General features: G+C 40.8%; 4 protein-coding genes across 11 annotated transcripts in view; 1 reads left to right on the top strand and 3 right to left on the bottom strand.

The window, feature by feature from the left end:
* Nucleotides 1-10,844, top strand: part of LOC131224804 (uncharacterized) — a 15,652-nt gene extending 4,808 nt beyond the window's left edge. Inside the window, exons 4-13 of the mRNA XM_058220205.1 lie at nt 921-961; nt 1,565-1,633; nt 2,315-2,415; nt 7,393-7,471; nt 8,726-8,824; nt 8,946-9,014; nt 9,144-9,193; nt 9,320-9,401; nt 10,126-10,220; nt 10,308-10,844. Coding sequence (XP_058076188.1) covers nt 921-961; nt 1,565-1,633; nt 2,315-2,415; nt 7,393-7,471; nt 8,726-8,824; nt 8,946-9,014; nt 9,144-9,193; nt 9,320-9,401; nt 10,126-10,220; nt 10,308-10,443 — 821 coding nt within the window. The 3' untranslated portion in view covers nt 10,444-10,844. The remainder of the gene's footprint in view (nt 1-920; nt 962-1,564; nt 1,634-2,314; nt 2,416-7,392; nt 7,472-8,725; nt 8,825-8,945; nt 9,015-9,143; nt 9,194-9,319; nt 9,402-10,125; nt 10,221-10,307) is intronic.
* Nucleotides 10,845-13,491: 2,647 nt separating this feature from the next.
* LOC131225694 (uncharacterized) lies at nt 13,492-32,941 on the bottom strand. Of its 2 annotated transcripts, XM_058221270.1 has the most exons (5): nt 32,728-32,941; nt 31,973-32,028; nt 14,377-14,443; nt 13,819-13,919; nt 13,492-13,705 (listed from the first exon to the last, which is right to left on the bottom strand). In XM_058221270.1, exons 1-4 carry the CDS (start codon nt 32,854-32,856, stop codon nt 13,839-13,841), a joined length of 333 nt encoding a protein of 110 aa, XP_058077253.1. In that variant the 5' UTR covers nt 32,857-32,941; the 3' UTR covers nt 13,492-13,705; nt 13,819-13,838. The 2 variants fall into 2 exon arrangements, with proteins under 2 accessions (XP_058077253.1, XP_058077252.1); XM_058221269.1 differs by having other exon boundaries at nt 13,492-13,919.
* Nucleotides 32,942-34,662: 1,721 nt separating this feature from the next.
* Nucleotides 34,663-54,103, bottom strand: LOC131225693 (26S proteasome regulatory subunit 6A homolog). The gene is made up of 10 exons (XM_058221268.1): nt 53,925-54,103; nt 53,697-53,813; nt 42,256-42,363; nt 41,186-41,377; nt 40,524-40,715; nt 39,815-39,933; nt 37,525-37,612; nt 35,537-35,656; nt 35,311-35,451; nt 34,663-34,879 (listed from the first exon to the last, which is right to left on the bottom strand). Exons 1-10 carry the CDS (start codon nt 54,045-54,047, stop codon nt 34,802-34,804), a joined length of 1,278 nt encoding a protein of 425 aa, XP_058077251.1. The 5' UTR covers nt 54,048-54,103; the 3' UTR covers nt 34,663-34,801.
* Nucleotides 54,104-59,233: 5,130 nt separating this feature from the next.
* LOC131225376 (uncharacterized) lies at nt 59,234-71,226 on the bottom strand. Of its 7 annotated transcripts, none has more exons than XM_058220900.1 (13): nt 71,069-71,226; nt 70,848-70,993; nt 70,706-70,754; nt 69,115-69,261; nt 67,770-67,918; nt 67,562-67,631; nt 67,312-67,402; nt 67,056-67,125; nt 63,148-63,243; nt 61,477-61,576; nt 61,296-61,382; nt 60,194-60,285; nt 59,234-59,627 (listed from the first exon to the last, which is right to left on the bottom strand). In XM_058220900.1, the coding sequence occupies exons 1-13, from the start codon at nt 71,133-71,135 to the stop codon at nt 59,478-59,480; spliced, it is 1,314 nt and encodes a 437-aa protein (XP_058076883.1). In that variant the 5' UTR covers nt 71,136-71,226; the 3' UTR covers nt 59,234-59,477. The 7 variants fall into 7 exon arrangements, with proteins under 7 accessions (XP_058076883.1, XP_058076885.1, XP_058076886.1 ...); XM_058220902.1 differs by having other exon boundaries at nt 67,562-67,628; XM_058220903.1 differs by having other exon boundaries at nt 69,115-69,216.
* Nucleotides 71,227-71,559: the final 333 nt, after the last annotated feature.

Here is a 71,559-nt window from a genome sequence, read left to right as displayed (position 1 = left end):
CCTGTTTAACTTGTCTTCTTTAAGATTGAAAACTTATAGTTCACCTGGCTCCCATCCAGGTCTATCAGTGGTCTTTAATGCTTGGTTTTCATGTGTTTTGTCTTTTAAAGTACGTAAAAAGTTGTTGATCTTGCAAAAGGTTGCTCACCTATTTCTTAACCACTTTCACCGAATCTTTGGCATTGCTCTTATTATTATTATTTTTTAAATACAAAATCTCTCATATCCATAGGGAGGCTTATTTTAGAAAGCTCAAGAACTGGCTGAATGGAGTTCATATGATAGAATTGTATTTTGGTTGCATCTCCATTCTTTTGTGCCACTACTCCTGCTTCAAGGATTGGCTGTTGTTGCTGTTTGTTTTATTCGTTGTTTTTACTATTTGATAATTGACAACTTGATATAATCAGAATAAAAGAAAATACAAGAGGGGGCAGAAATTTCCCAATACATAGAGAATATCTAAGAAATCCTTTAGCATGACCTTCATCTGTGAGAATATAGTTAGAATTAGTATTGAGGAAATTTCTGATATATATAATTTCATGAATTGCCAAGGGTAAAATGATGGAGAACATATGTAGTGTTAGGTGCCTGGCCACCATAATGACTTCATTGTCCCCATAGATAGCCAAATGGGCCCCATTCCTACATGATCACGGCAGAATTACGTAGATTTCCACATTTTCTATGACCATTTTAAAACTGGATAAAGTCTTTTGTAATGAAGAGATCTTACGAATTGTGCATCTGATGATTCTAAGGTCTTATTGCATTAGCTGTGAACTGAGCAGTGAATAATCATCCTCGACACTTGTTACTGTTTAAAAGTTTTTGGCATCATTTGTCTATGATGCAATGTTGTTCTGCACTTGAGGATTTCTCTGGTTTTTCATTGTCACTTCCATTTGCTTGCACAGGTTCTTGTGGCACTGTATATCATGGTCTCTGGTATGGATCGGTATGTTTTCTTTCCCCTTTCTTCATTCCATTTTATTATTTATTGGCAGGAAAGCAGTACAACCATATTAGTCCATCCATGCTACCGGCTACTTTGTGCATGTCTAAAAATGTTGGACCCATGAGCCCACCGCCCAAAATGAGAATCCATTAATAATGCGTTCGACCCATATTCTCAATTTGGGATGAATTTTGCAGATAGGAGTATCTAGCTAATCCTGCTATCTGCATTTTGTGGGATTGGTCAGTCAAGCCCATATCCCCAAAATACACATGGGTTGGATCGCATTCCATTTAATTCTCATTCTGGCTACACCCAACCAAACCCTAAATTGGAGATGAAGATTTGTGGTGTCAGATTCCATCTATCAGAATGTGACATCTTCATTTCCTACATGCTAACCACAAGCTAAAATGTCGTTCAAGGTACCGATTGGAAAAGGAAAATTGTTGTTCAAGGTACTGCTTTATAGCACGCACGTGCATGCTTCTCAGCCTGCTATACATGTTCATGCATGTCACGTGTTCAATGAAGATGAAGGATAGCCGTGCTATTAGTGGGCATTTTTGAAATTTGTACTAAAAGTTTCCTGCTTTTTCGCAGGATGTAGCAGTTAAAGTATTCTCCAAGCAAGAATATTCAGATGAAGTGATACTTTCTTTTAGGCAAGAGGTAACTGTCCAAACTATGTAGTGATTTAAGACTACAATTATGCTTTAAACCTTCAAATCATATGCAATTTTCTCCTTTACACTTAGTTGTAAAGGATAGAGAACAGTAACAACATCTAAGGGTGCATTTGGATGTATGGTAGTTGCAATGGTGGTTGCCTGTTGTGCTTTGCATTTTAGGCAGCTTGGTGAAATCAGGAAATGGAAGTTTTCTTAATTGGATTCCATTTTTGACACCGCCCCGTAAGCAAATTCACCTTTTTGGCTTGGATGTCCTGCCGATCAATATTTGCAACTATGCCCAAACACCACGTGCGACTTGATTACTGCTTGCCTGGCTTCAGTGATATTCATGAGAGAGGGATTTCAGGAACCATTATCAACCTTTCTTTTTATTTATTAGTGCTGTTCCTTGTATTTGATTAAGTTGATGCTTCAAAAGTTTCTGTTCGAAGTTCAAAACATTATTAATAAGAGTGCCATTCTTCTCTTATTATCACCATTTGGGTTGTGGATTTAGGTTATCACTTTTGACATGGTCATTTGCCAAAGTTGATGCACTTGATAGTTGATATACATCACAAAACGGTTTTGCTTTGAGTGTGGCATGAATTAGGTTGCTTTAGGACAGCCATTTAATTCACCTTGCATTTCTAAGTTCCGTTTATTTCAATTTACGAAGGTGTCACTTATGAAGAGGCTACGGCATCCAAATATACTACTTTTTATGGGGGCCGTAACTTCTCCTCAGCGCCTCTGCATCGTTACGGAGTTCCTTCCAAGGTTCACTCTCTACTCCTCTTTCTGGAAACTTCAAATCGGGAGTTACCTGAATCATGCCTCAAATATCTCAACATGCTTGCATCCAACTTTTCTTTTACTGAATTTTTTGCTACACACAGACGCACGCGCACACACGAAAGAAGAGGTACTTCTCTTCATGTTTCGATTTTAAATTTTTGAAGGAAGAAACGGTCATTTGTAAACCCTCGAGTTCACTTCCTATTTTTTGTTTGTGGCAACCTGACCATTGTTGCCAACATGAAAAGGTTCTTCTGAATGCCATCGCTGTCTTCTATCAGTGACAGATAATGATCAGATTTCTGCATTTTTGTTTTATTTTAATGAGGAAAGACAGTCCCTGATTTGCCAATAGCATTGCTAGTAAGAGAATAGTGGACCAAGGTGTTCTGTAACAGTAACAGTGGTCGTAACGGCCACCACTGTTACCTTTACGATACGGGTCGTAACGGCCGTTATGGCCCCTGTAACGGCCGTTACGGTCTCTTTTTCTATTTTAAAAAAAAATAATCCTGAATAACACGTATTTGCCCCATAATGTTGATTAAAAAGTATGGAAAACTTATATTTGCCCCATAACAGACAATTATGAGGCTGTTATGGCCTTTATAAGAGACATAACGTGCTGTTAATGGCAATTACATGTCATTTTTTTCCATAATGGTTGTTATGGCCTTTACGACCCCGTAACGTGTAACGGTTGCCACCATTACCTTTACGTAATGGCCTTTACGGCACACCATGTAATGGACTGTTTATCAGATTGGCCTGTTCATTGTTTGACAGTATGCGGTGCTGTTGTGAAGCAAGTCCTTCCAACAGGAACTATATTGATGCTTAAGTTGATACATTGTTTACTCGTAACCTCCACTGCTTGACAATCAGAGCTCTATACCCTTACCGGGTCTTTGCCAAGTGCACACACGTGTAAAGCTTGTGTACATGCCACACATGTTCCAGCATTGCGTATTCTTGTGAGATCTAATCCATCCATCAGGTTGGTTTCACCTGTACATGTTTTCCCAAAAGTAAAATCTGGTCCAATCAGCATGTGGGCCTCAACATTGGAAACAGCTGGATGGGTTAGAAAACTCCAGCCAAAATTTTCAGAGCTGCATATTTGTTTTGCAAACTGTGGCCCACCTGAGTCATGGATCAACGTGATCTTGGGCCAGGGCATCAATATAGTACTGCCGTTCTGATGGAGGGATGGATCTCAGACCTACAGTGCCATGTTGGCACAAGCGGTGTGTACACTAGCTTCATTGCACGTGTGTGGGCTTAGCCAAGCTCCCCCTACTGGGTATGCTGGTGTCCTTTGTGGGACCTTAGAGGTAATATGGTTGCACTAGACAACCCATGACAGCCTATAATAATTACAGCCTTGTAAGCATTTTTCCTGCACTCTGGCCAAAATATCACGATGATAATATATTTGTCAAAACAGTAACAAAATATCGAGAGATTGGAAGGGAGATGCACAAGACGACAAATAACACACTGACGTGGCTGTAATAATTACCACTGGCAGCGATTGTCTAAGATGCAGATAATCTTCTGCTTCAGCTTTCAAAAACCAAGAAGAAGGAAAATAAGAATTAGCTTCTCAGCAAGGTTTGAAATATGAGTACATATTGGCTAATATGCACAATCAATCAGCCACATCAGTGTGAGTTATGGCTGATCTAGTCCTGTCTCAGCAATGTGAATAAGAATTGCGTCATACTGCTTTCCCAAAAATACCAAATGTATCGGACTATACAATACATCAATACATATCTTGCCAATATTTTAAATAGAGATGTACACGAGTCGAGCTTGGCACAGCTCGAACTTGGCTCGGTCCTCGAGCCTGACTGGCTAGCTCGGCTTGGTTCGGCCTCAGCAGCTCGGGCCGGTTTGAGCCGAGTTCGAGCTGAGATCGAGCCGAGTTCGCCTGTGCAACATTTTCACAAACACATGGACTGCACTTTCAAATTCTCACTGTATGTAAAACAGCAACAGTGGTTTTACAGGTATTTCATCAAACACCTTGTAGGCAACATCAAAATCAAGAAAAAAGTGTATTTGTTTCATATACATACCTTCCTTGCCACCGGCCGACACTTCGTTGAGTCATTTAATCAAACACTTGGTGAGCAACATCAATATCAAAACAACCGAGTCACAGAACTGGTTCGATCCGAGTTTGATTCGAGTTGGGTTCGATCTAAGTCAAGTCGAGCTCGGCCAAGCTCGAACTTAGTTCGAAATTTTTTCGAGCTCAAAAAATCAGCTCGACTCGGCTCGAACTCAGTTTCAAACCAAGTTGAATTGAGCTTTTTCGAGTCGAGTCGAGTGAGGTAACCGAGCTAACTCGGTTCGTAGACAGCCCTAATTTTAAACCATGCTTGCAGGCTGTTGCATAATTAGCTATAGTTCTTTCCGTCATTTTGTCACTCATTGTGAAGTGAGACCAGGGTATCCCAAATCGGTTACGAATCGGCCGTAACGGCCGATACGTAACGGTAACGGTGGGACCCGTTACGCGATACGGGGTCGAAACGGCCGTTACGGGGCTGTTACGGGCCATAACGGCCGTTACGGACCCGTAACGGCTGTGACGGGCCCTGAAAAAAAAAAAAAAATCTTACCTTTTTTTTTCCTTTCTTTTCTTCTTCTTCTCTTTCTTCTTCTTCTTCTTCTTCTTCTTCTTCTTCTCGAGCAGCTGCGGCTGCGGCTGCGGCTGCTTCTGCTTCCTGTTCTTCTTCTTCTTCCTCTCTCTCTCTCACTCTCTCTCTGTCTCTCTCTCAATCTCTTCTTTCCCGTTTCCCTCTTTTTTTCTTTTCTTTCTTTCCCTCTTTTTTTCTTTTTGTTTCCCTCTCACTCCGTTTTTTTTTAAATTTGCCGAAGCTGACTGCGGTACGTGTCACGCAAAGACGAGCGCTGACACTCCTCGAGCTCCGAGTTGTACGAACGGTTCAAAGGAGATCAAAGTTATATGGGCTCCACGGTGATGTATTTATTACATCTACACCGTTCACCTATTTTCAGAGATCATTTTAGAGCACCAGCCAAAAAATGAATTATATCTAGAGATCATCTGGACCACACCAAAAATAGCAGGGATAATGATTTTCACGGTTAAAAAATTTTTAGGGCGCACGTAACGTTTATTTTCCATCCAATCATATCAGACCCGAGTGGGCCTCACCATAATGTATATATTTTATCCATATCGTCCATCCATTTTGCAACGTCATTTTAAGTCAGGATTCAAAAAATTAGTAATATCCAAATCTCAGGTGGACCACACCATAGGAAATAGTGGTTATAGAATGCTCACCATTAAAAATTTCCTAAAGTCCACTGTAATGTTTATTTTCAATCTAACCTGTTAATTGGGTCACATTGACGTGGATGAAGGGAAAACACCCATGTCAGCTTGATCTAAAACTTTTCTAGCCCTCAATAAATTTTTAATGGTGAACGTTTAATTATTATTGTTTCTTACGGTGCAATCCACCCGAGCTTTGGATATGCCTCATTTTTGGGCTCATGCCCTAAAATTATTTGGCAAAATGGATGAATGGTGTAGATATAACACATTCATCACGGGTGAGGCCCAAAAAACTTTGACACGTGTGCTGCACTTTACATCCGAGTCCCTCCTAATTCAAACCTTAAAAAATTGTACACGAGACATATATTAACTTGAAATTTGACAATTAAATTATGGACTGCAATTGCTAACTCACAATGCCAAAATCAAATTATTTGAATAGTTTTTATTGTTAATTTGTGAAGTTTTATTTTTTAAAATAGGGCCTTTTGATTTTTTTTTTTTTATTTTTATTTTTATGATTCACTATCCAATAAATGTCCACCAATTTATAAGTGGGATAATGACAATAAATGGCATGAATTTGAGGCTGATTTGGAGAATAAATTGGTCCTCCAAGTCAGCCCTAAATTGGCAACGCCATCTACCTGAATTTAATTTTATTTTTTTAAAGAACTATTGGGAGAAATGATATCAAGATGTTAAGTATATAAATTACATATTTAAAAAATTAAATATATGAATTTTGTAGTCAAATTCAAGTTACCTGGTTAAAAAATTAATCAGACAGTCCGATACAACTTCTCACCAAAGAGTGGACCGTTACACCACCATAAACATGTTCCAATTTATAAATGAATGCATATTTGGAATGCTTAGAATATTCTGGATTTAATCCATATTTTTTTGGCAAAAAAAAAAATTGCCCCGTTACGGGCCGTTACGCCCCCGTATTGCCGTTTCGCCCCCGTATCCGTATCGGTTTCGGAGGGCACCGTTACGCCAACCGATACCGATACGGGACACCTTGAGTGAGACATTGAAATGTTGAGTTGCATCCTGAGAATGAATCAACTGCAGGAATATAATCTGAAAGCTTTTCAAATGCTTTTCGAAGTGGCCTGCATTGATTCGGTTTTCTGCATAATCTTTTGAAAGCCACCAAAAAGCTTTCTCTCGGGATTTAAGAAATACGGTATCTAGATGCCTGAAAGCAGTTTCTAATAATTGGGATGAAGGCTCAGCTCAAAATACCTCAAATATCATATATAGCTTGGGTATAAGAGAATTCATCAGGAAAAAAAAAAAGAACTTTGGTATAAGAGAAATGAAGCAATGATCAAGAATTTTTCTACCTGTTCATATGATATGAAAGAGAGAAGATGGAACTTGCATTATTTGAATACTGTCACTGTCTACTTCTATATTTTAACTGAATGCCCTTTACTACTGAAGATATTAGATGGTTCATATTGTCCCGAAGAAAGCACTTGCCTGATACAATTCCACCTTTAGATGTATTGAATACCATTGTGTTGTTTCTATTTCATTCTTTTAATTGAACTGAAATCAAGTCCATGTTGTTCCTCACCATTGGATTTACTCTCTCTCTCTTTTCTTTTCCTTTTTTAATGCAGAGGAAGTTTGTTCCGTTTGCTTCAAAGAAACACAACTAGGCTGGATTGGAGAAGGCGCGTTCACATGGCTCTGGACATTGTGAGTAAAATTTCTAATCTATAGATGGCATTTACTGCCCCCATTGAACTTGGCGTATTTTGCATCATTCTCAAGTATGCTACTTCTTTGCTAATATTATGGGTTCAAATGGTTTGGGTCAACCCGACGGGTCATTGGACCCACCCCGACCATCAGTGAGTATGGTCCAAAATTCAGACCCATGGGGTGGGTTTGGGTCCAAACACCCCGACAATCAGTGAGTATGGTCCAAAATTCAGACCCATGGGGTGGGTTTGGGTCCAAAAGTTCAACCTAAATCACTAAATGGGTTGGGTCTATGTCCTCTCAAAATCATCTTGATCTGACACGATATTAACCTAGTTTTTAAATGGGACCAATCGGGTCATACTAAAACATACCCGATGGGACCCAGTTTTTAAATGGGTCCAATTTGGGTCATACTAAAATGGACCTGACCCAGACCCAATTTTTAAATCAGTTCAATTTGGGTCATACTCAAACTGACCTGACCTAGACCCAAGAAGTAGTTAATTAAGCATGTGGGTTTTTTTTTTTTTTCTACTTTTGGGCCAGACTATTACAATGGTTCACCACCTTTTTCTAAAAGATGGTTAGCTATCCACTACTTGTGACAATTTGGATTGTGGAAATGATGGGCCTGTTGCGAATATATACTAAAACATGACAGTACGTGGATTGCCTTGACCATCTGATCATATCCATTGAATTTGGACTGGAGGCCATTTTATTTTTTTACATCAAAATTGATTGCCATCACCAATTGGATAGTTTAGAAAATTATTTGTGTGAATACTCAATTATAATTCGTATGCCCTATCTGGACCCAGCCTAGACCTGATCCAAAATCTGACCTGTTAAACAGGTTATCTATTTTTGACTTGGACATTACCCAAATTTCAATGGGTTGGGCTATGGAAAAATTCTGTCCTGATTCTTAATGGATTGGGTCCGGGCGCCCTCTTGGACCACCCATTTGCACCCCTAGCTGATATACATAAAGCTTTGCAACAGTTTTATTTATTTATTTATTTGTTTGGCAATTTTGAAATTTTGAGTTTTATTCTGCTTTATGTTCTTAAAGGCTTATTCTTTTAGTTAGAAGAAATATAGTTATTTTTTTCTTGAAGCCTTAGCATCCATGGGTTTAGATATTCACACATTTATTTTATTTTTTTACTTCAGTGCATTAATCTTTTCAAAATTCTCTTACTGTCACCACTCAACAATGCTCATCATCTAAACCTTCTACAGGCACGTGGCATGAATTATCTTCATCATTACAACCCGCCTATCATCCATCGTGATTTAAAGTCATCAAATCTTCTAGTTGATAAAAATTGGACTGTGAAGGTATGGCCTTATCCCATAGAAAAGTTCTCCAATCATGTCACGCACAAGTGTGTGTGGTGTTTTGTTTTTGGGTCCCAAATATTCATCTGCAAATCTTCTTATAATCCTTTTAAATCAACAGGTTGGGGATTTTGGTCTATCGCGCCTCAAGCATGAGACGTATTTGACAACAAAGACCGGGAAAGGAACGGTATGACATATACAACTCGTTAAGCCAGTCTTTACCTCTGTTTATCTTGTAAATATTTTTGTCTGTAGGTCTCTACAGCATCTTACTATTCCTTGGGCAATCACAATTTTCTATGTTACTGTTTTGTAGCCGCAATGGATGGCTCCAGAAGTTCTTCGCAATGAGCCCTCAGATGAGAAGTAGGTTCAAATTCTTATGTTGCATTATTTCTGGAATCCTATTTTGTTGGATGAGAAGTACAGAGTAATTTCCATTCTTTTTTTTTTTTTTTTTTTTTTTTTTTTTTTTTCCGCTGTGGAAAACAGGTCTGATGTATACAGCTTCGGGGTGATTCTGTGGGAATTAGTCACTGAAAAGATCCCTTGGGATAATCTGAACTCAATGCAGGTATTTTTCTATTTGGGAACTTGTGCTTCTGCCTCAGTTTTCAGTTCAGAAATATTATATGAAAGGAGATGATCCAATCCCCAGTATATAGTGCATTTGAAGTGGGTCCCACGAGGGGGGTTCGGCCGAGGGCCTGACCTGGGCTATGAGATAAAGGGATTGATTTTCCATGCTGTATCAGTTCGAGCTTTTAGAGCAAGTGGTTACTTGTCCTGCTCTATCAGTTCTATCTGTGAAAGATCCAGGTTGTTCATCAGGTTGTCCCCTATGTGTCAATCAGGCTGATCAGGTTATTAAGTGGGCGACACATGGACAGGAAAAATTAAGGACAGTGCAAAAATGGATCAATCAAGAGTCTACATTTGATGCAAATCCATCAATCTGGATGACCAGTCGAGCCTAATTTCCGGGTGACTGCGCGTACATTGGTGGGCCCATCTGTTGAACAAGCCGGGATCTCAACATGGTTTCAAGACTTTCAACTCGGGCTGACTCGTTCAGTCTTGAGTTGAGTTGCAACCTGGCTGAGTCAGGTGGCAACTCACCTCAAACAGGCAGAGTCGGGCCTATTTACACTACTGATTCATGGCGCCGAACCAGATCGGACAACCTAGTCCAAGTTGTCAATCCGTGGGTCTCACACCTTGGTGAAATCCTACTGTTGATAAGCGTCTGCATTTCTTAAACATTATCCAATTCTAATAACACATGGCGGATCATGCAGGTGATTGGAGCTGTGGGGTTCATGAACCAGCGGCTAGAGCTCCCAGCGGACCTGGACCCACAGTGGGTGTCGATCATTGAGAGCTGCTGGCATAGGTGGTTATTCTCCATCCCTTCCATATTACCAACCTAAAGTTTCTATCCATGATCTCATATGCATGATATGCAATTGACATTTGACAGTGAACCTGCATGCCGGCCAACATTCCAGGAATTGCTTGAAAGGTTTAAAGACTTGCAGCGGCAGTTTTCTATCCAATCTCAGATGCACCGCTCATCCGCTCAGGGAGATACCACCCAAAGAGTGCCACAAAACTAATCGTGTGAAGGTTTGTATTTTTTCGTCATGTGCCGTTATTTTTGGGGTTTGGATCTTCCAACTACCTGACCTCTGATTGGAAAGAGAGAAATGTAGAATATCACGCGATCTTTTACTGGCCAAAGTACATAGCTGGACATGCATGGCTTTGTTGTAACTATTCGGGTCCACTTGTGATTGCCGGAAATGGTAAGCTGTCGAACTTTCTGGTAGGATGGTTTGCATCAGGTGGCGCCCCCAAAGTGGTTGAAGGATCATGTAAATTGTTTTCAGTTGCATCTCATCAGCTGAGCTTTTGCTGTGGTCGTTGTTATTGTTGCCATACTGCTGCTGTGGCAGTGATTTTCTTAGACCTTTAAAAAAAAGGTGATGGGTGGAAAATGTGTTTGTGATTTGATTCACGAGTTGATCATTATTTCTCATTTGCAAATTTTTTTTTTTTTGGGTAGCTTGTTAGTACACCCACTGTCAGTTCACACTTCACTGTTAGCCACCCCCACTAGGGAATTGATACCAAGCCCTCAGTGTTGAAACGAGGTATCTCATTTGCAATTTGATTCATGAGTTTATCATTGTTTCTCAATTGCAATTGCTTCTGTTTCATGGATAACACTTTTTTTTGTTGCTCCCCCATTCATTGTTCTCACTTCCCTGGTAGGTGAATTAGTTAATGCGTGGCTCTGTGGGCCTGTGCCAAAAATTAATCACATGGTTCGGGCAATTCAAAGGGCCCGTTGGTAGGCCGTAATGGGGTGGATTGCGCAGAAACCGATACTCTTAAATGCAAGTCAGTGGATTGTCTCCAATCCCACTGTATTGAATGATCCAGTGTCCATTGAGCTTGTTCTCTTGCAATCGAAGCTCGATCAGCACCGCACAATGCTTGATAGCGGATGGAATTGGGCCCACAAGCTCCTTGCTCGAAAAATCAAGCACGCCATGGTGCTGGGTGAACTTGGAATCTGAAAATGCAGCCTGCTGAAACACAGTGCATATCTCTCCAGGGATCTGGCTGGAGAGCCAGTTTCTTAAAAGAACCAGATTATCCAGCAGCTTCAGCTGGGATATGCTTTTGGGGATGAGACCAGTGAGGCCATCCGATCGATGCCATGATCTTGCACTGACTGAAAAGAACGGCCAGCAGCTGGCGTAAAAACAGGGCCTGCATAATGGCTTTTGCACTGCGACGTTGGTGGAGCCATGATCATCGACGGTTTGAGGAATCCACACCGTCCATCAGCTCCGTGATGAAATTTCAGCTAGAGGGCCGGTTTTGAATTGCTTCTGACATGGCCTACTTGATTTTTCATTTTGCCGTCTATCATACGTTTTGATGGTCGAAATCCAATACATGCTGCTTCTTTGAAAATTTTCACCTAGGTTGTGGTTAGTGGGCCTGTAGGACTGATGGACGGTCCGGATCGGACCTTTGAATGGAGGTAAAGGTCCTTCAAAAAAGTTCTTACACGCCCGGTTCTCTCTTTGGATTACTTCCCGCCACCACTCCCTCCGAATCCAGCAGTAAATCTGCCGGACTGCCATCCGCCTTATCTCCTTGCCCTGCCAAACATGTCATCACCTGTACACCCTTGGATTAGATGAGCGAATCCCATATACTACGATCTACTCCCTTTCAATCCCCCCGTCCAAACAGGCCCTAAATCATTGATCAGTGGAGAATGTACCTGTTGAATGGTTGCTCACCGATATTCATTTTTCAGCATCTATTTGTGTGGTCACCATTCAGCATCTATTTGTGTGGTCACCAGTGGGATGGCTGAGATCATCTGCATTTGGTGAAGATTTCGGATTGTTGCCCTACGGATGGCAAATTCGCTGTGCTGGCTACCATCCCAAATCCAGCCCACTTCGGTCTGGACCCGTGGCTTGTTTGTTGGACCTTGGCCTGAGTTCTCGGCCCAATTGCTAAATGACTTGTAACTGGACTTGCATTTTTAAATAACTAACACAAGGCCCAGACACAAGGGTTGCAATGGGCTGGCTAGCCTGCCCCACCCAATGACCATGACCTGGCTTTGGTCCTTCATGCATGACCCAATCAATTTTTGGGTTGGGCCGAACCCAATCAATTTTTGGGTTGGGTTCGGCTCAAGTCATTTTACACTGGCCAGATCTGAATTTATACATATCAGTTGATCCCATGAATATGCAATTCCAGTCTTCAGGCAATCCATCCATCTTGAATTTAGACTGTTGGTTTCATTCCTCGTGCATGTGTGTACCACTTTGGCAGTGGATAAGAGTAGGAACATTAAAACGGGAAAATAGGGACTACTGATTTTAGGACTGAAATGGGCCAAAAAGTTTTCTTGGGCTTAGGCATATGTTAGGTCCATATAATCTTCGGCCGCTGGCAGGGCCCAGACTAGGCCCATTGCCACACGGTTCCAAGACTCTTCTTATCTTCTCATGGGCCGAGGTGGGCTTCGGGCAGAATTCCGTGGATAATGGGCTTGCAAAGCATACTTCAGCCCAGTTGCAATGACATGCGTGTTTGAGATCCTGGACATTCATCAGGCAAGAACTGGCATTCCATTTAAAAAAAAAAAAAAGGGTTAGGACATTCATTAAGCCATGCATGTACGTTTGTATTTTTTATTTTTTATTTTTTATTTTGTTTTGTTTTGTTTTTTTTAAACTCTCCTAGGGTCCGTTCTTCCAATACAAGTTTGTGTTGCCTGGTCAACATACCAAGATTATTTTTGGTCCATGCATGTTCTTGTACCTTACCTTATGAATGGGCACATCTCTAGCACGTGGTCTCCCCATGGGCTCTTCAGTGAATAATGACCCTCAAGTAAAAATGCTAAAACTGATATCCTTGCTGGTGATCTTAGATGGGCAGCATGCATATGTACCATTACATTCCACCAGAGTCTTAAATTAGATGCTTTTGTGGGTCACATTAAACAGGCCATTGAGCAAAAACGACTCGATTTTTTTTTTTTTTTCCACACCCACCCACCCACCACAGAACCTGTTGCTCAAAACTAATTTTCTGTTCAATTAAAATTAAAAAAAAAAAAGAACAAAGAAATTATTTCTATTTTTAACTTAGATTCATTGATGGATGTCCATTTGCAATATCAGAAATGCATGGTATAGAATGATGGGAAGGCAACATGTCACTCAATGTCCGAGCATCCCGAATTACACAAACTCTTCAGACATGCCTACACCAATGTCCATCCATTGCCTGAATCAAATGTGGTACGGAATCATCGATGCTGCCCCACAAATCCTAATAAGCAAAATATAAAACCGCAAAACAACAACATTAACCAAGGTTCTGTATTACATTTTGGGAATAAAATAAAATAAAATAAAAGACACCATAATGAAGGCCATGCTTACAGTGAACTCTGTTAGAAATTTTAACGAAGCAAGTGGCGAATGGCAGCAACAGCATCACCTTTGTGCTCACGAAGCGTTTTTTCTGCAACCTTCTTGTCCAACTGTGGGGTTTTTATATATAAAAAAAAAAAAAAACCAGAAAATGACCAGAGTCAGTCAGTGAGTGGGTCATGGACCTACTTAGAGAGTTTGGGATCATTTAGCTCCTGGGAATCCAACACTACTGGATCTGTACCCCATTAGCGTGGGGGAGGGGCTGGATTTGTGCTTGGGTCCTGGGAAATGAATTCCCTTATGAAATCAATTTCCAAAATTTACCCGTTTTATGATTCCGATCTCAGGATGCAATTATATATCTTTTAAAAGGATAAAAGGTTACTAGGAATTCTTTCCCAGTATCCAAATGCAAAAACTGGTTTCCTGAGAAGAGCTTTCCCAGAGCCCCAAAACCATAGCCGGAATCTCTTATGTTGGGAATCTGCATCTCGGAAACAGATTTACAATCCCTTTTAAGATTCCAGGGAACCAAATGACCCCTTAAGGAAAGAAGGATCCAACCTCGAGCTCGTTCGCAATGATATCCACATCAGCGGCATTGATCTTAACAGCGGCCAATTCTTTCTCTCTGCAGGGAAATAATCAAAGTCATCAGTTTGCACTAAAGCAATGAGGTTGTGATGTTGTGATTAGCATCGTGCAATGGTGACATGATCAAAAAGCATTAAGTCAGAAACCTCAGGAGCAGAAAAAGGGAGCTACAACAGATACATGAACAGAACGACAAATATTTACTCCTTGCTTTTCGGTGAGAAGCAGAAAAATGTCAGGGCAGTCCTATATGACTTGACCAACGATAGCAGAGGTTTCTAAAAAACAGATCTCCCGACGTGCCTATACAAATATTTTAAATAAGAAAACATTATCTTTTAATAATATTTGTAATTATTTAAACGTAAGAAAAATAAATTCCAAACAATAAAAACGGCAGCAGAAATATTTGATGATGAACATCTTGAAAGTTGATCATGTCTAAAAAAGTATGCTAAACACGAGATTCAGTAGTTGACCATAAGAAAATTAGTGTTTTTATATTGAGCCATATCAAGGAATGTAGTGGTGTTTTAAATAGCATTCAGCCCTCTGAAGTGTGAGGTGTAAGCTATGTAGCGTGTAGCATAGGCTACACAGCGCTAGATTTTTAGTTAAGGTTGCATTTGGTTGCACCAAAATCATGAAAATATCAAGAAATTCATGATATTTCAATGCAACCAAATGCAACCTAAAATAATGGGAAAAATAGAGCAGAGATCAAGTATATGGATAAAAGTATCAAATGGTCTTGCTTAATACTGTTGCTTATATTATTTCACCATTGAAAATATCAACTAATTTTTAGTGAAAAATGGCAACATGTAACAAATCATTGAAAATGTTAATTGATTGTAATGTTTTAGTGAAAAATAACTTGTAGTGTAAGCTAGTATGTAGGGTACCCTGTAGTATATGCTACTTAGCGTGCAGCATAAGCTACATGTGACTTCAGCTATCTTCGTAAGCTATATGTAGCGCCAAGGCTGCACTACTTAGCGTAAACTATTTAAAACACTAGAATTTAGGACTTGGGGACATGTATCTTCAACACAACAATTTCAGATGTGTGGTACTCCGTTTAAGCTTGGGTTCAAAAAGATCAGCTATTGAGATTTCTCAAGTAACACTATTTAGGATTGAAAACCTGGTGCTTCAAATGGTGCTTTAACCCAGGGTAAGTGAGCATGTTATTCTATAAGTGTCTCATATGCATCTCATTGTCATTCCATCAAGACTGTTTAAATCACATTGAGCTTTTCTGTGTAACACTAAAAGCCCTTTCCTAAACATGAAGATGATTCCTATCTCATCTAGTTCGTGTATGCCATGATGATCTCACCCTAATTATGAGGTTTGGGGGTTGAGATGCTTTATCACACTAGATATGATGTGATTGTGTTATTGGTATGTCCATCTTACTCCCACAATACAGGATGGTTTTGAGAGTTACACAGATGATAGCATCAACCTGTCTCGGATCATGGGTGGATGTCTTGTGACATGTTTAATCTGCTTGTGAAAGATCCTTGCTATAAAATCAATTGTTCCATGCTTCCTAGTCGAAGGGAATGTGATATACATTGCACATCTGATGGGATGAATTAAGAACCTAACTCTATATAACCGGCGAGAGGTCAGTCAGGTTAGACAAAACCATGAGAACCAGGCTATATGGTCCACTGATGTGGATGTGGATTCTCCTGCTAGCCAGAATATCTCAGAAATTGGATTACATACTCTTGTAGCAAAAGTTCTTCAGTCTCTTTGGAGTAATGTGGGTGTCACCAAAATTCCATTGGGCAATTCTTTTTAATGTGTCACAGGGGTCTGCAAAGTAAAGCAGGGCAAAAAGTGTGGTGGCTAGCTATGCTTGCAGGGATATGGCTCTTATGGCTAGAAAGAAACAACAGGTGTTTTAGGAATCGTTTGGGCGAATAGAGCCATAAGGAGATTCTTAAATGAAATTCGAGTTGTCTGGTGATTGGTGTAGATCACATGATTAAAGGTACCTTGTATGTGATAACAGTCAAATGATGGTGCACTCTAGATGGTCCTATGCCATAACTAGACCACGCAGGTAGACAGCGTTGATTACCATTACAGTCACTTTTATGGACTTCTATGAGAGGACGTGTACTCACCAACCCTTTGACTATGATTTGACAAATGATCCTCTTTGTTGGTTGATTGCTACAGAGTCCTTGTTCAACATATAAGTGCTAAAAAGCCCAGGGTACCATTGACTTTAGGGCAAGTGCGACTTTCTTAGGGTTGTGTGCTTGGAAAAGCTAATGTGAATCTTATCCATAATATGCATCTTGATCATATACCGATGATCTTGTCTATAGATCATGATGACCATAGTCCTGCATGGACATGTTATTATTGCCATAGTTAATTTGTGGGTTTACCTTTAAACATATATGAGAACCTAGGTTAAAGGAGAGGGTTTCCTCTGTTTTGCTTTTTTTTTTTTGGAACTTGAGTTTGGGTGCGATGACCACTAACAAAGGGAGAGTTCTGTTCCACGGATATCAGTACTTTGTTGGTCCATGGCCACCTAGCAAGTTTTTAGGACAAAATTGGGTTATTCTTATGTGGTCATTCTGTGTGAGGGGACTTACAATGGTCGAGACGAAAAGTCTCCACCATTAGGTTTGACAACAAGTCGGTGGGCCATGATCACCCTGCAGGATATGGAATCTTGTTCTTAGAACCATTGGATACTTGCATTCGATGATCACCTTAGGTCTCTGGATTGAAACACCCAACATGCTTGGTCCAAATTAACTTGTTTATATACTAAATTGGACTAATCCTTAAATTGAGGACATATGGAGGATTCAAGTTCCTAGTGTAATGTAACCTAGTTCGCCACACGGATCCAAGCACGGTGGTTCATATGTTGGCATGGGTATAAACATTAGGACAAAACTGACCAAGGTATCCCATATCGGTATCGGTTGGCGTAACGGTGCCCTTCGATACGGATACGGATATGGGAGTGTAACGGTGATACGAGGGTGTAACGGCCCGTAACGGTGCATTTTTATTTTTTATTTTTGCCAAAAAAATATGAAAAAATATGGATTAAATCCGGAATATTCTAAGCATTCCAAAATATGCATTCATTTATAAATTGGAACATGTTTATGGTAGTGTAATGGTCCACTCTTTGGTGAGAAGTTGTATTGGATTGTCTGATAAATTTATGAATTAGACAACCTGGATTTGACTACAAAACTCATATATTAATTTTCTAACTATCTACTATCAATAATAGATATATTAGAATGAATGTAATATGAAAATATCTTACATGTGTGGGTGTTTGCAAAACATTGAATAAAAAATGATTTTTCGAATTTTTTTTAAAAAAGGGCTGAAAATAGTGCGTAAATAGAAAAAATTTATAAAAAAATATAAAATGACAACAACAATCTATAAAATGGACATTAACATGTTCTACTATGATTAACACATCATATTCTACCATTAAAACAACAAAACATTGAATAAAAAATGATTTTTCGAATTTAAAAAAAGGGCCGAAAATAGAGTGTAAATAGAAAAAAATTATAAAAAAATATAAAATGACAACAACAATCTGTAAAATGCACATTAATATCTTCTACTATGATTAACACATCATATTCTACCATTAAAACAGCAAAATATTAAATAAAAAATGATTTTTCGAATTTAAAAAAAAAAAAAACAAGGCCGAAAATAGTGCGTAAATAGGAAAAAAATATAAAATGACAACAACAATCTGTAAAATGGACATTAATATCTTCTATTATGATTAACACATCATATTCTACCATTCAAACAACAAAACATTGAATAAAAAATATAAATACCTATTTTTGAGGAATTTCTGGAAAATGGCCCACGGAACTTCGAATCAAGAAAATCCCCAATATAAGTTGTTTTTATCTGTAATATCAAGTTAAGAGTGATCGAAAATAGTAATAGAATGATTTAGGAGGAGTTTGAAAGAAAGAAGTTTCAAAAAAAGTGAAAAAACAAACCTTAAAAAGCAATTTTTTTAAAAAAAAATTTAAAAATGGTAGTTTTTTTAGCGTTACGCCCTGACCGTTACGGGGGAGTAACGGCTATTAGCCCCGTAACGGCTACAGAATCGGGGGGTGCCCCATTACGGCCCCGTATCGCGTAACGGCCACTGCCGTTACCGTTACGTATCAGTCGATACGGATATGGGACACCTTGAAGCTGAGGCCTATGTGATCCAACAAGGGGTCTACTGGTTACCTAGGAACATTATTATGGCTAAGATCCGATACACTAGAACATCAAACAAGTGGTTTTTCAAATAGGTTTGGCAATCAAAAGGTTTTTTAAATGGCTTTACAAATGATTTCAACTATTGATTTTTATTTTTTTTAAACCATTAAAATGTTTAATCACACTTGATGTTAGTTCCGACGGTTGAGATCTTGTGGTCCACTACTTGGGTTGCATGGGAATTAGATCAAGGGTGAATAGCGATGGATAATGGAGGGATCAAGTCAATTTGGGTACATGGTTAAGGAAAGTCACAAACTAACAATGTGGTAGGGATATGGAAGACTCTAGGGTGGCAGAGTACCATACCGGTGTCTTTTCATGTTACTCTAATTCCTCCTTATATATAAATCCTACACCAGAGGGATTAAACAGATAGCGTTGGACATCCCTAGCCCCCTTAGGGTGTCACCACTTGAGAGAAAGAAAGGGTTGTCATTTGGTTGGCTATCGGGCTGGGCCTATTCGAAAATTTGCATTTGTTAGGCCCAAGTCTAGGCCATTGACAACCCTAGAGGAGAGAATTGGCGTGTAGGCTCTTTTCTTATTCTCTCTCTCAAATCGAGGAGAGACTTCTTATGTTGGAGGATCAACATTGATAGTTCTATAGTTTCTTAGTGGCATCAATTGGAGATGCTTCTAGTTTATAGAATTGTGATTTTTTTCCCCGCCAATCTTCTATTATGCTATATGAAGTCAGCGTGTTTACCTAAACCTGATAATGTGGCTTTCATGTAGCATTCTCAAATTGCAAGTCATGAATATCTAAATAGGGCAAACCGGCCCCCGTGGCTATCTTTGCTTCGGAACAAAATAATTAGAATTAAGCTCGATCAACGCACAACATTTCCACAATAACGTTATGATCAATCAATGGGACTTGGTAGGAAAGTGTTCTTGCCTCCATCTCTAACTGCTTATCCTGCTTCAATAGATACATCTGAGATATGGGTCTACCGCCAGGAGATGCATAAACCTCGAATCCTACCGAAATGAATAGGTATAGGGGGGAAGAGGAAAAAACGGGAGTCTTTGTCTAAAGAAATGCGTTGAGAAACGGTAGATGTATAGAACCTGATCAACGATAGAACAAGATCCATTTTGCGTCATATCTAACTAATTCCTTGGTTTGGACCAAAGAAGCACTTCATGTCAGTAAGCCCCTCTTCGAGTCTCTACTGAATTCCGCTTGCCCCTGATCATCGCCTTGGTAAGCTATTGCCTCACCAACTAGCTAATCAAACGCGAGCCAGGGAGTGGAAACTGGTACCAGAAAATGGATGGGATCTCAAAAAGGAAGGAACGCTAGCGTTGGCATTCGCTGGCAAAAATGCTGGCAAGGATAGTTGTTCACTACATAGGGTGGCTGCTCCTGTGTTTTTCGTTCTAGACATCTGACATATCTAAACGGGATTCTTAGGTTAAAAACAAGAAATCTGAATTTTGAGAAGTTTTATATTCTATTGAATTTTTGAAATCATAAAAATATTGGCATAATCAAATTCCTAGATTCACCTTGTAAAAGATCAACATTATTTTCCAGCTTCCTTCAAGTAGTTTGACCAATTAAATGATCTCTTCTTATCATTCGCTATGACAGAGAGGAAAAATGTACAAAATCTGCAGTTAGAAACTCACTCTAGGGTACCTATTGGTGGTTATACTTGGGACAAGGGGGTGTTAGAAGGGTTGTCATGGGACCCACTAGTATTAACTATGCTAGTGAAGCGGAGATGAGGACACTTTCGGCCAAATGCAAAGGCTCATGTTTCCACTCAGCCCGGTAGCATATGAAGGAAATTTTTTGAACATAATGTGATGCTTGTTAAAGGTATCTAGCATTGGAAATGGGTTACCAATCTCTTCCAACACATGATTGGGGAAAAAACAAAGAAAACTTCTTTTTATTTACTATTCACCATACGTTTATAAAGAATCCTGACATGCACACAAATACTTTTCGATCGCAAAAGAAACCCTGAACTTCTAATCAGTGTTCGAAATATCAGTACCGCATTACATCTCTATTATCACATGGGATATATCGGTTGTATCACATACTGTATCGTTGTTGTTGGAAACATGGGAAAACATTAGGAAATTGGACGAATTTTTCAACGAAACTTAAAGTGATTGTGAAAAAAAATAAAATCAACATACACTTGTAAATCAAAACATTACAAAAAAACAAGTGCACATAATAGGTTTCTTTATATGGGGTCCCAATCTATGCGTTGTCTAATTGAATTGACGCAAGTATATTCAAAGTCTATTCATATAATTTATAAATGTAAGAAGATGTGTAGAAACACAAGCAATACATTAAAAAGCAAAAGAAGAATCACTAGATCAAGTTATGTACATGTTTGATTTTATGTTTGGACACAAATATTGCAACCGATTTGCGACAAATTGGAATATTTTAATTTTTTTTTTCAATTTTCCACAACTCGGCCCATCTCCTCCAAATCTCAAAATCAAAGCCCCCAATCCATGATTTTTGGATTTGTATCAATTTGATACTGACTTAACATGATTTACTGGAAAAAAAGAAAAAGAAAAAAAAGAATTCAAAATAAAAAATGCTCACCAGATCAAACACGCGGGATATATCCTACTACTTGTGTGTTTCGCATTGCACAGGTGGGATACAAGAAATATCGTGGGATATATCGGCCGATATCGTCGATACTTCTGCTTCTAATCATCCATTGTTTCTTATCTCAACCATCTATTCTAGAAACGTCTAATTGAAGTTATGGCCCTTGATAGAGCGGAATGTGGAAAGGATTCATAATCGCAATTAGTTGGGATTAAGGCTTAGGATGACAACGATGACAACGACGATGACCTATTATAAAATTTATTGATAATGATTAAAAGATTCCTAAATCCCATTACAGCCATAGATCCCTTCACAAAAAAGCCCATACAACTCTTCAATCCATGCTGGAAAAGGTGGGATCGGTGCCGATGATGACAATGACGCGCTGCCAACGGATCGGTGTCGATGATGACATTGCAGACAACGGTGAGTCTCTAAGAAGAAACAAAGCATATGATTGGACCCAAGTGAGAAGGAAAACTCAAGATCAAAGAATAAGAAATTCCAAATACGACTCCCTCCCAACCCTTTTCGTGAAAGGATATCCGGCAGGATTGGTACCCCTGAACTTGGAAAGAGTTTTCGGGAGGGTTGGGGCTATTATGGACGTGATTATGCCAAGATCCCAACGCAATGGCCAATATAGGGGCTTCGCACTCATCAGGATGAGCACTGAGGAAGAGCTTTCACGAGCCGTTGCTTTGTTACATGGCCAAAGTTTCAGGGGGGAGAAACTCCTTGTGCAACGTGTAAGGTTTGGGCCAAAACGAAACCTTAAGAGATCGCCTCCGGCACCCCACCCAGATCTCAAGATTGGCACAACCGATCCCACCACTGCTCCCTCTCCCTCTACCGCTTACCGAGATGTGTTGGTAAGCTCATCCCGTGCCACTCAGCAACCCGAGCAAACAACTCCCCTATCTGAATCGAGTATAGCCAGGAAGCCCTGTCTTCCCGAAGAAGGATTAACCCCCCCCCCCCCCCCCCCCCCCCCCCCAATTCGTATCAAATCCGATGATATATTCAAAGCTAAAGGCTAAAGAGGCTTTGAAGGAATCTGTGGTGATCCTTGCTCGTGAGGATGCCACCATCTCTCAAATCTACAACTGGATTGATGAATGCACAACCATCCGTGCCAGATCGTTTAGTCTGCATCCCATTAGATACAACGAAATTTGGGTTAAAGTCGATCCAGGAATGAATCTGGAGGCTCTGATCATTGCGGGGGCGATTCACAGGGAAGGACCCGTTACAGGTGTCATATCTTGGAATGAGTTCTCTGCTTTCGGTGATGAGGACATGTGGATTCTCACCTGGGGTGTCCCACTCGAACTATGGAATGAAGAATTCTTCCGTGCTGCTGCTTCGTGCCTGGGCTCCTTTGTGGAGTTGGATTCGAAAACTAAGCGAGGGTTGTGATAAGAGTCCGAGTTAACAGAAGAAAGGGATCGCCCCTTCCATCATCCACTGCTGTCCTAGTGGAAGATAGAACGATCGATCTTCCGGTCCAAAGGGAATGACCTAATTCCCCCCTTCCTCGCTGGGGTGACTTATGGCGGAGTAGATTACATCCGCAAACGCCAATTTCGAGCTACGGTCATGGTAGGGAAGAAGATGATATCTACCTTCGATGCTCCCGCGGAGCACCGAAAAATTCCAGCGCGGTAGGTAGACGCCTTAAATGCTCTGCCTCGATGCTGCCTGAGGGTTCGCCACGCAGCGAGATTTCCTCCACGTCCCGACCTCGAGACGCCCACCTTCTCAGTTCGCACGACTCGAGAAATACACGTGGCGACAAGTCGGTGATGGCCCGACCTCAACTTGCTCACCATGCCAGTCCTTCCGAAACGAGAGATCCACATGGCGCGACCGATGACGCTCTCCAAGCTCCTGAGGCTACTCCGAATAAGGAGATGTCGACGTGTCCAGCCTGCTATGAACTGGCGCTCTCACGTGCCGAGACCCCTGCAACAGCTTTCCTTCCTGCCTTGAGGCTCGGTGCCGAGCCATCTAGTTCGGTGGGTGCGTTGGGGGCAGATCCTCGATCGGAAAACGAGGCTATTGCTTCGGGACTCGATTCGACGGTTCATGCTAATCCCGATCCTACCCACCTCGATCTCAACCAAACACCTGGCACAGGTCCTGTCTACCTTACTACCCGGGCTCCCTACCCCTCTTCGCACAATCCTGTTTCTGCCGACGAGTCCGATGCAAGTCTCAAATGCCCATTTGATCTCGCCTGCCAGGAAGACATGAATCTGTAATTGCAGTTGATCCCCTTTGACGTTCCCTCTGAAGACCCGCGTCGGGATGAAGATACGTCCTCCTACTCCCACCCCCCATCATCCCCGGGATCTCCCAAATCTGATATCTTCTCTCACTCTTTCGACAGTTCCGAGTGTAACCTCCTTTCTCTATTTCAAGATTCCCCAAGAACAGAGATCATCATAGCGGAACCCCTGCAGATCAGAAATGAAAATTCTAACGTCAGATTGATAGAGGAAGAGCTAAGGGCTTCTCTGATCAAGAAAATCCAGAGGAAGAAGTGGATTTGCGACGCAATGCGACATATTGGGAGATTGTTCGGTCTATCTTTCGGCGATTGTCCGGAGGATTTCCTCACTTTTTTCCAATGTGTGGAGAACAGCGGTAGACCGTTGGACCCAAATAGAACCCCCCACAAACACTCACCAAGGACAGGAAGAAATAGGAACCTGAAGCGAAAAGTCATCCCTTCAACGTTTGCAGGTCAGCTTATGAGCGAAGATGGAGCCAAGGGTAGTCGGGGAAGTGATGTTCTCTCATGAAGATTATCTCGTGGAATGTTCGGGGGGTGGGGTCTAAACAAAAAAGAAGACTCATAAAGGACTGTTACAGCAGATACAATCCCCACATTGTTTGTCTTCAGGAAACCAAAGTGACTACGTTCGATGACCGCCTTATGAGATCTCTCTGGAAGGTCTCAGAAGCTCAATGGGTGGCTAAAGAAGCTTTGGGCACCTCTGGGGGAATTTTGATCGCTTGGAAATCTGTTTTCTAGATTCTTCTGAACAGTTCAGTGGGCAACTTCTCCATCACGGCTATCCTGAGAAGCAATGTTCTTGTTGTGGATTTTCTCATTTGTTCAGTATACAGACCTACCAGCAACGATTTACGGGATGAATTCTGGAAAGAGTTATCAGTAGTCTATCAGAGCTTCCGCGGGCCAATATGTTTTGCTGGAGATTTCAACACCATCAGGTTCACTGGAGAAAAATCATTGGGGAGCAAACTGAAACCTCATATGGCGGCTTTCTCCAATTGGATCGACAGTAACTGTCTCATCGACCTCCCATTATTTGGTTCTCATTTTACCTGGACGAATGGGAGACTTGATCCGATTTCGTCTACGTTGGACCGTTTTCTTCTCTCCCCGAAATGGCTTGCCCTCCTGCCTTCCTCCTCTCAGTCCGTCCTTCCCAGGACTACTTCAAATCACTGGCCCCTTTTGTTGTCTGTTGAGGAGGTAGATTGGGGCCCCAAGCCTTTTCGTTTTGATATTTCTTGGCTCCATGGTGCAGGTTTCAAATCTATGGTGGCTGATTGGTGGAAGGAATTCCAATCTCATGGTTTTGCGGGCCACGCCCTCTGCTCCAAGCTAAAGAGATTGAAAGAAAAACTAAAGCAGCGGTCAAAGGAGGAACGTCAACGATCGGAAGAGGAGACGGACTCCATCTTACTCGAAATACAGAAGATCGACGCTCTCGCTGAATGTAGCTCGATGTCTAAAGATATTTTGGCAAATCGAATCCAACTCATTCAGTCCCTTTCAACAAAAATTCTTCAAGGTGAAATCTCATGGAAGCAAAAAGCTCAGGCCAAATGGCTTAAGGAGGTAGGAACACCAGGTATTTTCACTGCCTAGCCAGCATGCATGCTAAGGCTAATCGCATTAGCAGCATTACTATTCACGGAAATCGGATCGATGATAAAGAGGCGATCAGCAGCAAAGCAATATCCTATTTTCAAAGGCTTCTTCGAAATGAGGGATGGTCCAAGCCTCGTTTGGACAATCTCTCGTTCCATCGTATCAGTGATGAAGATGCTTCCTCCTTGGAGATGCATTTCTCCTTGGAAGAAGTCAAGAAGGCCATGATGGCCTTCGGAGGAGACAAGGCCGCCAGCCCAGATGGATATCCAATTCTCTTCTTTCAAGCCTTCTGGGATCTTCTTCAAGATGAGGTGATGGCTTTTATCAACGAATTTCATGTTAGAGGAAGGCTATCCAAAAATATTGGGGCGACTTTTATTACGTTGATTCCCAAGTTCCCAGGAGCCTCAGAGTTTAGGGAGTTCAGACCTATTAGCCTCATTGGCAGCCTGTATAAGATCTTGGCTAAGGTTTTGGCAGACAGGCTGCAGAAAGTAATCGGCTCGATTATTAGCCCCAATCAATGCGCTTTCATTCCGGGTAGACAGATCACCGACGAAGCCCTCATTGCAAATGAATGTCTCGACACCGGTCACCGATCTAAGAAGAAATTCATCTTTTGCAACTTGGACATGGAGAAAGCTTACGATCACGTGGATTGAGACTTCCTCCTTTATCTGATGAAGCGTATGGGGTTCGGGGAGAAATGGAGGACATGGATTCGGGAATGTATTAGCTCGGCTCACTTCTCAATTCTCTTGAACGGATCGCCGAAGGGTTTCTTCAAAAGCTCACGTGGCCTAAGGCAAGGTGATCCCCTCTCTCCCTTGCTTTTTCTCATCATCGGAGAGGCTTTATCTGCGATGATCCAGAAGGGTCAGATGGAAGGCATCCTCCGAGGAATCCTAATGAAAGGAGTGCTCGATCCAATAACTCATGTGCAATTCGTGGACAACGTCCTTATTTTTTCGGAAGCAAAGACAGAAATTGTTGCCAATTTGTAAACAGCTATCCGGTGTTTTGAAGCAGTTGCAGGGCTGAAGGTGAATATGGTTAAGTCCAAAATCCATGGAATCAACTTGGATAGTCAGAAGGTTAGGGAGTTTGCAGAATTAATGGGGTGCTGCCCAGGATCTTTCCCAACTTCTTTCCTAGGCCTCCCTCTATGTGTTGGTTTGCCCAAATCCCATCAGTGGGATAAGGTCATTCAGAGATTCCACAACTACCTATCTGGGTGGAAAAGCCGGCATCTGTCCATTGGAGGCCGCCTCACTCTGATAAATGTAGCGCTTTCTAATCTTCGCACTTATTTCATGTCCCTGTTTCGCTACCCCGCCAAGGTCCTCAAGGCAATCAACTCCCTCAGATGCAATTTTCTATGGTAGGGTAAGGATGATAAAAAGAAATACAACCTTATTCAGTGGAGTTAGGTCTGTAAGCATATTAAAGAGGGAGGAGCTGGTATAAAAGACTTAAAAGTGATGAATTAGGCCCTTTTGGGGAAATGGATTTGGTGATTAAGCACTGAAAAAGATTGCCTGTGGAACAAGCTAATCAAAGGTAAATATGGGAGTTCAGAAGGGGGGTGGTGGACTAGAGATTCATCCTTATATAGGGCTTCTGCAATATGGAAAGGTATATGGCGCATGCATTGTGAGATGTTTAACAGGATTGGGTTCGAGCTTGGCAAGGGAGATTGCATCAGATTCTGGATGGATACCCGGTTAGGTAATATTCCTCTGAAAAACAAATTTCCCCATATTTTTCGGTTGGCGACTAACACAAATAGCTCCATTGAGGAAAACTATTCTAGATAAGCAGACAAAGTAGTTTGGAACATTCAATGCAGAAGAAATCTCGAAGATTGGGAAATTATCGAATTTGTGGAGCTAATGGATTGCCTCCAACACATTCTCCCCTCTCAGGCCCGTAAGGACAGCATTATCTGGAAAGTAGACAAATCGTCTGTTTTCTCAGTCAAATCTTTCTTCAAGTAGCTATCGGCCTCTAACAATGTTACTCCTAAGCAGCACCCACACTTTATATGGAAGTATGACGTCCCCCCTAAGTTGCATGTGTTTGGATGGTTGGCTGGGAAGAGTCGAATCCTCACCGTGGATAACCTCAAGAAAAAAGGAATGATCCTTCCTAATGTTTGTTTATGCTGCATGTCTGCTGAAGAAACTGTGGATCATTTACTGATTCACTGCTCTTTTACCAACTCAATTTGGACAGTCATTCTTTCTTGCTTCAGAATTAATTGGTGCTTCCCTAGAGACGTGGATACGTTACTCAAGGCCTGGCATGGTGTTCAACTAGGCAAACCCCTGTCTCAGTTATGGCGTATGGCGATTCTGGCGACTTGGTGGGCTGTTTGGATCGAAAGGAACAATCGGTGCTTTCAAAACGAGTCGAAACCCCCTCACTTAGTGTGCTCCTATGTTAAGTGTCTCATTGCTGAATGGGCTACCCATATGGATGGGTTTAATGTTGATCTAGCTTTTCTTCAGGGTTCCTAGGATCTGCTATCTCAGCAGTCCCCTTCCTCCTGTTTTTTCTTTCCCTTTTAATACAAATTAACTTTCAAAAATAAAATTAAAAAATCCATGTCGGAAACACATGATCTTAAGCTTGTTTGAAAGCTAATTCAATATGCTTTCAAAGTGGAACAGTTTCATATCATTTAAATATTGCTTAGAACTCAAACAGTAGCCTAGAGAATGAGTGATGAAAATAAGGGTACGTACAGGGATGGTTCAAATCCTCGAAAACTTGACTCAACCTGATATCCAGCTGGGCCAGATTGATTCAGAGACTCAATCGAGTCTTTACATGATTTGATTTTGTATTTAATAATTAAACTAAAATACTAGTGATAGTAATAAATATTTCTTAACAGGATAAATAAAATAAAATAGGAAAAGTGATGAAAACATGCGTTGCTTGTGCTGTAAGGACGCAGAGTCCATCGATCACCTGTTCATATTTTGCACCTTTACGTCCATGGTTTGGGATTTCTTTTTAGCGGACTTTGGGGAATTCCAGGTCATGCTGGGCTCAGTTAGAGATCTTTTGTGGGCCTGCACGGAGGGTCCGGTGGGAAGAAAAATCGCCAAGGTTGGTTGTTGACGCTGTCGGCCGTTTAGTGGGCGGTTTGGGGAGAAAGGAATAGTCGCCGAATACGGAATTCCTCCTGATCAGTCAAGGAGGTAATGGAGGTGGTCAAGTCATCGGTTTCTGAATGGAAATCACTAAATAATAATAGCTGCTAGCTGGTTTTTGTGCCCTTTTGGGCAATCTTGTATTCTTTCCTTGCTTTTTGGCAGGCCTTTAATAATATTTTCCATCACTCTTCCAAAAAAAAAAGAGAAAACAAAAGAAGGAAAAGTAAACAACAATAGCTAGGAATTGCATTGGTTAAAGACCTTAGTTCTCTTAGAGGCGGTTGAGGGTTTGATTTTCTTCCTCCGCCTTTACATTTTATTTTAAAAATAAACTTTGCTGACTTGGAGAGTGACTAGGTTTGAACCATTGCAAGTCGCATCGAGTTGACCGAGTCTGCGAATCAACTTGACAAGTCTCTCTAAAACTCAGCCAAGTCAAACTCAAAAGCGAGTTTCTCACTGAATTAGCTTGAAATCTAATGAGTCAGGTTGACTTGGCTGATTTTCAAGTCCAGTCGGCGAGTTTTCGAACAATGCTTATTCGTAGGGCTGTTAGGTCCAGGAGTACCCATACAAGTCCCTGGATCCGTCAGGCTCGAGTATCTGTTGAGTACTCATAGGATCTCTTGACCCTCTTTTGGGTCGGGTTAGGCTGGATATTTTAGTACTTATCCACCATGAGGTCCATCGTATGAATAATTTGGATTATCAAAACACGAGCCTAGAAGTAGGCAATCCTATGCCCCAACAAAATATACATTTGTAAATCAGCAGGACTCCATAATTCCTCTTGTAATATATCTTGAAAGGTTTTCATGGAAGAATTGAAAATTGCGGTTGTGCATTCACCGCCGTGTAATGTTGAAGGTTGAGACAACCTATAAGTGCTGATGTCCTGTAATGGTGTTTTTAAGAGAGACGGTAGTGTTTCAAATAGCGCCCGTAGTGTAGCGGTAGTGTACGCTACGTAGCGTAGCGTGGCCATAGCGCTACGTAGCGTCGCAAATAGCATAAATCCCCTATAGCGTATGCCACGGGGGTCGTAGCGTATGCTACAACTATGTAGCTCGTAGCGTCTGTAGCGTAAGCTACAATGTATTTTTTTACTGTTTCATTTTTTTATTCTTTTTTTCACATTTTCTTTGTTTCTAATGTTGAGGAATGTAACACTTGTATTGTACTTGATACTTTTAACCTCTAGGATTTTTATTTCTTTTCATAATTGTGACTTGTGGTTTCAATTAGACATTATTAATTAAAGTGGTTTGGTTAGAAAGTTGTTGATGTGATAATTATTTAATTTGGCTTATATATGTGGATTCGCTTTTGATAAATGACAACTAATAACTTTTTTGAACATGCTTATAATTTATAAAATGAATCATCTTTTAGGCATTTTTATATTTTTTTCCCTTTTTTTCACTATTTATTATATTTGTCCTATTTTTAAATTAAAAAATATTAGTATCGTGTAGCTTACGCTTCACGCTATGTATTTACGCTACACGCTATAGAGGGCTGAGCGCTACGCATCACGCTACTGCTATTTAAAACACTGAGAGACGGTGTTTAAAAATGTATTTCTTCAAGAAAAATGACAATTACATGTATCCCATTACAGTGTTGCATTAGGTTAACGTTGTTGGGGTTGTTAACATTATAACAACTCATATATCAGTCGTCACAACATCTTTTGAAACCATGGGTCTAGGATCTTATGGTGTGCCACAAAATCATGGTTTTGGAGCCTGCAAGCCTACCTGATGGTCTTGGTTTTAGGGTGGCTTGGGAAATGGAAGTTGAGAGAGAGACAGAGAGGAGATCTGGTTCTTTCTGTTCAGAGAGAGAGAGAGAGAGAGAGAGAGAGAGAGAGAAGATCTGGTTCTTTCTGTTCTCATCTCATGTTGGAAGAATTCAAGTATTCAACACCAACGCCATCTCTCTCAACAACATTGGGGGAAACAAAAGGGGAAAAAACACGAACGTCAAGAAAAAATCTCTGGAGGAAAAAAAAAGAAGGCACAGGGGAAAACAAAGGGAAAAACTGTGAAGGGCTAGCCAGCCCAACACCAAAATTCTGAAATTCAGCAACAAAACAAATCCCAAATGTTGAATAAAAACAGAATGTGGAGATGAAAATAAATAGCTCGTCTCCTGTCTTGAATAAGAAGAGATTCACTCACAGCTCCAAGCTTCAACAGGCTCACCCAAAGCTGATCGCATGTATCATGGGCTTCTTCTATCGAGTCGGCATCACTCTTAGGTAGGAACCCAATTTAGTCCAAGAGACAGCATATTTGGAACTACATATAGCATTCTTCTAGAAGAGGAACTACGCGATCTTCTTCACTGTAAAGGATCATATGTGGAACACAACTAGGGTACACATGGCATCAATACCTCAACCATTTCAGCACAGTCTTTACAGATCACATACCATGCTCTACTGGACAAGGACATTATTATTTATTAAGATTATAAATATTAAGTTAATTAAAAAGTATCGCAGAAACCAACAAATCCTATACTACGAGGTTTGACAAATCTGACACTCCTTACTGTTATAGGAATTTGACACTTGCATCCGTGGCAACAAACAAGGATTGGGCCCCCTGATTTTGTTGGTTGTTATGAGGTTTTTCCCAGCCTTGGGGCTGGTTACTGTTGTTATATTTTAATTTTCTCTAGGTTTTTTGCTTCTTCTTCTTTTTCTTTTTTTTTCCTGCTTTTTTCTGTTTTTCAACCTACGGCATCTAGGATGTGGAAGGCAGTCTACAAGGTTAAGAAAAAACTCAAGGAAGCGATTTTATTCACTTGCAAGGATGGGTTTTTGGGTAGATCACTGGTTCGGCGACCCTCCTCTTTAGGAGAATTCTCGAGGTTAGAGGACCTCACTCCGAGCCAGTATGTAACTGTTGCTTGTTGCTTTTTGGCAGATGTTGGTGTATGAACCTTATTGATGAGGAAGCAGAGGAGTTCCTTCAGCTCCCAACGAGCAATGGCCAATAAGGCTCCATCATGTCAGGCAATCTTCTACAGGGAGTTGACTCCTTGCTCGATGGATGTGGATGTGGTTGCAGCTCCTATGTTTGCAAGGTTGTAGCCTTTGCTTGGTTAGATGGAAGAAACCCTGTGCTCACTATTGATAATTTACTAAAAAAGAACGATGGTGATCCCCAATTGTTGCATAATGCGTATGAGGGATGTGGAGTCGGTGAACCACTTGTTCATTCACAACGCATTTGCTTGTGTGGTTTGGGACAGCTTTCAACGTGATGCTGGGGTCTAAGAATCTCTCCGTAGCATGGAGATTAGTGTTGTTGGCGATAATGTGGAGCTTGTGGAAAGAGAGGAACAATTGGACTTTGTGGTCGGTGGCGAATGTTGTTGAGAGGGCAAAGTCTGATGTGTTAGAGTGGGTTAATTGTATTTTAGCCTCCACCATAGTGACTGGTTATAGATGGCTGGGATGCTGCTATTAGTTGTCGCTGTTGGGCCTTTTGATACCTTTCAAGAAAGAAAGAAAAAAAAAAAAAAAACTCAACAAGTACTTGGTGTTTGCCATTAAAGACTCACCTCATTCTCATTGCATTCCAGTCAGCTTCTGCAGATGCAGCAATTGATGCCATAGCCTGCACATGACCATCTATATGAGAATATGCCACAAATTGCCAATAGAAACCATGCTTTTTAAATACCTTTAAAAAAAAAAATCAATATCGTCTTCAAAGAAAATGCCATTTATGAGAGCTTCAAATACTCTCGATCATAACAATTGAAATTTCTGGTTCTTCCATGGATAAAACATATAAGAGACATGAACTTGACTTTCCATTTGCATAAAAATCCAAGAACACATAAACCCATTATCTAAAAGACACACACACACACACACACACACACACGGAGTGACACCAAAAAAAAAAAAAAAAAGCATAAGGGAAAAAATGTAAAATAATAATAATAATAATTAAATTAAATAATCAGACCATTCAATGGAGAAACAGAGAAAATTAATAGAGTAACGAAGCAATCACCAAAAGTAGCAACAGGGGCATCGGCTAAAACTATCAAAAGATTAAAAGTATGACAGAAATCGAAGAATCTAACATGGGTTTTCTTTCTCCTTCATTAAAATTTCGACCTTTGACTAGGAAAAAGAAAAAAAGAGGCAGATTAATGAAGCAATCAGCAAAGATAACAACATGGGTGTGGGCGAAAATCATCAGGAGTGAAAGGGTAAATAGAAATGAAGAATCTGAGATGGGTTTTCTTTTGTTTGATTGCATATATAAAAATAAAAGAGAAGAAAGGGATAGAAAGGAGAAGACCTCCTGGACTCGGGTGGAGTTGAGCTGACGATCCTCGACACGGTCGGTGAGCTTGTCGAGTGCTTTGCTCTGTTGCTGCAAGTCTTTCGAATCCACCATTCTGTCGATCCCCTCATCTCCACCCTCCATTCTCTCTCTCTCTCTCTCTCTCTCTCTCTCAGAACCAAACGAAGAAGCAGAACCCTCTTCTCACTGCCGAGGGCGTAAACCTCCTCGATACTATTATATGAAGGCCAGTAGTCTGCGGTACTACCCGACATTGTAGTAAGCAATCCGCATGATCCCGACCAGATATGATCCACCCTCGGCTCTCGGAACAGTTGAAAAAAGACACAGAATTCATCATACAATCCTGACCGTCTATCACTCCGCCTGACATGATGGGCACTACCGAATTTCAATTTGTTGGGGATGGGCTCTCCCATGGTGTGGCCCACCCATTGAACAGTTCCGACTAGGGGGCAAATCGGCGGGACTTGAGCTGCAAATCTGAGTAGGCCCCACACAAAAGGCCCAGCTTGATCGGGCGCGGATTGGGTACTGCCTCCACCAGGACCTAGCTAGAGACACACGGTCCTGTCCTGTCAGGGGCTCTGTGGGACCCACAGTGATATATATGTTTTATCCAAGCCGTCCATCCATTTTGAAAGATCATTTTAGAACATGAGCCCTAAAAGGAGGTAGATCGAAGGCTGGATGGACCACACCGCTGGAAGCAGTGGTGACAATGACCCCACCGTTGAAACCTTCCTAAGCCTACTGTGATGTTTATTGGCCATCCAACCTGTTCATAAGGTCACATAGACCTGGATGAAGGGAAAACATAAATATCGGCCTGATCCAAAACTTCTGTGGCCCCCAAGAGGCTTTCATCGGTAGGCATTCAATCCCCACAGATTCCTATGGTGTGGTCCACTTGACGATTCATTCTGCCTCATTTTTGGGCTCATATCCTAAAATGATTTCTCAAAATGGATGGACGGCGTGGATAAAACACAGACATCAGGGCAGGCCGCACAGAGCACCCGGCAGGACTGTCCATCTCTAGGTAGGTCCTGGTGGGGGTGCTACGGGTACCCAATCCCCGCCCAGCTTGATCTGCTTCGAATCAGGGCCTGAACGAACTCAGGCCAGCCCATTTAGTGTTAGGTACCACGAAATTCAATTTGGACCGTCCTACGAGCTACTGGATTTATTTCCCTCTTATCAAGGTCATGTAAATCATGTGGAATGAGCATCCCACTAGGATGATCCGCTCAATAGATCCAACGGTTCCAGTCGTCCGAAGTTCTTCCCAACAAAAAGGCCACTTTCTATTGCGTTTGATGACAAACCACTGATCAGATTAGACAGTATCATCCAATCAATGGAATTTTTGCACCGTGGATCTTCCATCACAGGGCCACTAAGGTAGCGATGGATGGGGTACAGTTTCACGAGAGGAATTATAGGGTTCTGTACAGTAAAAGAAAAGGGGGTTTTTAGTTCGGCCAGGTGGGCCCACGGTTCACAAATCCAGTCCATTGATCTGTTGCATAACATGGACCATGCCCAATCTTGGGACTTCAATTGAAAGTGCAGCGGTGTTGTATTTCTCATGCTGTTCGCCACACCCGCAATATTGTGGCATAAGAATGAAACTGACTTGTACACGCAATAACAACTTGGTTAAAAGACTCAGCGACGCAGTCCAACGAGTCCAAGTCAGGTCCAAGTAAAACCAGGACTCGCCGGAGACAGGGGTGATGCGGGGTATGGAACCTGACCTGTTTATAGTCCGAGTCTTCGAACCCCTCAGTTGAAGAATTCCAAAGAGTGGATGCTTGTCAAAGGATCTCTCAGAATCTGCAGTCAGAGACTAAATTTGCTTCTATGGGAACAGCCATTACCCGCCAAATTCATCCCCCATCTATTTACTACCGGAAAAAAAAAACAGGTGAAAAAAAAGAGGTTTCATTACAATATTTGAATGTATAAATATAGTATAAACTGTTTCTCCTAATCCTTGAGAGAATATGGAGTTTAAAACATTTTTTGGACTTTTTTGCGTGACGAGGGTGGAACATGAATACTACTAAGCATAATAATTCAAGCTGGCTTTCTTCTTTGCTTGAACTTGAATAATCCCTTCATTAAAATCTTCATGGATCACCTGAATCCAAAACGAAAAAAAGAAAAAAAGAACACGTGTCAGCAAATTTGTCACAACAACACCCACATCAACATAACTACAATTACAATGTCATTGCAGATAATGATGTCTCAGACGGAGTGATGGCATGGCAAAGACTATGATGATATCCATCAACAATGCCTGCCTTATCAATATGACAAGCGTATGAGAATAAACAATACATCTCGATAGGAGAGGGTTGTGCTCTCTATGCTAGTACAACACATACAAAAGGAGATGTCGAAAGAATGGAAGAGGATTATCGGGGTGATCCTGGTGATGGCTACTAAGAGCAATAGCAATTTCTCGTGTACATGAAGAGAATTGCAACAGTGCCATTTCAAAATCCCAGCAATGAAATTGAATCTAGCAATAATGGAGAAGATGCTGAAATATATAAAGAATAGAACCTCTGTGGCATCTCGGCGGAGAGCGAGCATTCCGGCCTCTACACAAACGGCCTTCAGCTGTGCCCCATTGAAATCATCTGTTGAACGAGCCAACTCTTCGAAATTTACATCTGGGTGTACAGTCATTTTTCTTGAATGGATCTGTAGAAGAATAACAAGGTTTAAACAATAATTAAGTGCACACAAAATACAGAAGATTGCAGGGAAAGGTGACAGTTTGGCACACCTGCAAGATCCGTGCTCTTGCGTCTTCAGTTGGATGAGGGAACTCAATTTTGCGATCCAGACGGCCGGAACGCATGAGAGCAGGATCCAGAATATCAGCTCGATTAGTTGCTGCTATTACCTGAATGTCACCAAGATAGGATTCATAATATTATTATGGTTATACATATCAATAAAGAGAGATAAGCCTACAGATTCGATAGGTGATCACAACGAGAACTTCAAGATCTTACCAGTTAATGCGAGTGCAGCGCAACTGCAAATTTTAAAGGGCATGGGTGCAGTTGATTGGCCCGACCCGCTTCTAAACCAGGTTCGGACCAAGTCAGGTCGGGTTGCGGATCTAGATGAGGCCAAAAAGGTAATCCGTTTAGATTAATGGGTTGGACATGGGTTTAGGCCAACCTGACCAGACCCGCCCCGCCCATATATTGAATCAATGGACTGGACCAAATGACCCAACCCAACCCATAGACTGAAACAAAACCTCCTATAGTTTTGATCCCTAGACCTCTTAGATATTTTAGCAATTCACTTGTACCACAAGAAATGTTGTTGGCTTTGTATCTATTTTCTTTTCTTTGATTAAAAATTACTAATGAATGTTTAAGAATTCATGTGGGCACATGGTTTAGGAATCCAAACCATTGGTTTGTTGGATCCACCATGGATGATGGATTGTGTGTATAACAGCCAACAAGGCAAGAAGAGCCAAGAAGCCGGATATGAGAGACTACAGTTAGTATATGAGCTGGGTTAGGCAGGTCAGTTCTGCAATTAAATGGGTTGGGTTGAGTCGGGTCTGGTCGTGTTCGGGCTATAGAAATTCTAAGCAAGTCAGGTCAGGTCACCAGGTAATGGGTTAGGGCCAGATTTCTTGACCTGTTTATTAAATGGGTCAAGCATTGACCCTGACCCAGACTGAACCCAACCCATTGCCAGGTCTAAGTCTTAATCCATGAATTGAAGCAAAAATCCTAGAAAAGAAAATGACAGAGAAAATCTTTTACACATTCGAACACCACTACATATAACAAAGGCAAAATTCTTCCTTTTGTGTAGTGACCAACTAAGCCTTTGTGGTCACTTTTGAAAGAGCATTGGACTGGTTTGGTCCTCCTAAACATATGTTTCTATCAGCTGTTTTAGATGCGTGGATGATAGAAAGATGTGTTGAATGGGCACTGTGCTATAGGAAATTAGCCAGGAATATTGTAACACTAAATATGGTATTTGAAAGACCATTGGACTGGTTTAGTCCTACCATACGAGGGTTTGTCAATTGTCACCTAGATGTCCCGCTTCAAACTTGATACACACTTCCGCTCCTGCTTGTAAGGCTCTTACAATTGCTGATGTTTTGAAACAGGCGCTTCCCTGCTGCAGGACCCAAATAGATCACTCTTCTGCTTACAACATGCAACTAGAGTTTTTCATCACCCATAAGAACATTGGAGGTATTCCCTTGCCATCGCATTTCTTATGGGTATTATCACAGACTCGTGAGTGTATAAATAGACCAACTCTGTAAGATTCAGAATCAACCTTAAACCCAACTTGAACCTTTGGTAAATGCCTAGGTGAAAAATCTATTACTCCAGCCAAAACAAGCTCAAATAACCTTTCCACTTGGGTCCACTCCAAAAATTATAACTGATCTGTTTCTAGTCCAATTAAAGTAAAAAGGCATCGATCTGAGAGGCCTGAGTAAAGAATCTCTGCTTCTTATGTGCCATTAAACCTATTTGAAATTGCCGTATTACTAAACAATATTTTTTGAAGGAGAGGGAATGTATCATTCAAGCAATAAATCCGAAGCTCATCTCCAAGAAGAAAGAAGACATTTTGAACTCAAACTATCCATTTTAATTGTTAAATATGAACATGAACTACAAATAACAACACAACTGCCCATTATAAATGACTCCAAAAAATAAAATTAAATTAAAATAGAAGAACATCTAACTCTAGAGATGGCAAGAGACTGACCTTTATCCGGTCATCACTACTAAAACCATCAAGCTGATTAAGCAGTTCCAGCATGGTACGTTGCACTTCTCTATCCCCACTGACTTCACTGCAGTAAAATAGAGTAAATAATCATTATAGCTCGCAAAAATCCGACATCATTCCTTTCCCAGCAAATCATGTAGAAAAAATTACAGAAAAGATATGAGCGGCCAGGACCAAAAATATCAAGCACACTGAAAAACCAAATGGCTGAAGACGAGTTCACTCAAAAAAGGTCAGTCACAGAACCAACATCTTACAATAAACGTCACCATGTCAAGTTTTGATTTCCCCAAAAGGGTGATTCTAGAAGCTGCTTCCTTTCCCAGATCTAGAAACTGCAATGGCTTCACCCGCTCCAAGGTTAAGGGTTCAAGTAGGTGTCATCGCTGTCAGGATAGGCCACTTGGTGCTCAAAAGAACTTCAATCAAATCATTATAATGTTTCACTTCACCTCTCAGAACCTATGTTACTCAAACACAAAATGGGCGCTATGCCTAACACTTTTAGGTGTAAAAGCCGTATGCAGTAGACATGACATGAATGCATACGATACACACGATATCATAGCTCAGAACTGGAACCCAGCTTCAGTTGTACTCCGTGCTTTGCTCATGGACTTTACAGAAAATGATCTCTCTTCTACTTTTACTACACAGGATAAAGGCGATGCACATAGGATCATTGATCTAATTGACACATTCGGTTGTGGTTTTTTATCTTCCAATTTCTGAAATGGCATGGGTCATGGTGATAGCATTTATTTTTTGACGCATATATCTTCTGTATATATTGGAATACTGTGCAAGTGCAACAACCAAAGTTTGTGTATTTAGATAGATATTGATCACACTAAGGCAATGTTGCCTGGACAGTACTACCTTCTAGGTTTTTTCTGTGACGACTAAGGTATTCAATGATAGTAACAGTGGCCGTAATGGCCACCTCCCAAGGTAGTGGCCTTTTGGTGGTTAGTTGGCAGGAATATGGTACTTGCTATAGACAATATCAGGAAAAGGTCGATGATCATCATCAACGTTTGCTTTCGCCCATTGATTTGTTATTGGTTATGCTTTTGCCCGTTGGGATTTTTTAATAAAATTCATCATCTTAGAAGAAAAGGTCCTCCATCGTTACCGTTACAATACGGGCTTAAGGTCTTCTCTTTTCTTTTTTTCTTTTTTCTTTTTTACCTTTATCAAACTTCATTACATCCGTTACAAACCTCCTTTTTCTTTCCTGAAAGGGCCGTTACAGCCATTACAACCCCATAACGTGTAACGGCTCCCACCATTACCGTTATGTAACGGCCGTTGAGTAACTGTTTTTTAATACCTTGGTGACAACACTTGGACACTCCTGGAAACAAGACATCACGAGACTTCAAAATTTCTACATTTAAAGTTTCTTAGTAATGTTATCAAAAAGTGCCACATGCCGGACACTTCAGCGTCCAAGCATATTCTTGAGTTCCTAAATGTCTCGTTCCTACCATATTCTTCACAAAGCTTTCCTTTTTATCTTTCTCAAAATTTTAATGCGAATTTCTTTTGTCAAGTAAAAATATGTCTCATTCCTAGAACTCAAGCTTGCCCCCATTCTCTTGTCATTGAGGAAACCATTCATAAGAACTTCATCTCACTCCCTAGATTTTAGTTCCTTTTTTGCTATGGGCACTATGACCAATGTAACAAAAGGCACAAGCTTTGTTGTTCTTTTTGCTTTTACCTTCTTTCATTGTGGTGCCGTAATTTTTTAAGAGAGAGTAATGCTAATACAAACCACCATTTCTTGAGGTGAGTATATATGATCTTCAATATTTTTTTTAATCAATTACTTGTTAGTTTAGATTAGTAGTAATAGATTTTTATTTGGACTTTGTGAATATTCATTTATATATATTTTTTCTTTCCTCATTTCCTTTGTCTTAGCATTTCACCAGTTTATTTTTATTTTACAAATTATTTGTCTGGGTACAGAAGTGTCCTCATGCCTAGATTTTTGGAGTTTGCTGTGCCGGACACTTGGCATCGGAGCCACGTGTCCAGGCAACACTACACCAAGGACCACCCAAAACAAGGATGGTTCACGAAAAACATTTATTATTATGCAGCAACCCATAAAAGTCACAGCGATCCAGTATTTCCCCCAAGACTAAAGATGTTCTGGCCTAATGATTTGGCAATACTAAGCAATAATTGAGTCAGACACTGTAAGAACAGAAACTCATGAACTTTAAAATGTGTACGAGATATGAAGACAATATACCTATCAAATCGCTTAGTTCCTATTGCATCGATTTCATCTATAAAGATGATGCACGGAGATTTCTCCTTTGCAAGTTGGAAGGCATCACGAACAAGTTTTGCTCCATCACCAATGAACATCTGAACAAATCCGATGTCGACAATTTTTATCAGTATATGGATGCAATCATCGACAAAATGGAAATTTCATATATCTGCCCTCAAATGATGCCCTAGGGCTAGATGGGCAATGCAAAAGCCGATTTCACAAATAATGCACCTGCAACAACAGCTAGATGGCAATAATATTTGAAGAAAATGGAAGCACAATGTTGTATCATGTACAACTGTAGAGTAGAATGAAGAAGTAAACTTTATAACATAGAATAGGATATTCGGATATCGTAAAAGACGGTAATTGGGAAAAAAGAAGAAGAAGAAGAAATTGATTTCTAGAAAAAAAAAAAATAAATAAATAAAATGAAAGCCAAGTTCTATTAAAGGGGAAAATCCAAGATGAAAACAGCAAAACAAGGATGGACGATGAGGAATCATCAACCCAATAGAGAATAGAATCTGCTGAAAATTGAATAAATATTACTCTATAAAGCATCTTTCAAAAACACTTAAGGATTTGGTTCAAGTGACCAAGCAAACACTGATACATCAATGTAGAGGCATTCATCAATTTAAAAAATGGTAGATATGATCACGGGAAGATAAACAATGACCTGAACAAGTTGTGGGCCTGCTAGCTTTAGAAAAGTAGCATTTGTCTGTGCTGCGCATGCACGAGCCATCAATGTTTTTCCAGTTCCAGGAGGACCATACAAAAGTACTCCTTTTGGTGGACGAACTCCTAATTTCTGAAATCTCTCTTGATGGGTCATCGGCAAAACAATGGCCTCAACAAGTTCTTGAATCTGCCGAAAGAAAATAATGTATGAGCGTTATGACAGATTTTAAGAACTTTTTGTAACAACAAATTAATTCCACCCTAGAGGGATATGAAGTGCCTAATTCATAATGGTGCTCTCACAACTAGCTACTGTTGCAGATCTATCAGCTACAACACCAGCCTTGGATAATACATGGGAAAACTCAGCCTCTATGGCATTTGCCAAGTTCAAAATTCATCAAAGATAAATCACAGTCAACAAAGGTATGCTGATAAGCATGATTGTGAGAAATCCTCAGACCCACACTTTGAATGATTAAAACCTCAGCTTCTTTAGACTCATTGAATCTAAGCAGTCCAGAAAAGAAGCTAGTTCAATATCCGCTCCATCATCTCTACCAACTTTTTTCAGTCCCATAAAAAAGAAGCTTCAAGTCATAGCAATTCATACAAGCCTAGAATTGCTACCCCCACAAAACAGAATCAGACATTCACCTGCTTCTCAAGGCCTCCGATATCGTTGTAATCTTCTGTTGGCTTTTCATCAACCTCCATTGCCTTTACACGTGAGTCATATTCAGAAGGAAGAGTATCCAGTATCAAGTAGCTGTCTTTGTTTACCCCAACCAAGTCACCAGGTTTTAGATTATCAGGGTCGACAAGCCCAACAACAGGCAAAAAGATTGTCTACAATAACAAAAACAGGAAGTATAAGCTCACTTGCAATAACATCCAGAATTAAACAGCATATGCAGAAAAGATACTTTTTCAACTGTAGACATCAGTGAAGAACAGCAATGCTTATGCTTTAATAAATAAACTCTCAAAGTAGAAAGAAAACATGAAGCATTGACAGGCAAGATGCAGAGAAGTAAAAACCATTGCATGAAATTGATCAAAGACTGATTTCAAGTTCAACCATCCCCGCTGAAGACAATTTCTGAGCATCTCAGGAAAATTTGATTCAATAGAATATACGAGTAATATACATGGATCAATATTTCTAGGCAAGGATATGCAATATAAGATTACAAAACGGAAAGAAAAACTTGGAGGGCTGAAGGCAAATAGAACACATGGCATTTTAAGATTCAACCAATATAAAATATGTGCATGAAAAATAAAACAATTTTTTTTTTTTTTTCTGAAATCCCTCGAAAATACTAAAATCTTCTTTTTCTTTTTTTCTTTTTTGAAGGGGCAAAAATACTACAGATCATACATGACGCAACAAGAAAACATTTAACAAGTCTTCCTTTCTGAATCAAAAAGTACAAAACATCCTCAGCAGCATAAAATTAGATAACATGAGGATTTCGTTATAACTAATAACAATGCTTGAAATGGTAGATAACATAGCATCTCATAGTGACATAATAACTTAGAAATTTGCGCAGATAGTTTACATCGAATGATGAAATATGAGATCGCCTGACATTTCAATGTTCACACCAGTATTACTCAACTATTCCTAAAAACCGGCCCCAACATTAGCCAGAATAAGATGGTGAGAGTATGTTCCAGATAGCACAATAAAAAAATGTGAATAAGAACTGCTTGCTCACTTGGCGTGTAGATGTTTTTAGCACAACACACTTTCCCTTCCTTTGAGAGTCGAGATCAACATTAGCACCATCTTCCTCAGCCTCATCTTCTGGGTTCATTTCCAAAATCTAGAAATGTCAATGAATTACTGTTAGAATCCCTATATGATAGTCATTCCTGTGCAGCAATCTATCGACTACTGAGAAATGGTACCAACAGGAAAAAAAAATGAAAAAGAAGACTGAAATTTGAAACCAGAGTCGGCACAGCTGATACATTGACCGATATGGAGAGTTTTCCGGGAAATCGGTATCCACCAGAGTATGATAATTCAAACTTTGATGGCAACCGTGTAAAGCAAATACTTTTAACTTTCACATCTCCCACATGCTTGCCAACATTTATGCAAATATAACTCATAGAAAAGAGTTCTAATCATGTTAAAACATATCAGCAGTCTAAGAAATGGTGAAACTCATTTCAATGGTTCAAAGTTTACAACTTTACAAGGTTTGCAATTTTACAACATGCTATCCATTATAGAGATAAGACTGAATTATCAGAAATGCCATCCACCAAGGTCCATTGGGCATTACTTTGAAGGTGTAATCATTTGCTTAACCTAATAAGTTAAAAGCAATTACCCTAATTGTTTTACTTGCGAATTATGTAACCAATTTGCAACCCATAACTTTATTATCATTACAATGAGACAGTTAGCCAAAAAGCAAATAGAGAAACAAAACACCGGCCACCAAAATAACTGCATCACAAGAAATAGGGCTTTTTTGAAAGTTGAGAATTTTATTGCAACAGCCAAAGGCAAAACAAAGGAAACAAACAAAAAGAACAGGAAATAAAAAAATTACAAATCCCACTCCCTGATATAAGCGAGAACTTTCCTTGCACTGAAACCCATAGTCTCCACCCTGTCCCCAAAACATTTGGTGTTCCTTTCCATCTAGATGCTCCATAAAACAACCAGTGGGGCTTGGTGCCACTGACATGTCTCTCTTTGGATGAGGGCCCTCCTGCATGCCATCCCAAAAACAAATACTCCATGGAGGATGGCATTGCCCAAGGCACCTTAAAAGATGACAAGATATAATCCCAAACACCTAAGGAATAAGGGCATCTGAGGGACAGATGCTCTACCATTTTCTCATCCTTTTTGCACAAGAGGCAAATGTTGGGGAGGATCATTCCTCTCTTGCAGAGGTTATCCACCATGAGAATCCTGTTTCTACCGGCAAGCCATGTAAACGCAGCCACATTTGGAGGAGCGTGGTAACACCAAATATGTCTTGTATGTGAGCAGTTGGAAGCAAGGCGAGATACAGATTACCTTTAGAAAGGACTGAACTGAAACACCCCCTGATTTATCCCTCAACCAGAAAGATTCATCTGGAACAAACAGATTAGGGGCAAATGCCTTCCAAAGCAGTCAACAGGCTTGTTAATTCTTCAATCTCCGACTCGAATAAGGATCTGCAACATGGAGGAAGCTGCATGCCTATGTCGTCTTGAATATAGAAGCAATCAGCCACCAGAATGGGCTAATTCAGACAGAGACCCACAATGTGAGGAAATTGCGATCTGAGAGAAGAAACACCGAGCAAATGCCATCCCAAAAGCTTACATTAGCTCCACTTCCAACAGACATCCCTATCTCAGGAGGACCTTGGCCGCCAGACAAGCGATAAATTTCCAACAAAAAAGATGCTCTGTAAATGGAGTTCTTGGTCCATTTGCACGATATCACTACCCCATATTTGCCGGCAATAACCTTACGCCACAAATTGCTCTCCTCCGCCCCAAATCTCCAAATCCATTTTCCAAGCAACCAGAGTTGACCTCTTCTAGGATACTAAAGCCAGCCTCACCATCTTCGAAAGGTTTACAAACTTCATCCCACTTAAGGAGGTGAAATTTACTCTGATGAGATCCCCCTTACCACAGGAAATCCCTACGAAGCTTGTCGATCCTCAAAAGGATTAATTTTGGATAGCAGAACAACGACATAAAGTAAATGGGAAGGCTTGAGAGGGCAGCTTTGACAAGGGTGATTCTCCCACCCAAAGAGAGAAGTCTACCTTTCCAGGGGGCCAATTTCCTCTCCATCTTTTCTATCACTGCGTCGCACAGGTAATTAGTAGGTTTTCCAATGCACAAAGGCATGCCCAAATAAGAAGATGGGAATCAGTCAGATCGACAACCCAACACCCCTACTAGAGATGCCATTTCCCCATCTTCCAAATTTATCCCCAACAGCTCGCTTTTAAACAAATTGACGAAAAGATCAGAAACTGCTTTGAAACAACAAATGGTCTTAGATAAATGGACCAGATTTCCCAACCCTACCTTACAAAAAACATGAGTCCATCCGCAAACGGTATATGGGAAATAGGACCATCACTTAGGAATCTTGAATCCCTCAAATTAACCCAACTCCTACCCTTTGCTGAGCATTTTACTGAGAGCTACAGCAAACACAATGAAGAGAATGGGGGAGAGAGGATCCCCTTGAGGCAAACCACTGGATGAATTTAAAAAATTCCAAAAGGAGATCCATTTAATAGGACCAAGAAGCGAGCAAATTCCACGCAGCGCAAACCCACATCTACTCTCTCCATTTGACACCAAACCCCAACATGCCCAACATGAAGTCTAATAAATCCCAATCGACGAGGTCGTAAGCTTTTTTTGAGATCAAGCTTACAAATCACTCCTTTCAACCCAGCCCTATGACAGAAACTAGTCTAGATTTCCCAACCCTGCCTTACAAAAAACAAGAATCCATCCACAAACTATATATGGGAAATAGGACCATCCACTTAGGAATCTTGAATCCCTCAAATTAACCCAACTCCTACCCTTTGCCGTGCATTTTACTAAGAGCTTCAGCAACCACAATGAAGAGAATGGGGGAGAGAGGATCCCCCTGACGCAAACCACTAGATGAATTAAAAAAATCCAAAAGGAGATTCATTTAATAGGACTAAGAAGTGAGCAGATTCCACGCAGCGCAAGCCCACATCTACCCTCTCCATTTGACACCAAACCCCAACCTGCCCAACATGAAGTCTAATAAATCCCAATTGACGTGGTCATAACCTTTCTTGAGATCGAGATTACAAATCACTCCTTCAACCTAGCTGTAAGACTCATATCCTAGACTGTACTGTTCCGTAGGCTTCCACGATCTTCCCTGTCGAATTCCGGCAATCTTCGACCTTTATCCGACGTTTGCGCGCGACCCTGAGACACATGCCGTCAACCCGAGTCGACTCATCCCGTGACCTGTACCCTAGCGACCGCGCTGTCACCGCGATTCCGATACCGCGTCTCGCGCGCCGAGGCGATACCCAGGCCAGGAGATGTGAGCTCGCGTTCGGTTCGAGGAAAATGCCGCGCATTGCAAAACCCAAGAAAATCTCTACAACATGTCACCTCAATCCATCAATCAATCCCATCAAGGGTCAAGTACATGTCAAGTACACATCACCTCACACCCATCCCCAAACAACCCCAAAAGTCAAAAAGTTCTTACACCGTCTATACCTTTCTTACACAATCTACCCCTAAAGTCAAAAGTTTCTTACACACCCATCACTCACCACATCCATCACTCCATCACCCATCTCTCTCTCTCTCTCTCTCTCTCTCTCTCTCTCTCTCTCTTTACAACCCTCTCTCTCTCTCATTCTCAAACCACTATCCCAAGCAAGAGAAAACATCACACATCCAAGGCTCTCCCAAAACCTCCATGAGAAAGTTTTGTATGTGGCCCACTTCCTACCATCTCATCTCCCATCTCAACCATCAAAACTCCATCATCTTCTGTTGGAATCAAAGCTAAGGAGCAAAGGAAGCCAAGGGAACAAGAAGAAGACGGTGGGTGATCTTGGATCTCCATTTCTTTGTCTTTTTATGATGTAAGGGCCCACTTATGATGGGACCCGCCTTGATGTAGACTTTGCATCAAAGAAGGGCCCATAGTGGCGGGGCCCCTCCATCCTTGGCGATCTCTCTCTCTCTCTCATGTATTGTGGACCCCACTATGATGTATGATCCACGCCATCCCATTCGTAGGGCCCACCTTGCTAACCGTCTTTGGGTCGGCCTGGATGTAGGAGAAACACATTAAATTGATCTAATCAGGTGGGCCATGTCTATGTGGGACCCGCCATGATGCCTGGATGTGGCTAACAGTGAAGTGTGGTCAGCAGTGAAGTGTGAACTGACATGTGGAGTGGTCAGCAATGAAGTGTTAACTGACAGTGGAGGTGTGGACGGTGGGTGTGACTGACTATGGGTACACCACAGTGAAGTGTGCGCTGACAGTGGGGTCCATGGACCCATCCACGCCCTCCACCCCACGTGTGGGGCCACACCATAGGGTATGTGTTTTATCCAAACCGTCCACCACCTTGGACGGTGGGACCCACGTCCATGTGGGGCCCTCCTTGACACACATATCCACGCCTAGATCCATAGCTAAAGTGGTAGGCTGAGTGAAAGATACCTCATTTCAACGCTGGGGTCTTGGCATTCCCTAGTACGGGTGGCTGCCACCTGACGTGGGACCCAGATCCATAGCTCCAGAGGTAGACTGGGTGAAAGATACCTCGTTTCAACACTGAGGTCAGTGGGCCCGTGGAACCCATCCACACCGTCCATCCATATGGAGTGGGCCACACCATCATGTACGTGTGGTGTCCACCGTCCTTGGACGGTGGGACCCACCCCACGTGTGGGGCCCTCCTTGATGCACGTGACTATCCAGGCCGTGGATGGCCTGGACGTTGATTTTTTTATATAATATAATATATATAATATTATATCTGGTGGGTTCCCACGTGGGACCCACCTGCTGTGATATTGTATATATAATACTATATATATGGTGTTGTGATATTTATATAATATAATATATATTATAAATATAAATGAGATGGTGGGCCCTACGTGGGACCCACCTCTGCCTTGTTTTAAAGCAGCAATAGTTGCACGTGCGGCAACTATGTAGCTGCCCTATTGACATGCAACCTGTTGCTGTACACGGCAGCAAGTGGGCTCCACCACCAGCTGCTGTACATGGCAGCAAGCTCCGTGGGTCCTACCTATTCCATCCATGCCGTCTATCTATGGGATCCACCATGACGTATGTGTTGTATCCATGCCATTCAGCCATTTGTGAGATCACTTTATGGCATGGTAAAAAAAGAATGAGTCAGATCTAAAGTTCAAGTGGATCCTACCATTCAAATAGTGGACCATGACATCCACCGTTCAACTTCTAAGGACCACAGTGGTTCCCACCCAAACTGATATTTGGTTTTCACTTCATTTATCTGTGTTAATTTATGAATTGGTCAGATCTCAAATATACATAAGGGTGGGCCCGATTTGATATACATTCGGCCCATTTGATCGGCCCACTCGAATCGGCCCATTTGAATCGGCCCATTTGATCGGCCCACTCAATCGACCCGATGCGATGTATGTGAGGCCCATGAGCGAGGCCCAATGTGATGTATGTGTGGCCGTTACATTGTGTATAAATTCCTTATGTAGGCTACTCCTTGGGAGCAATGTTGGTTAGATGTCCACATTGATGGGGAATGATGGTTACATGTCCTCATTGGGACCTTCCCTTAAGCCTTGTTAGGCCCATTTTCTGCGTGGGTTAACCCAAATAAGTGGGCCCCATTCGCCGTATGTGATTTTCAATTCCGATTATGAGTATATAACAACATAGCATCATGATACATATTCATATGCATCATCTACATGCTCGTGATGAGATGAGTGATTGATCATCGCACATGCCATTAGGCAGATTGTTATGGACTCCCTGGTAAGGGAAGTAGCCCGCACGAGCGCGCGGTACGCACATGTTTACTGTATGACTGGATTGCGTGATTCATGCATCTTGCATTGCGTGACATGGTTACTGTACGCCCTAGCGACATCAGGGTCATAGCCTCCACAGGCATATTGTGGTTGGCAGAATTGGATACCGAAAATCTTGTTCTACATGGGGTGTTATAGATATCCCTGGGTGAAAGTCTCTAAACTCTTATGGTACCAGGAGGTTGCTCCAACGTCTAAATTGAGTGGGTGCATGAGCGCCGAGTGCCAATTACCAGGAGGCCGCGCTTTCCACTGTGTCGTGGGCGGTTGGAAGGAGGTGCGGCCTTACCCGCCTGAGAGGAGGGGGCAAAGCTGGGCTAAGTCTGACCAGCTCGAGGAATGGCTCCACTATCGACGAGCCGAGTCCGATATTAGCAGGCGGATAGTGAGGTCTTTTCCACTCACCTTGTTATGCGCGATGGGGCGGCAGCCTGGTTGGAGTGTACTAGACCCCGGTTATATTCCAAAGTTGAGTTGTATTGATATGTGGACTTAGATGAGGATTCGTATGCTTGAGTTGCATCTCGCATCGCATGGCCTTGGTATGGCCGACATCATTCATGTCTTGCATCGCATAGCCTTGGTACGGCTAATAGTATTCAGGGATTCATTAGCATATTCCACATTACTCTGATACTGCATAATTGTATTACTACCTTGCGCACACACTTTCACCACCCTCTAAGCTTTCTATAAGCTATGCACGACCGTTGCGTGCAGGTGACGTTGGACAGCAGCAGTGCTAAGGCAGGAGCACATAGCAGATCATCTTGGAGCTTTTGTCCATTATCATTGTATTTCCCTTAATGCTCATTATACTTGAAAAGTTTTTGATCATAGTGGAAATGTGATGGAGTTTTTGGTTGTTGTTTGTGGGTTATGCCTTTGGTTATGCTTATTATAAATCAAACTGACGTTGAAAATCCTCCTCGTAGCATCCCAAGATCGAAAACTGGCGAATGGGCGCTGGGAGCCGAGAATGGGGTACTACAGAGGCTGTCGGCGCCGGATTTGGCGATCGGGAATTTTGTGAGCCCATTTTCCGAGTTTGGGGCGTGACACTAGCCCTCTGACACAAATGAATACATTCATGAATGAGAAGACAACTATCAATAATCTGCCAATTGGCAATAAGCGCACTTTGGAAAGGGAAAATGATCGATGGCAGGACCGATCTAAACCTTTGAGCGAATGACCTTAGTAACAATCTTATAGGGACCACTGAAGTGATAAGACTGATGGAGTGGAAATCTTTGAAAAAGGATGCTCCCTTAATTTGGGGGATGAGAACAATGAGCAAACTACCTATTTCCTGTAACAATTTGCCAGACTGCAAAAAATTAGATACAAAACTAAGAACCTCCCCCTTAACGATATCCCAAAAAAATGGGAAAAAGGCTAAGGGAAACTCATCTAGCCCCGGGGCCTTGTCTCAACCGAGATAATAATAAATAAATAAAACACTTATTTGACCTCTGACTCAGAGATCAATGTTATCAAAATCATTATCATATCACGAATCGTAATATGGATTGAATAGTATTGAATTGCAAATCGTATCATAAATCATAAGATATTGATGATTTTCTTAAAATATGAAAAATATAAATATATCAGAAAAAATTAAAAACTCGGCAATCATCCTCTCACCATCAATATGCACCAGTGTTTTAAATATCAGTAGCGTGTTGCGCAGCGTTCAACCCTCAGTATCGTGTAGCGTAAAGTACACAATACTTCTATTTTTTTAATTTTAATTCTATTTATTATTATTATTTAAAAAAATGATAAATAGTAAGAAAAAAGCATATATATATATATATATATATATATATATATATATATATATATATATATGTCACATTCTGCAAAATAAAAATCCCACAGTTAAGAGCATCAAGTATAATACAAATGTCGCATTCCTCAGTGGACCCCACATGGGCTATACCATAGAAAATAATGGATAGCCACAAAGATATTGAAAAAGAGTTGAAAAAAAAATGATAAAGAACAAAAAATGCACAATAACCGGCATTTTAAAAAGGAAAAAAAAAAAAAAAAGAAGAAGAAGAAAAAGAGAGAAAATAAAACTTAAAATAACAACTTATTTTCATTGTACATCGAAAGAAACTCACCAAGGGGAACAAGCTTACCTATAGTTGTTTCAAGATGAGATTCAATTAATGAAAACTCTAAAATTTGAAGCTCCATAGCCGATCGGAACCGGAATTGGGGAAATCTAATTTCTCCTTCATTTCTTCTCCACTCATCATGAAACTGCACCAAATGGACCTCCTTATAGTCTCCAACAGTCGGCCAAAGAAGCCCCTTCAATGGGCTTTTGGATCGCAAGATTGAAGAGGGGGAGAGGAAGTTGCGTTCGGCGTAGGTTTCCAAGGGGTTTCGAATACCCTATTTGACTGCTTCTTTTTTTTAGTAACTTAAGTAGTTGTGGTGTGAGTTCACCACTATTTATAACAAAGAAAAACAAACAAAAAATACTGCAACGTAGCGCACACTACCGGCGCTACACGCTACGCGACCATAGTGTATGCTACGACCCCTACACTACAGGGGATTTACGCTATTTGGCACGCTAAGTAGCGCTATGGCAACGCTACACTACATAGCATACGCTACGAGCGCTACTGAAAACACTAATATGCACCAAGTAAAACTATGTCATGATAGTGTTAAGGATTCTTATCTTTCCTTTTCTTTTGTCTTTCAAGAATTTTTTTCTTAAAAAACATACAAGGATCCTTGAATAATTTATGTCCTTGTTAGCTTTCTTGAATGTAGAATCATGTGGAAAAGTAGCATTTGATTTTGTAGACCAACAAAAAAGGATAATTTGATTTCTAACCATCATTCCACAATACATACAAGTCAACATGATCGCAACCATCCATAAAAACATTCCAGATAAGTCATACATCAATTTGGTGCTACAACTGGTTAAGAAGTAAGAAATTATTTATATATATAAAAAAAAACTCCACGATTTAACATTGAAGAGAATATATATCATTTAATCTCTTATAAAAAAACAAAATAAAATAATTTACCTTTTCTAAACAATTTTTTAAAGGCATTTTCTAAACAATTCTTAAAGCCTCCACAATTTAAAAACATAAAATGAAAGTCAATTGAAGCTTAAAATAGAAGAAAACAAGTATAATTTGAATCATAAATTGGGATTTGAATCGTAAATCATAAGATTCAAAACATAAAATCGTAGGATTCATATAAAAAGGGATTCAAATGTGGGATTAGACTGGACACGAATCGAGCTAGCTCGGTTAACTCGCTCGACTCGGCCCGGGCCAGCTCGACTCAGCTCGGATTGAAAGCTGGGTTCGAGCCAAGTCGAGCCTTTTCTTTTTAGTTCGGAAAAATGTTGAGCCGAGCTCGAGCTAGCCCAAGCTCGACTTGGTTTGGTTTGGCTCGACCTATATACATTTAAAATTAAATATAAATCTAAGTATAAATATATATATATATATATAATATCGCCCTAAATTCCCTTTTCTTTTTTCGCTTTAGCCAACCGGCGCTCCCTCCCTCTCAAATCCCCTTTCCTTTTTTTTGCCCTAGTAGACCCTCTCTCTCTCTCTCTCTCTCTCTCTCTCTCTCTCTCTCTCTCTCTCTCTCTCCGGTCGTCATTCCCTGTCCGAGTAGTCGATCGTCCATGTTCGTCTGTCCTTCCCTGTCCGGTTGTCTGTCCGTGTCCGAATGCTCAACTGTGTCGTCCCTGCCCGAGCAATCAATCGAGCATTCAAGCTTCCATCTGGCTGTCCATCCCTGTCCAAGCACTCGAGCCAGTAACCCTCTCTCTCTCTCTCCTCTCTCGCCCTCTCTCTATTTGGGTGCTTGAGCTCGAACTCGGCTCAAAATTAGCTCGAGCTAGCCCGAGCTATTGACCAAACCAAGCCAAGCTGGCCAGTCAGGCTCAAGGACTGAGCCGAGCCAAACTTGAGCTGAGGTAGGTTGCTGGCCGAACCGAGCTGAGTTGAGCCAAGCTCGATTCGTTCGGCTTGCTATCCAGCTCTATGTGGGATTCAAATCATTGCTTAAGATTTGACTAAAATCATAAATCATAGGATTTTGACAACATTATCAGAGAGACTTTTCAGTATTTTCCAAACCGGACAACGAGATTTTGTTAAATTCTAAATTTTCCAGAGGCGGGTGAACCTTTCGACCTTAGAAAGTTGTGAGTACCACCTGATTACCTCTCAGCATATTTGATCTTTTATCTCTAAGTATTTACCGTCAGCCCATAAGCAGGAAATTCTGTTGTATCTTGCCCGGGCACTGGCCATGCTATGGAAGCATCTTGTGTTTTTGTCCCCCTAATGTAGCCACAAAGCATGCAACTACTGCCACCATTTAATATCATCCTCTTTCAATCTCCTGCTAAAATCTGCACAAAATGCCTTTCTATCCGCATTATCAGCCTCAGACAGAGACCCACCTTCCTCTTCGTTAGTTATCAAGAGTTTGAATAGCATTGAGAATACATTCCAGCCCTGCACCTCTCTGATCATAAACCTCCCTTCTCCAGACCTTCAATTTTTCTTTTAGGCTCTTGAGTTTCTGAACTAGTCTGAACCCTACCGATCCCTGAACAACCATGATCCTCCACCAACCAGCCACCAAATCCTTCAACTTTGAGCCAAGACAGCTCGAAACAAAATGGCTTCAGTCCCCAATTATTTTCCTTGACTTCAAGCAGAATTGGATAGTGGTCAGGAACAGGTTTGGGGAGCCCTCTCTATAAACGACTCAAGCATTAGAAAAAAGAATCTGTAATTCTTTCCTCTCTATAGAAATGCGATGACATATCACTAAGAAATTACCGAGATCATCCCTCATGAGTCTTTTCTATTACCTGAGCAAGCCCCCTGGAATCATCCCCTCCCTAACCACTGAATTGTGCACATCCCACTAAACAATTAGCGAACTTTTGGAAGTCTTAGAACCCTAGCTTTTAAAGACAGGAACTTCACACCTCAAGGTGGAAGAAAAATACCTCATGGTAGTTCCCGAGGCTTGAGCCCTATCTAGCCGAGCGTCAAACCTAGTCTAGCTGCTTCAAGGAGTAAACCATACACGAGGTCTCATCGGCGTCGGCATCATCATCATCTAAGCCTTATCCCAGTTAATTGGGGTCAGCTACATGTATCCTCTTCTGCTCAGGATTCATGATAAGAGTTGTGGCAAAAGTTTCGCACCGGCTACCAAGCTGACCCAACCCTTCTTTATCTGGACTTGGGATCAAACATATGATGGGTGTTTGGGCAAAAAAATGATTTTTTTTTCCTTTCAGAAATTTCACCATCCTCAGCCAACATAAATAAATTCACCAGTAGGATGGAAACATCTTGCCCAAATTAGGTTTGTATTGGATCAAAAGCAACAATTTTTCAATTCATTTCTCATTGTGGAAGAAAAGAAGGATTCAGAAACCAAATAAGCTTCAACAAAATAAAAGCCAGCAGATTCATATTGGAAGGAGATCAATCGGATAACGAAAAATCACCTCGACAATGTTTCCGACTAAGTAAGGGAGCTGTTTGTTAAGCTTAATCTTCTCTTGATTCTCTTTGATCTTCTCTTTGAAGGATTCTAGCTCTAGATTCGTTCTCTGCAGTTCTTCCTTCAAGAGATGAAGAATGAGAGAGATTAATCGAAAAAATCCTAGAAATCGGGAGAGAGAGAGAGAGAGAGATGAATGAAACCCTAGAAAAGCCGAGGGCAGGAATCATACCTTGAGGATTCGAATCTCGTTGTCGAGAAGACGAGATGCTCTGACGATGTCGTCGGAGGACATGGAAGCCAGCTGATCATCTTCGAAAGAGCTGCTGCTGTCTTCTACCATGGCGGCAGCCATCAGAGAGAGAGAGAGAGAGAGAGAGAGAGGGGCCGATTTCTTCGAAGAGGAGGAAAGGGCCTTAGAAGGGGACTGCACTAGCCGGACTCGTGTAGGCATCCGAAGGTCGTGACTTGCGCTGTGCACCACGTCGAAGGTAACATTCAGGGGCTTTGTGGGGCCCACTGTGATGTATGTATTTGATCCACACCGCCCATCCATTTTCAAAAATCATTTTATAACTCAAACCCAAAAAAGAGGCAGATAAAAGGCTCGAGTGGATCACACCATGGTAAGCAGTGGGGATTGAACGCAAGCTGATATTTATGTTTTGCCATAATCCACGTGTATGTGATGTTACCAAATAAACATCACGGTGGGGCCAAGGAAGGTTTTAACGGTGGGTGTCATTATCACCACTGCTTCTTATGGTGTGGTCCACTCGAGCCTTCAATCTGCCTCATTTTCAGGATCATGTTCTAAAATTATTTGTTGAAATGGATGGACAGGGTGGATAAAACACATATATCACGGTAGGCCCCACAGAGCCTATGATAGGATGGTCCATCTCTAATCCCAGATCTACACGTGGCCATACTTTCTCCTAGATCCTAATCCTCTGCTCAGTCCAAGACAAATCATGCTTAAAACTTCTAAATTCACCTACGGTGTCCTGTATGGTCTTGGAGTGTCCAAATTTTTTGGGGCATCCCTTCCCTCTGGGGCCTCTCGTGAATAGATTGGATGGCATATACGCAGCACGGTGGGCCCCACATGATTTAGACGATTTTAATGGTGGGACTCTGTTCTCCGTGGTGTAGCACACCGGAGATATGATTGGCCTATTTTTTGTGGCCCATTCCAAACAGGCGGTGGCACACTTGATGTTCGGATTGATCTCACCCACGTGAAGTCATTCCCATCAGGGGAGTTGTTTGGTACTCTGGCATCACATGACGGAAACGGATTGGCTACTCCCCCACCAGGCCCTTGCCTGGTGGTCGGTACTCTGAGGGAGCCAGCATGATTCATGTGTTTCATCCATTTTTACCGATCATTTCAGGATTTCACCCCCAAAAATGAGTAGGATATAAATCTCATATGGACCACACTATAGGAAAATAATATTGATTGGATATCCACCATTTAAATCTTCCTAAGGCCACTGTACTATTTGTTTGAAATCCAATCTGTTGATTAGGTCATACAGACCCAGATGAAGGGAAAAAAGGAAGATCAGCTTGATCCAAAACTTTTATGGCCCCCAAAATGTTTTTAACGGTCAACGTTCATTTAACACTGTTTCCTTTAATGTGGTCCACTTGAGATTGGGATATACCTTATTTTTGGTCTCGTAGTATAAAATGATCTATAAAAATATATGGACGGAATGGATGAAACAAATACATCATGGTGAGGCCCACAGAGCACCGACCATCAGCCATTGGCTAGTGGCAGGGGGAGTAGCCAATCCATTTCCTCACATGACGCCTCGTGCACGGGCCACTCAAAAATTAGACAAGTAGAATCCATTGACCCCATCGTTCTAAATTTCAGAAATCACTGAGTCATAGTCCCAAAAATAGAGTAGTTGAATGCTAACATCTGATTAGAAGATACTTGTTGAGGGTCCCACCTGACTATGGACCCACTTTAATGTATGTGACTGCATCCATGCCGTTGACATGCATTGAAAACTCGTTTTAGGGCATGATCCAAAACATGAAGCATATCTAAATCTCGGATGGACCGTCGTACGTGAAACAGTAGTAATTGACCATTAAAAACTTTTTATAGGCCACAAAAGCTTTCAATCAAGATGATATTTGACTGGTTTCTTTGTACAGTTCTTCGTGACCTTATCAACATGTTGGATTGAAAGTAAACATTCCAGTGGACTCCATGAAGTTTTTAATGATGATGATTCAATCATGATTGTTTACTACGGTGTGATCCACCTAAGATTTTTGCACGTATCATTTTCAGGTTCTTGCCCTAAAAGGAGAGTTGAAAATGGTTGGACAATGTGGATTTAAGGCACATGCCTCGTTGCGAGCCCCATGGTTAAGGGTCCAACCCACCTAAGTGGATGCAGCTCTATTCGCTCTCCTTGTTGAGATGAGTCTACCGGATATTTTTTCATTTTTAACTGCCCAGTGAGTATCTACCAATTCATTAGTGGGATAATTAAATAAGCTTAGTGGTTGATAACACATCTAAAGACTCATAATTTGGACAGCTCAATCTCTCTCTCTCTCTCTTTTAAAAAATCAACATGATCACATTGCCAAAAAGTATCAAAGTTTTTATTGGATGATGTATCTGTTTTATTCATGCATGCCATCCATTTTTCTAGCTTTGCTGAGTTCATGACTCAAAAAATGAGGCCGATCCAAATATCAGGTATACCACACATAGGAAAATAATATTGACTAAATGTCCACCATTAAAAACTTCCCTCGTCTACTATAATTTTTATTTTCTATCTAATTCATTGATAAGGTCATGCAAACCTGGATAAAGGGAAAGCACAAATATATCCAAAAACTTGTATGGCCTCCGGAAGATTTTCACTGGTAAACATTAAATCCCCACAGTTTCCTGCAGTGTGGTCCACCTGAGATTTAGACTTCCTCATTTTTGAGCCCATGCCCTAAAATATGCTGAAAAATGGATGGTTGAATTCCTACTGTTTCTCGTGGTGTGGCCCACCTCAGATTCAAATCTTCCTCATTTTTAGGCTCATGTCCTAAAATGAGCTGGAAAATGGATAGATGGAGTGGATAAAACAGATACATCTTGGTGGGGCCCACAGAGCTTTGATACCCGCTAGCTGGCTGGTGCTGGGGTCACTAGCTACCGCGTCCAATTGTTACTAGCAAAACGGTGGGCCCCAACATGAATGGAGCAGAGCTGATCTGAAACAGTCTTGTAATACCATCCCGGCCATTCAGTCCACAATCTAAATTCTAGAAGATAAATCAGATGGACCCGAGGAAGTTTAAACAAAACTCGACCAATTGGTCAATGCTCAAAGCAGCGGCTAGGATTGTCCAGTTGACCTGATGTTTATACCGGACGACATTCATGATGGGTCCATTCAATGAGCATCGCATATCTCACATTCAACCTGTGCAGGCGCAGGATTAGCAATCCGCCGCTTTGGAATATGATTTTTAACCATGGTGATAACAAGGTAAAAGTGCCAGAGGAATAGTTATTTTGTAATATAAGAGTTTGTGGAAAATGATTTTAATAAAAAAAATCAGGGCACTACTGTCAAACAACCATTTACTCTAAAAGCTTAAGCGGTCAGAGTGTGGTGTATCAATTTATATAAAAGGACTTTATCACTCCAATGCTCCCGCACGTGCGGGGTGAGAACTCTACACGAGAGCGTACTGACAAGGGTGGAGGGACGCTCATACTATAAATACACCGGACTTGATTTCCCGATCCTTGGGCCAGACTTGATTTTCCTGATCCCTTATGAGAAAATAATGTATTAGTGAGGCATATTTGCTGCTTTCGAGATTCAAACATAGGACCTTTTACTCTAATATCATGTAGAGAATGGTTTGATAATTATAATGTGAAGAAAAGAAAAAAAAAGGATTGAGAGAAAAGAAAAAGAATGAGAAGAGTTTGGAAAAAATGTTGTGTTAGGCTTATTTGTCCTATCACACAATATTTTATTATAATAAAGCATATAGTATACCATAGGAAAAGAGAAAAGTGTACAAATGCACTTATATTAAAAGGGGCCATACACTATACACTAACATTTTCTATAACTTTCACATATTGCTCAAAAGATTTGACCTAATATATTTAGTGGACTGAAATTAAGAAAATTTCACTATTTTTATTATAAGAATATGATTCTTTATGAGCCCGAATCCTTTGATTGCCACTAACAGGAGTTTTGCGTTTGTTGTAATGTTATTGAACCCCATCATCACATATTACATTTAATGTAGCAGTGCTGGCAACATCAGGAATTTGTATATCTACACTGTTCATACGTTTTTCCATCTCATTTTAGGACACAATTCTAGAACTCCAGAAGATCCAAATCTCAAGTGCACCATACCACTAGAAACAGTGATGAATGGCCATTAAAAACTTTTTGCGGGCCACAAAAGTTTTGGATCAAGTTGTTCTTTGTATTTTCCCTTCATCCAACATTATCAAGAGTTTGGATGTAAAATAAACATTACAAAAACTTTACAATGGGCCATTTGGAATTTTTAACCGTGAGGCACTCAATCACCACTTTTCCTGTGGTGTGGTCTACCTGAGATTTGGATCTGCTTACTTTTTGAGACCACATACTAAAATGGGCTGGAGAAACGGATGGACGGCGTGGAGATACAACGTATCATCAACATGGACCCCACGGTAAGGGTAACACCTAATCGGCTCCCCACGCGCATGGATCATTACAGAAAATTGGCCAAGTCAACTCAACCCAGCAAGTTTTCGGGCAGAGCCACCGTAAAACTCAGTTCTTGGAGTGACCCGGTCTTGACTCGGAAAGACTCATTGAATTGACTCAAACCAAGTCACTCGCTCTATGAAACTGGAGAATCCCCTACCTTTGCCAGGAAAAGTGACCATTAGCAACATCCCCAAACCTTTTTTAAATGACATGTAGCATGCCCAATCATCAATCCAGACTGTCCATTCTTTTATACAATAAGGAAAAAGCCATGGTGCAAAAATCATGCCAGTCGGATGATCTTAAGCATCCGATCAATAACTTGGAAAATGGACAATTAAGATTGAGCAGAGAGACAAAATAGGTCCAATCATCATCTTCAACCATCCATTTGATGGACCCCCAATGATTCCAAAGTAACACGTTGGTTTGATGTAACCATGCAACATGTGGCTTAGAAAAAACAGACCATTAAAACAAATTGGGCTCATTCATAGGGCTAGATCATCTGATGGGTGTGATTCTTTCACCATGGCTTGCTCCCAATGATACTGTTTAATGAATGGTCCCGATTGATGATTAGGCATCCCAAGTGTAAATCAGAACCCATTAATATTCACTATCTTCCATTATAGTTTTAGTTTATGATAATTAAATATTGAGTTGAGTCGGGCCGAATCCTTGAGCCGATCAGACCCCACTGAACATTGAATTGAGTCGAGTTTTTGGGTCTTTGAACCATGGATCATCATACTCTGTTGGCATTAAAAAAAAAAAAAAAACCTTTTTATATCTGCAATAATCATCATTGATCTGCTTTCCGTTACAAGTATAGAAACTCAAAACCAAATGGTAATCCAACTCAATGCGGGACTGTAATAAAATATCAGTTGTGAATATACAGATATATAGATGATCACAACCAGATGAAACACAATGAGACATACCAGTGGTTACGCTTCCAATTTCCCGAACTCGAATATCAATGGAGATTCCAACTGTTTCACTTGCTATGGCAGATGAGAAGGTAGATTGTAGCATTTGACAGGTCCCACCAAGTTAACAGCTTCCCTGAGTGCCTCTAGAAGATACTCCGGATAATCCTCAACACATGCAATGCTATGCTGAGATTGCATTTTCCTCAGAACCCTTCCAGCAATCTGCAATAAATCATGTGGATTAGAAAACATTCTGATAACATGTATATGATTAATTTCTATGCACAAGGTGCGTTTGGTTGCACCACCAAATATCATGATTTATCAGTCTAACTTGGTGCAAGATACCATGAATTTTCATGATATTTGATCCAACCAAATACACCCATAAAAGAAGGGGTTTTTTTTTTTTCTTGCCCAATGCAATGCTGCATGGAATTTAGGAAGTCAATAGATTCAGTGCATGAGTTTTAAATACTGTCCAAAACCAAATTAACTCCATCAAATCAACATGGTATTGATGGAGATACCTCGTTTCAACACTTGAGGTCTTGGTATCGATCCCTAGCGGGGGTGGCTAACATGGAGTGTGTGTACTGACATGGGTGTGTACTAACAAGCTAACACATAAAAAAAAAAAAAAAAAAAAAAAAAAAAAAAAAAAAAAAAAATGGTATTGATGGAAAGCGAACCAGTTCCCAGCTGAGTTGCACTCAGAAACCAATATCGAATACCAGAACAAAAGAAAATAGAAAGGGAAAAGAGGCTTAAGGAGTAGAAAAAAGAACCTTCCGTGCATAGCCACCATAAGCCACCCCACCAATTAAAGCTTGCAGAGATGCGGATAATTTGGCAGCACACAGCTCAGCCCTAGAATGCTCTATCAGAGCATACAATCCAAAGAGTCAGCTCATCAACCCTGTGTTCTAAACAGCTGATGTTGAGATTCATACCATAGTTAAAAAACTTGAAAAATCGAAAACTTGACTCGAATCAATATCTAGTGGGATCAGGTAAACTCAAAGACTAGAATGGGCCCTTACTTGAATCAACTTGATATTTTGATAACTTAAGTTTAGAAGTTTTCAGCTTGTGTTGATATATTTGGAAATCGCTACAGTATATAAAATACCTGTATCCAATCACAAATGCATCTCATAGCTCACTTGGAGTGTGCCTACTACCCTTTTTATTTTGAAAAAGATAAGAAAAAAAAAAAAAAGACTAGGTGAGTGACTCGATCAGGTCACACTGAGTTGCATTCAGTTGACTGAGTTTTTGAGTCACCTCGACAAGTCTTGTCGAGTCCCGACCAGTCAAACTTGTCAGTGAGTTTCCAAGAGAGCTTGAAATCTTGTTGAGTTGACTCGGACAAGTTTCGAGTTAGCCACTGAGTTTTATAACTATGATTAATGCAACATCATGCACGGATTTCAGAACTCAAGAGGAAAAGAAATACCCTCACTAGATCAAACATTCATTGGACTTAGCCCTTGTTGTAGACATGACTAACTGTTGCTTCTAGCACAGAGTCCAAGAAATGCAATGACTACTCACGAGAGTGATTCTTATTCTCCCATACATCCAATGTGTACAAGACCTGGGTCTTTCATCTGGTGGTCTACATATATACAAAGAAAATGGATGGTTAAAAAAACCGAACATACAACCATGGTCCAACTGATGGTAGGACAGCCCTGATTTTTAGTCACAGAACACACATAGCAGGGCCCACCTGATGAATGGCCTCAATCTTTGGGATTCAGAATACTAACACCGTGAGTAGTCATTGGAGGCAATAGTCCTGAAAATGGTTTCTCAGATGGATGATGAGTCGATGATAAACTCTATGAGTGTTGAGTTACAAAGAAAGCCAGGTGAGAGAAGTACCAGGGATGGACATATTTTGGAAAAGTCCCACTTTCTTCAGATAATCAATTGTGTGGGCGTTAGTGCCTCCAGCCAGTTGAAGGAAACCTTGCATCAGAAAAGCTTAGTAAACACACCAGGGATACAAGAAGGAACCATACACCCACAACCCTTTATGAATCATTCAATATCAGAGACATACCAGGAGGCCTATCTGTTGATGCAGCCAAACGAACAGCAAAGGCAATTGCTTCTCTTGTTGCACCTCGACCAATGTCTCCACTCATGGGTCTGCCATCCAACTGTAATAGATTTCATCATTTACATAGATACATACATACATAAATACACACTCTTACATCCCATGCAGTTGACTACACCATATAGTCGATTGCATTTAGGCCCCACCATGGAGTGTGTCAGCAATCTGAACCATGCAACAGAGGCAGCCCACCATGAACACTGGATGCCCCAAAAATCAGCAGGATCCAAAACTCAGTAGACTGCACCATCTGGAAGAGAGTAAAAACATGCCTATAACCTCTAAAATTGTGTGGTAGGGCCCACCAGAGTTCTGAAATGGCGTGGTTTTTGGCATGTCCCCTCATCCTGGTAGGATGAAACACAGTTAACAGGTTGGATGGTGTATAAACATCAAAACTCCAGCCTTCTGATTTTGGTTTCACCATATCCGAACTGAAAAGAAATAAGAAGCACGCAGGCACATGAAGGCAAAACATTTATATTTGCATACACCCAAATGTATGTCGCTTTCATGAAACAATGGCCTCAATCTGGCATACCTCTCAGTGCTACTCAAACAGAGAGGGAAATGGCATCAAGACATGCCGAACTTGGTATATGATTTTGGTTGCTAAAATGTAATGCCATTGATCTGAGTTTCAACTAAAAGATAGTACAGGTGGTGGTTTAACTGCGAAACAGAAAACAAAACCACCGGAGATGAGAAATTGATTAAAAAATTTGCTTGGAAGTCTCATGTGTGCAAAGAATTTAAAGGCAACCAGCAACTCACAGAATGTGTCTGCTAAAATCTACTTAAAACACAATGTAATGGAAGGTGAATAATCAAAATTCATCAGCACCTTTAGGGCGAGTTTTGATGCACTGCCCAACAAAATGGAAGCAACCAAATTCTAACTTCCTCGGTCAGCATTTGTGTCAATAGTGCATCCTCGAAATTGCAATCCCATTACTTTCAGGTTGGAATAGAAAGAAAGATAAGTGCCTTTTGAGGGGTACTCATCGTGAATACTAGGAAGCATCAATAGCTTTTCCCACTACATTGTGATTAAAATGAATGCTTGTCATTAAATTCACTTGTACATCCAAACACCGCCTTACAGTTTTCTACCTCCTAGGGTCAGTTTGGATACAAGGAATCTTGGGTGAAAGAATTGATATGCGCAATGATTATATATTTCTTTCCTACAGACTACAGTTATGAAATCTCTTGGATTCCGAATTATAGGGTTATATTTGCTTCGCAAGCGAAACTTCCAAATTCTTTAGTCAATGGTCACCTTGTATCTTGTGCTAGAGAATTGCAAATGAGAATAAAGCTAATGATTACTTTGTGGAATCCATGATCTTCTTCGGAATCCAAACAAAGGAACTGTAGTAACTGCGGAAAAGATTCTTTTACACAGGATTCTGTCTATTCAAACTGGCCCTAAATGGGAAAAAGTCTGTTTAGTGTCACAAGGCATTAACCCACATTTATGATTATACATAAGCATTTGGGGCAGCCAGAATCATTAGGTACTTACCAACTCATAAGAACTTAATGGGTAAAAAAATCCACAAAATCATAACAGATATTATCTTGCATTTTTTATATCATAGGACAAACCTGCCATAAATTGTAGCATTGTAGATGCGGATGCATAATCGAGTACATCAAATTCATTGAGAATATGGTTGAATTTCCCACATCAGGCAAGCTAACCTGAACCCAGCAATAGACAATTAATTCCATATAGTTGGCATGAGAAATAGGAGATTCAAATGCACATGTACCCTCATATTGTAGGTGTCACATATACGAGTAATTCAGTCTATTATGTAAACTAGGGCTATGGCATGTGCAAGAAGAAAAAGAAGAAGAAGAGAAGAAGAAGTTGGATGGTGAACGGCCCATGCTCATGTTTTCTGCTTTTGTGGCCAACTCGAGCTTAAGATATGCCGCATTTTTGGGATGGCATCCTAACATGAGCCAGCTCAACAAATGTATAGTATAGATGTAACATAGGCACCAAGGTGGGCCCCACAGATCCTTTGTATCACGGTCCTCATATATCACGCTTAAGTGCAGGATACACATGAAAAGAACAGAGGGAGCAGGCTGAATAGAAAAGACAAAAATGTCCCTTGGTTGAAGGGCCAGACCCACCTAAAGACTACTTGTTAGTGCCCCTTCCCCCGGCTAATTGCGGGGGTTAAAAATTTACACCTACTTTTGTGTTATGTATGGTAGAGATACAATTAAAACAAGCCATATATCATGTCAAATTGCCCAACCTAAGAAATCTAATAAATCATTTTAAAGAAAAGATATGTAGATACCCCCTTTTGGGATAGTTCTTTACTACTAAGATCACAACCAATTCAAATTGCCCGAATAGAGTCTTCCTCAATCGTTCCGATCTCCCTAGGCACATTAAGGGAGCTTTGGTTTTAGATAGAGCAGGTGTAGGGCAGATCCGCCTTGGCAAAATCAAGAAAGGTGTGGGCTAATCCCCACTTTCATGGGCCTCAGGCAATCCCTCTCGCCAGTGTCTCCCTCCGGTCCCACCTATGGGATGCTTCTTCTCCTCCATCAGCCTCCTCCGGTTTTCCTGGCGACTGTCTTTGCTCATCTGCTGCCCCTTTTATGCAATCTGTCTCCCTGCTCCCTCTCCTTGTCTCTTTTCCAACATCATTTTGTATAGCTTTTGATAGGAATTCCACATGATAGGCGTGTCCCGGTTCTTTTTGTTGGGACCCGCCCGAAGGATTGTACATCTTTCTTTCTCTTGAATTATAAAAAAAAGAAAAGAAAAGGAGAGATCTTTATCCTTTAAAAAAAAAAAGAAAAAAAAAAGGAGAAAGATCACAACCAATTCAATCTTGTCATGAAAAGTTGAACTAGTTAGGGCTAGCAATCAGTCTGGTCACTCTTTTATGTAAACTCACCTGCCCTAAATATGATAGCCTGATCAAGGGAGCCAGAAGCCAGGTCAGCCTGCCGGAGTTTCTTTCTATTGACTTTGTTTTTGGGGAGGATTGTCTGCTTGAACAATTCCCATTCAAGCTGAGAAAACAACTAGAGCTAGCAACTCTCTAGTTCACCGGTGAGGCCTGAGGTTAAAGAATCAATGGAATGAGAATCACATTGAGTCTTGTTTCAATAGGCGTTTTTTTGCACAAGTCAAATATGATTCGCAAGCAAATGACTTTCCTTGGTGCTTGTTATTTGGGGATGTTTTGATTTTGGTCAACAAGACTAGGGAGGCCAAATGCTAAATAGAGGCTTAAAAATTAGCATAACCAAGACATAGTATTTGGAATGCAATTTTACGAGGACCACTTGAAAAGGAGAGACTTTGGTTAAAAATAATGGCTAAGAGATTCATACCTTGGCTCTATTATTAAAATTGATGGCCGTAAAGCAATCTGTTTCATTACCGTGGCTCTATTATTCAAAAGGATGAAGAGATTGATGAAGATCTTTCCAATAGAATTAGAATTGGGTGGATGAAGTGGAGATGTGCCTTTAGCCCTCTATAGTGTTGTGTGATCATGAAATATCTATGAAACTCAAGGGAATCTTTTATAAGACAGCTATTAGACCAGCTATGCTAGAGTGTCGGGTAGCTAAAAGGCAACATTGGCAGAGATCAAGTGTCACAAAGATGAGGATGTTGAGATGGATGTGTCATAAGACTAGGAAGGATAAAAATAAGAATGAGCTCACTTGAGTAGACTCAATAAGAGAAAAATGACGAAGAGCATATCGAGATGTTTTGGTTGTGTGCAACAAGTTAGGGTTTTCGAAAGGCAATGGAAGCATAAACTTTTCAAAACTTAAAATTTTAATTACATTAGTGGATCCCCATCTACATGTAACCAAATCCAAAAGCATAAATATAAACCATGCACATGCATGCCTTTGATTTATGCCACGGGAAAACGGATACTAACACCCAATGCTGATCTTCTAATTAGTAAGTCTCTCCCTGATCTATCTCATATAAGAAGTGAAGAAAAAGCTCTGGCACACCCCTACAATAGGAATAGCAACGTGCAATGAGAGCCGTCCACTAGACAAACCCCACACGTGTGGACGTGTCAATGGAAGGGAATGAGTGAGGAGAATGATCTCTCTCTCTCTCTCTCTCTCTCTCTCTCTCTCTCTACAGTGGTGATGCCCAAGGGAGGTAGGGACGTCTGAGGCTGTCTCTCACCTTCTTTGGGATAAGATCAACATATAAGGAGTTGCCACCTTCTCTGAGATAAGATCAATGTATCAGGAGTTAGGGTTTTAGGGAGATACCAAGTATGGTGCTTCACCATCCTACAGACTTTAGCACACCCTGCTTCATCTAAAATTTGTAAACCTGCCTATCCATGTACTCATATTGACATAATCCTTCCACTCCCATAAACACCATCCTTGGCTCAAATCCCAGGCAAGTCCAAGGGATGGATCAATAGCTCTTAATCATGATTTAAAATAAATCAATGGTAACAACTATTTCAACGGTTGAAATTTTTTGCTTAATCAATAGAAAACATTAGATGCTCCAGCTAGCTTAGAAAACATTGATGGATAGTCCAAACCACAAGATCAGTCCATAAATGTCTTGGGTAAACAAGTTGATCCCATGTTAGAAACGTGTGAGCCTCAACTGGACCCTAATGCATGCACCCAACATCACCCACGTGTCATCCACCAATGTAACCTCATAAGTGAGCCAAAGCACATATCATTGGGAACGTGACCAACTCACACGTCCTCAGGTTCAATGATTAAATTTGTCAATGCTAGTACATTAACAAGTCAATCTAGTCCGGCATGATGGGTCTCCCGATCTAGAGACATGAATTGATCCATCAATGCAAGTGCCTAACAAGCCTATCACCAGGAGCATATTCCCATGGCAAACTTACACTCCTATGTGGGGTAGGGCAGCGACACACTGACTACTCGCCGTGTCCAAAGGTGGAGACCTTCCATCTCGACTCATCATCAGTCCACTCACATAGGATGACCGCATCAAGAATAAATAACCATAGGTTCGTCCTACAACCTGTTAAATGGTATGGTCAAATAGGGGACTGAGATTCATGGCCCACAACTCTCCCTCGGCATGTGGCCGTTGTGTCCAATCTCAAGTTCCCAAGAACAAGAAGAGGAGTCCCTCTCTTTAACCTATATAAATATCACATTTTATCAAGTTCCACACACATTATTAATGCAAATGAACGAATCATACTAAAATGAGAATGAGGTCTATGGCATAAGCAGTAGTCCTTTTAGGGCACAACACTAGCACCACAAAGACCAGAGATGGCTCCAATAATGAGGGGAACAATGATTAGAATTAAAGGGCCCCAAAAGAGGATGAGGAAGACCTAAAAGGACTTGGATCAAGGTGGTAGGAACAAAGGAAGACTAGTTGGCTTATTGAATCATTGTGCATTATTAAAGTTGCCCTAGCCAACAGCCATAATCAACTATCTATTGACACAGGCATCAGAAGCTTGTCAAGGACTTACAGCTACTAGCTTCACATGACCTATTGATTCTGCCAATCCTTTCCAAAGCTCATTGAATGAATCAATATGCCTGCATAAAAAATGCAATGTTATAAAGTTCAAATAATTGCATCAAAACTGAAGTACTGATGGTCTGACATGCATACCAGATCCTTCATATATGTGTGCTAGCATTAAAAAAGCAAATCTCGACAAATGGGCCGACTCCTATGGTGATACTAGAACATGGAGTTAGTTAAGAGGCATCTTTGCATACCTAGCACTTGTATGTATCTCTACAGCATCCACATCATTTCTCATGAGAAGTTGAGAGGTTGAAGCAGCATCTCTAACATATGTAATAGCACCTGAAACAATTCAGAGGACATCATTACAATAGCACAATGAGACAAGATGCACAGAATAGTTCATAAACAGAACCAACATGCATCCAGTTCCATGAAGGTCATCGCCAGGCAGTTCAAATCAAAGTTCTTTTAAGCAAATCAAAAGATAAGTACACCTACTTATTTTGTCATATGGACAAACAGGAAGGCAACGGCCACAACCATAGCAACGTTCAGTTATAACTCCCTGCTGCATGAGAAATAGTTTGGTTTCAGTATAAGCAACAAAAAAAAAAAGGAAAAAAAACAGAGAACATTTTTGAAAGAGTAGAAAAAAGATGGCACAAGACTGCATGGTGAAGTTAACAAAATGGACCACACAAAACACCTGGAATTTACCACGTGCACCAGCATCAGCACCAGCACCATGGGGAGATACTTCTTCCATTGATATACTTTCCAGTGATATTGCATTAGCAGGACAGACCATTTCACATGGCCTCAAACAATCAGGCGGGCAATCCTCTGGATCAAATTCTGGTGAAAGGGCACCCAAGGCTTAGAACAGCAATCAAAATAACTACCATCAACACAACATTCCATCGAAGCAATGAGGTTATTCAAAAAAATAAAAAGAAGAAGAAGAAGAAGAAAAAAGAAGAAGAAAAAACCGTGTACAAGCTAAACCACTCAAGCAAGGGTTACAAACTTGAAACTCAATTTGGACATGATAAAGATTCAAGACAAGCAACAATCTAAATAGGAATAGCATCCTATTCTGGATATCTATATCAAAAGAGATGCTACTTGCAGATGTGCATCTGCAAATACCAAATTCAAACACTACATTTACTAGCATTGCACATAAGTACAGGATCCGAGATGTTCATCAGGTGGGCCCACAGTGAAGTGCTCTATCCCAGAAATCAGTCCGGTCCAGTCATTAGCTGGGCCACATGTGAGCAAAAGAAATGGATGATTAAAAAAGGATAATCAACAGCCAATATACATGTGAGGCCCACCTGATGAGTGTAATAGTCTGATTTTATTTATTTATGCTGGGGCACATACACCTTGAGGTGCACCTGATAAAGAAGCACATTCTCAGAATCTCACATGCACGACACTTTGGTATGTATGTGGGATTTGTGTTTAGCGTTTGCTAATCCAAGTATACAAGTACCACTCCTCATGTCAAAAGGGGGAACACTAAGACGCTTCATGCAATGAAATGGTAAAGGGCTCATTCACAGCACACATGTGTGTGTGAGATAAGGGCCACTCATTACGTGTAACCCACCGTGAGAGCCCTGGCCTAAAAATTAGATCCGCTATTTTTCTCAAACCTGAAATCAAGCTTATATACTTTTATTATTAATCAAGTTGCAATGTAAATTTATATTTAGAATGTAGAGATCTATGCACAAAGGATCTACAATAAGGAAATTCCTAATTTCACATATAAATTACAATATCAATTTGCATTATAACTACATTGTGTATGCTTCATATGTATTGGAGCAACCCACTCATGACCCTACACCCAGTGTACCATATATTAGAGGAAATAGCATACAGCATACCAGCATACCTGTTTTCATGCTAGGCACCTGAGTGATCCACGATCTAGGTAGCCTTGGGTTGGTCAACCCATCAGGTGGCCATGTTAGAATGAGAACATGGATCCTTAGCTAAAAAGAAAAAAACACCCAATTTCTATTTAAATTTACTACCGGCTTTCCTGAAGTGAAGATCTTCGTCATCGTTAATGCTGATCATCACCCATGGCCTCCGAAGCGGTGTGATCCCTCTTGCTGCATCAATGCCTTCATTCACTGCATTCACAACTGACTCGTCGGCCGCACAGTCAATGCAATCGACTGCACAATTCACAAAATGACATTTCAACAGAAATCCCAGGGGCACATTTGGATCACCATCATATTGAATTGCAAATTTGCAATCATTAATCTAATAAACGGTGTATTCCCATGCTCAATTCAATTGCATAGCAATAATTCAGCTAAATATAAAGGAAATGACCAAAATGGTGGTGGGATCATTTCAATTTGTAGCAATGACCAACCATTAGTGCCACTTCATGTGTTTCAAGTATGACTTGGAACAATCGGAATTGTAATTCAAAAGCTAGTCCCTTGTATGAATGGATTGGGGTTAAGCCTTAGTTTGGTCGTTTTAAGGGTGTCAACGGTTCTGCCAGCCAATCAGGTCTTTGGGCCTGGCCTGTCACAGGATGGGTCTAAAAGTTCAGTCCCAATTAGCAAATGGTCATGAATGTCCGTTGGTCTGGTCAAGCTGGGCCAGGCCTAGGCCATGATAATGCCTACTAGTCCCACAAATGCACGTTAGATATAATTCAAGTACATATAGAAATTACACAATGATCCGCACAGCCAATTTTAATTTTGTTGGACTCAATCCCAGGGGTTGTATTAATGGGTCGGCTCTACCCAACCCTTAAGGCCTGTCCAGATGCAACCCTTAGATCATTTGCCTTGATTTCTGACTTCATGGTTGTCATTGTCGAGGAAAATAGCTCTTACCTCTTTTGAACAAGAATGATTTTGGGGAGGTGGTGTTTCTCCACCACCCCACACACATGCCCACGTGTCGCATGTGCATCGGATCAAACCATCCATTATCTGCGGCGTCACATGACCATACCCCAACTCAAAAATCAGGCCTACACATTCTCCAGGTGGGCCACTATAGTAGAATAAATCTGAACCGTTTGTGGGTTGCCTGACACAAATTAACACATTCGCCGGGGCTGTCCACTACAGATGAGCCGGAATTGTTTTAAGGGCACAATCAAAATAGGCTCTTAGATTATTTCAACTGTACAGAAATGAATTATCGTGATTCAGGTCAATTGTGCATCCAAACTTAATATAAAAGGAAATAACCAAATCGCGATTTCCTTGATCAGCATTCACATAGAGTGTCCAAGCTCCAAATCACAACCACAATACCTTCAAGTGGGACTCGAAGGAAATGTAATCTCAGTTATGAGAGCTACTGCCTGTCAGTTCCTCTCTATTAAACTGAATGTTTGCAATTCAATTCGCTTGTGCATCCAAACACCATCTAAATTACCAAAAAAAAAAAAAAAAGGATTTTATATATATATATATATATATATATATATATATATATATAAACTGAATGTTTGCAATTCAATTCGCTTGTGCATCCAAACACCATCTAAATTACCAAAAAAAAAAAAGGATTTTACATATATATATATATATATATATATATATATATATATATATATATATATATATATATATATATATATACCTCCGGCGAGAGTGTAAATAAGAGAGAGATTTCTGACATCGACGACGTCCTGAATGAATTCAACAAACGGAGGAAGAAGTGATCTGTTAGAGTTCAAATGTAAATTTTGGGGCTTGTTTTAGGGGTTAATTACAGAACTAACCTCGAAGCTGGCACCACAGATGAGCTTGACCCAATTCCCTCTACGCAGTGATTCTTGAGGAGGAGATGAAGAGATGGATGGGATGACGGAAGTCTGGACGAGGGTTTGGATGATCCGACGGCACTGATGGCGGGTCCCATGATCTGCTGAAACAAGAAAAGGGAGTTTTCGAGGGAGAGAAGGAAATGGCAGAAGAGGTAATTTTGAAGGAAGAAATGGACCTTTTGGGAATGTTTGATGCTGCTGTTGAGAGTAAAGAGAGGCAGTGCATGAGAAGCTGAGTGCCATCGCTGCTCACTGGATAAGAAACGGCGGGATCTTTTTGAGCGCGGATTCGGTGAAACAGGGATAACAGCTTTAGTGGGTCAGGCCCTGACTGTGGGGCCCATCTAGATGTATGTGTTATATATCTAAGCCGTCCATACGTTTTTAAAGCTTATTTTATGGCATTGTCCAAAAAAAAAGAAAAAGAGGCAGATACAAATCTTAAGTGGGCCACACCACAAGAAAAATGTGGGGATTGAATGCTCACGATTAAAAACTTCCTAACCAATTGTAATGTTAATTTGCTATCAATGGATTGGATGTTATGAAGTGATTTGTCCTCAAGCCAGGCATGCCCTTATATACTTCCCTGAGCAAACCAATAATCTAAGTTTTATAAAAAAAAGTATTTTTTCATCATTTAGATACTGACGCAAAAGACGTGAGG

Source organism: Magnolia sinica, chromosome 14 (genome assembly GCF_029962835.1).
Source record: "Magnolia sinica isolate HGM2019 chromosome 14, MsV1, whole genome shotgun sequence".
Taxonomy (NCBI): Eukaryota; Viridiplantae; Streptophyta; class Magnoliopsida; order Magnoliales; family Magnoliaceae; genus Magnolia; species Magnolia sinica.
Note: the sequence above shows the minus strand (reverse complement) of the source record. Positions and strands in the feature narration are given on the sequence as shown.

Coding starts and splice junctions, on each gene's coding strand:
- LOC131225694 (XM_058221269.1), bottom strand. CDS start 32,856: ATGGAGGGTGGAGATGAGGGGATCGACAGAATGGTGGATTCGAAAGAC. Junction 14,444..31,972: donor TGGAATGCAATGAGAATGAG/GTGAGTCTTTAA, acceptor ATTTCCCTGCAG/AGAGAAAGAATTGGCCGCTG. Junction 13,920..14,376: donor TCATTGCGAACGAGCTCGAG/GTTGGATCCTTC, acceptor AAAACCCCACAG/TTGGACAAGAAGGTTGCAGA.
- LOC131225693 (XM_058221268.1), bottom strand. CDS start 54,047: ATGGCTGCCGCCATGGTAGAAGACAGCAGCAGCTCTTTCGAAGATGAT. Junction 53,814..53,924: donor ACGAGATTCGAATCCTCAAG/GTATGATTCCTG, acceptor CATCTCTTGAAG/GAAGAACTGCAGAGAACGAA. Junction 40,716..41,185: donor TCGGAGGCCTTGAGAAGCAG/GTGAATGTCTGA, acceptor TTCTTTCGGCAG/ATTCAAGAACTTGTTGAGGC.
- LOC131225376 (XM_058220900.1), bottom strand. CDS start 71,135: ATGGCACTCAGCTTCTCATGCACTGCCTCTCTTTACTCTCAACAGCAG. Junction 67,919..69,114: donor TCTTCACTTCAGGAAAGCCG/GTAGTAAATTTA, acceptor CCCTTTCACCAG/AATTTGATCCAGAGGATTGC. Junction 59,628..60,193: donor ATGGTGGCTATGCACGGAAG/GTTCTTTTTTCT, acceptor GATTTATTGCAG/ATTGCTGGAAGGGTTCTGAG.